Source organism: Notothenia rossii, assembly GCF_949606895.1.
Source record: "Notothenia rossii genome assembly, chromosome: 4".
Taxonomy (NCBI): domain Eukaryota; kingdom Metazoa; phylum Chordata; class Actinopteri; order Perciformes; family Nototheniidae; genus Notothenia; species Notothenia rossii.
The window spans coordinates 26285338-26357426 of record NC_136902.1 but is presented as its reverse complement, the minus strand read 5'-3'; the positions used below and the strand labels follow the sequence as shown (position 1 = coordinate 26357426).

The 72089-nt window shown below is 41.4% G+C and overlaps 1 protein-coding gene across 1 annotated transcript; it reads left to right on the top strand.

The window, feature by feature from the left end:
- Positions 1-16759: 16759 nt before the first annotated feature.
- sema3b (sema domain, immunoglobulin domain (Ig), short basic domain, secreted, (semaphorin) 3B) lies at positions 16760-59158 on the top strand. The gene is made up of 18 exons (XM_079674189.1): positions 16760-17543; positions 27572-28156; positions 29923-30080; positions 31371-31433; positions 39250-39369; positions 42036-42129; positions 42309-42428; positions 42580-42722; positions 42968-43082; positions 44714-44783; positions 44918-45062; positions 52546-52765; positions 53373-53464; positions 53636-53677; positions 53794-53951; positions 54060-54115; positions 55163-55302; positions 55587-59158. Exons 2-18 carry the CDS (start codon positions 27985-27987, stop codon positions 56097-56099), a joined length of 2421 nt encoding a protein of 806 aa, XP_079530315.1. The 5' UTR covers positions 16760-17543; positions 27572-27984; the 3' UTR covers positions 56100-59158.
- Positions 59159-72089: the final 12931 nt, after the last annotated feature.

The window sequence follows — 72089 nt, the reverse complement described above, 5'->3', positions numbered from 1 at the left end:
CTTATTTTTGTCTCCTTCAACCTCCCCTCTGTACTTTTATCCCTTCCTCCTTACATCCAGGTTTAAATGCTTCACAGAGTTTAAACAGCTTTGTTTTTTCCCCTTTGACACGTTGGCTCTAAAAAGAGGGGAGGAGTGGAAGGACGGAAGGAAAGTAGGGGTGGAAGGAGAAGAACAGCTGAGCCAAAACAGAGGGACATGACAGTTTGTTTGGTCAGGACAGCCTATTACTTTGAACACTCTAATCTTCCTTTACTTGGCCGACTACCTGTAACCTCAATTAGGGAGGCTGGATGGAGGGAGCCTGGAGAGGGAGGCTGTGGTTTGGAAATTATTACATTATATCTGCGGACTGACTTGTATATTTGAACCAAATTTAGCACCATAAATAGAATAACTACCAGGTTTTCTTCAAATAGGCACAGCATAACATTTCCATAAATGCCCGCCTTAAAATAAACACATCAACCAAAAAAAGCAGCATTTATAGGTCAAAACCGGTCAAAACACAGCCAATGTTTGACTTCTTTATAAGCAGGAGAAAACAAAGGTTTAGAAGTTCCAGATTGCCTTGATAATCTCTCCCATCTGCCAGATGTTTCTGGACATCTTGAGTGCATGCCGAAAACATTGTTCTATCTTTAGCTGAGGTTGGCATCAGATGAAAAGTTGTTGCATAATTCCTTAAGAATCATAGAATCCAGTTTCAATAGATTAAGAAATGTTTAGTGTGTTTGTTCCTTTTCATTTCAGGGCAATGTTAATAACAGCTATACCTCTATGATAAGGAGGTGATTTCCTATGTTTCCCTGGCAACCCAAAATCACATCCTTTGTCATTTACTGTGTGTTTGCTCTGCTTTGTTTCTGGAATGTGTTCGGGGTTGAATGTTCTTTGATTGCATTGCCATTGAGCTTAGTGCTGCTGTTAAAACGTCTTTGTTCTCCAATTTGTACAAGTTCTTTGAACTTTATAAGCATTTAAATCTTGCAGTAAGTTATCCCATGTTCCTGTAAAAAGTAGTTATTTGTCCCAGACAGTACAGGTCAACATAACATGAGCAGATGTGAAATTGCATCTGTTCCTAGGAAGCACAATTGAACATGCACATGTTAAAGGTACTTAACTTACTTTATCAGGTAGTCATGGGAGCATACTTTCTAACAAAACAACAAGGCGCATTTATTTAATAATACAATGTTGGTCTTGTGGAGTCAATACATCTATTGTTGGTGATCCTGCTCAAAGGATGTATACCGAACTGTATTTTGCCACCTTAGCATGGTCAACTTGCAATTAGTGGATTACCTAATGGAATAAAGTAAATGTAAACCAAAGGAAGTTCTAGATGTAAATTCTGTGTCCACGAAACATAACTGTGAGTTTGCGAATGGGAAGCGAAGTGAGGGATCAAGTTATTGTCAATGCATTGGTGACACCTTTACACCTTGTACTGTAGGTAGCTTTGAGATGTAGTGCTGAAGTGAAATACAGGTGCATGTGTCATGGACATATTGATGCCTCTCTGTAGCATTCACCAGGACAACAGCAAAGTTAGCAGTGCTGAGAGTTGCAGTCCAGAAGGAAGTGGAGATTTTAAATTGGAACAAGAAAGGGACAAAGGTCTGAATCAAAGTCAAAGTTAAGAAAGATGGTGGGAGGAATGTGTGTGGGCTCTGTGGTTTTCTTTGTACCCTGTTCTCTCGTGCCCTCTCCTCATAATTTAATCCTTTAAAGTTTTATGTTTATGAGATTTCCTGTAGCACTTATTTATCATCATTCAGTTCTTTGCCTCAACGTTAGGTAATAAGAAATGTATGGGTGGCTTCAGTGGGAAATTACGCTTTTAAATTGACAGGCTCTTAAACGTATTGTACGTAGATGCTGTACATAAGGAGATGAAACCCCATGTGCAGCAGTCCTGAAACTTCATCATATCCATAAGCATCTTATTTTCCACTCACCCACGCCCGTTTTTATTTCTAACTGTCTTCAATTATTAGGCTGGGGTGGGGATCTCTTGCTCGCCAGACAGAGACGGCACTCAGAGCACCTGAGAGATAGGTGCACATGTTTGAAATCGTGCATGTGTCTGTGTGTCTGTGTGTCTGTGTGTCTGTGTGTATGTGTGTCTGTGTGTATTTGTGTCTGTGTGTCTGTGTGTCTGTGTGTATGTGTGTCTGTGTGTATTTGTGTCTGTGTGTCTGTGTGTCTGTGTGCCTGTGTGTGTCTGTGTGCCTGTGTGTCTGTGTGCCTGTGTGTATGTGTGTGTCTGTGTGTCTGTGTGTGTCTGTGTATGTGTGTCTGTGTGTCTGTGTGTCTGTGTGTCTGTGTGTGTATGTGTCTGTGTGTCTGTGTGTATTTGTGTCTGTGTGTCTGTGTGTCTGTGTGCCTGTGTACCTGTGTGTGTCTGTGTGTCTGTGTGTCTGTGTGACTGTGTGTCTGTTTGTATGTGTGTCTGTGTGTCTGTGTATCTGTGTGTCTGTGTGTCTGTGTGTGCGAGAGTGAAGTGTTTGTGTGGGAGTGGCTGTTTTGACCACCTAAATCTAAAAGTGAAATCACAATTATGGCAAAGCTCAAAGTACTTCAACCACTTCTGTAATCTGCTGTAGAAGTTATGATCACAGGATGTGTGTGTGTGTGTGTGTGTGTGTGTGTGTGTGTGTGTGTGTGTGTGTGTGTGTGTGTGTGTGTGTGTGTGTGTGTGTGTGTGTGTGTGTGTGTGTGTGTGTGTGTGTGTGTGTGTGTGTGTGTGTGTGTGTCTGGCAGAGCAAAGTGGGCAGTTGCATTTTTTGCATTCCTCACTTTGGGAAAGTGATTGTAAGTGAAGGTTGACATGGTCTGTGAATGTTTACTTGCCGATAGCGTGTTGTGTTCAAAGAAGCCAAAATAGGTAGTAATTTCTTCTCACCAGTGTGAAAAATCTCAGAAGCTTTTGTTTTGACACTTTTTAAACTGAAAACACTTCTTATTTAAAGATGGTGTATTGGGAGTTGAAAGAGGTCTGATTTTCAAGTCTTTTTTTCCCCTTTATGTAAAAAAAAAAGATCATGTAAAATATTGCATACTAGCAAAATGCCCTGATTAGATAACAAAATTAAATAATAATTTAATAAATGCAGCTCAACTCGACTACACTAATACTTTATCTTTACCCTTATAAAATAGAAGTATGGACCCAGGAACAATCTCATCCCTTGGTTTTCAGGATGAAACTGAAGTTATGTGACCTTTTTGTGCTACCAACTGGGTTTTACTGTTTGATACTGCAATAATGTGAAAAGCCTTGACAAACGTGTGTGAAGCTGAAGCAGTAGAATGATAGATTTGCCTTTTTTCCTTTGGCAATAGCGCAGAGCTTTATTAAACTAGCTATTTTGCCTCCTCTTCTTCATTCATTCAACACCTCCTGTGAAATTCAACCTGTTATATATTTTTATTCAGAAATCCTAATAGCCAAAAAACCATATCCGTACTTTTGGGGACCGTATCTGTACTTTTGGGGCTTGGAAAAAATATTATTATCCCCCACGAAATCTACACATTCAGCAATGGTCACACTTTTCAAGACAGGTTTAGTTTTTTTACTTTTGAAGATTAATTTAGGGTGGCACTGTTCCATGAGTAAAACAATAAAGGGTTCTGCCCACTGATTTGGATCTGCTATAAAATGTAATTGGTTGACCCATGCTTCACCCAGGTTTATGAACATTTGGTAAGGAGGTTTTAAGTGATCCTGCTGACAAACAGACTCACAAAAACGGTACTCAACAAACTAACTTAAAAACACAAAAAACAGAAGGTACTAATAAATGTTTCAAATCAAAACATAACACACACTGTTCTTACACAGGAGCAGGTAGTGTAAGACAGGCTGTGTGTGTGTGTGTGTGTGTGTGTGTGTGTGTGTGTGTGTGTGTGTGTGTGTGTGTGTGTGTGTGTGTGTGTGTGTGTGTGTGTGTGTGTGTGTGTTGCAATAGAATTACCTGTGTGTCAGAAACACTAATGTTCTCATGAAATCTGCTCATTGCTGAGCTTGTTATATTTTCCCTGAGGGTGCGCTCGCATATTTACATATAATTACTAAATCTAGTGTCTCAACAGCTCCTTGGGAAGTGTGTGTGTGTGTGTGTGTGTGTGTGTGTGTGTGTGTGTGTGTGTGTGTGTGTGTGTGTGTGTGTGTGTGTGTGTGTGTGTGTGTGTGTGTGTGTGTGTGTGTGATTAATCCTTGATGGTGCTGAGAGCAGCCTGTCTGGTTGGATCAGTGCCCATCAGGATCAGGAATCATTTATTCGGGTCTGCTCACTGCTATCATGTCAGAGGCCTTAATGGGGCAGCATAGCAGTGTGTGTGTGTGTGTGTTCCATTACATACGCCTTATCTGCCTACTTTTCAGCAAGAAATGACTTTTAAATCCAAACGTTTTGACGACAGTTTGGATTTTAAGTCTTTAAAATCAAAGAATAAAAATATCTGTCAGTTTATATTACTCGTTTTAGATCCTTAAATCCGCACTTTCCCTGTTGTATATAGTACAGCATTACTCTCAGTAAGCACATTTCAAATTCAAATGATCCTAGTGTCAACATCAAATTGGCTGCTCATACAGTATGAGCTTTGGATGACTTTGTCTGCCATAGCAGCATGCTGCTTTGTAATTGAGGAAGGTTGGAAATGTCAGTGGAAACAATGGACCGGCTTGCAGGCGTTGTTTTTCTAAATAATGAAAAACTAATCAGAAAGACACAAAAAATAGAAATACAAACCATTTCTTAGGTTTAATCTGGCCGGGAAGCGAAAATAAACGTTCAGTAAACAAGTCAGCCTTCCTCCATGTTTCTGGAGAGTGAAAATACCAACCATGTTTGCTGTCTTCAAAACCCTTTTATACCATGTCTGCAAGCTGCTGCCTGTAGCCAATCAGGGAGCAGCTCTGGAGTAATCCCACTTTGACCCAGGTGGCATCAATCTCCCATAATTCAGAGCTAATTGGTAATCAATTGCACTTTGACAAAATCATGTGCCCTCTCAAGGGGTAAAACACACATGCTGATTGTAAACTCAATAACAAGTAAACCTTCTTTTATTTAGAACTGACCGACATTACAGCAGGGAAATTAAAACATACATATCACAAAGGGGAAGGGTACTCCTTCTTAAAAGGGCAGGTAGTTCAGGAAAGTTCCTCTTTACAAATAATCGGTTTCAGCCAAAAGACTACTGTATAGGCACAAGTAAACAAGAATTTCTCAAACATCACAAGTTCACATGCATAATATTAAATGAGGGAGAGGAACATTCCTCCTGGCATACATCAACACAAATACATTTCATTTTCTAAATAGAGAAATAGACTTTACAGAAAGGTTATACATGTAATATATATTTTTTGAAATATATTTGATTGATAAAACTAACATTTAAAGCAGAGCAAGTAGCTCAGTAACTACATATGTTAAATATGTACAAGTAAGAATCAAAGAGTCATGGTTAATTTTGAGAAGCTTGCCATGCTCTATATTTCAAAAGCTTTTAGGTGATTCTACGTCTGTCCCTTAAAGTGTTAAGGGAATACGTTTAAACCTGTTGTATGAAACAAAAAGAAGAACATGGCTAATTTAGTGGCATGCAGGAACTGATGCGTGTGTGGGCCTCTAAAATCTTTAGATTTGAGTGTGCTGTCTGTGTGCGGGCTGAAGTTTGAAGCTTCTGTTTTTTAGTAGGTGATTTCCCAGTTTTTTGTCTTTCATCCATCCTCACTGTGATCTGTCCTAAGTTTTTCTCAGAAATAGCAGCAGTGTTACAGCCCAGGTTTGATTAAAGTGAAGCTCAGAATTACAGGGCCCTCACTCAGCTTCTGGCTCGAAACCAGCATCTGCTTTTATACTCTTAATCTCATATTCCTTATCACATATATTCCATATTTGATTAAAAATAATAATAATAATAATAATAATGAAAAGAGATTGATTTAGGCTTGTCAGTGTACTTTTCTCTAAATAAATATGTGACTGGAGTTTAATTAAGGCCTACTTTGGTAACTTCAAATGTTTTGCTTGCATCATACAGGCCTTCATTATCTGTTGATCAGTCAGCTAGATATAATGGTGGTGGGAACTGGTGGAGCAATGTGCATTCCACTGAGAAACACTGGTTCATTGCGTGTGTGTGTGTGCGTGTGTGTGTGTGTGTGTGTGTGTGTGTGTGTGTGTGTGTGTGTGTGTGTGTGTGTGTGTGTGTGTGTGTGTGTGTGTGTGTGTGTGTGTGTGTGTGTGTGTGTGTGAGAAAGAAACAAAGCCGAGGTAATGCAAGGTGCTGTAATCCACTTGGTGACCTTCAGAACCTGCTCTGAGGTGTGTATGTTTGTGAAATGTGTCACTGAAGCTTATGCTTGAAGGTGGTCTCATACCCGCTGACCCTCAGAGCCAGATGGTGTGGCGTGCCTGTGAGAGTGTGTGAGTGTGTGTCCCAACTTTGAGCCCCACGGCACCGCACTCAGTCCCCCGACCCACCCACACATGCTGCCCTCCTGACCACCTCCCCCGCCCCTTCATCCTCCATCCTTTCAGTTGGGTGTGATCACATCAAAGTGAAACAGGGAGGATTACAGGTTCCTGTGCCTCCAGGGTTCCCAAGCTCTCTCTCTCAAACTGTAACACCCTCTCTCTCCTTCTGGTTCCTGCCACTCTCCACTGGGGCCCCTCTAATCCCTGTGGTGTCAGGGGTCAGGGCACCGTGTCATAGACGACCCGTCAGGACACATATAGTACAGCTGGATATGGATTGCTAGTTATCTAAGCTTGAACATGGAGACTTGACAAGACTAAAGGACTCGTTGATGTTTCAATGTCTCCTTTTTTTCCCTCTTTGTTGATGTCTTTTGTTCAATTTTCCTTTATGTATTTAGTTTGTTTGTGTCTGCTCTTCCTCTTTCTTTTTCCACTTTGCACTTTTGTTTGATTTCTGTCCTGCAACCAAAGCAGCATTTCAATGTTCAACTTGTCCTCATCCAACGGATCCTAAGATATGTAAGTGCGGAACCTATTTTGGCAACAAAAGTTCTTGGTTAGGTCTAGAAGAAGTTTGTTGTTTGGGTTCAAATAAGTACTTTTGGTAAGTAATTTACGTATGATACAGTTAAATATAATTTATGTAACAAAATTACATACAACTAGTAAACACTTACTTTATGGTTCACAGGAGACATAGTAAATAATGGTCTTTAAGTTGAAAGTCCTGTTCTTGTTTGATCTGTCCATCCACCCCAGCCTCCTCATTTCGCAAAGTTGTTTGCTCTTTATGGCATCTAAATGTCATGAATCACCAGTACATTATATAGGATATTTAGTGCATTGCTTTTTAAGGAATAAGTATGAAAAGTGAATGAGAACTACCTGAATTGTTTCTGCTACTTCACCATAGAGCCCCGAAAGAACACAACAGAAGACACAAGAGATCCCCTTCTCTTGGAGCTATGTATAGACGAGTTGACCTCACACGTGCACAAACACACAAGTGCAATTAGATTAGCATGTGGTTACAGCTGGTAGAGTTAGCTCCATTGTTGCAATGATGCTATTGATCCACTTAAAATGGTATTTGTTTTATGTTGGGTCAGTGTGTAACACCCACAGAGCTCTCATATCACATAGGGGCAGAGAAAAGTTCTTGGTTGTCTCAATGGAATTTCATGCCGCTAATTTTATAGACGTGGCATCTAGGCCTGGATATTTCCGCATCTGTTGAGCAAATGTTTATAATGCAACACTTGTAATGTTGGCAGGTGTTACTTCACTGGAACGTCACACTTGTTTAACTGCTATTGTTGGCCCGCTGTAACTACATGCTGTTTGTATCTTTTGTTCCTCCCTTGGTTATGAAGAATCCGCCCGGCATTGCACCTGTTCTCTGGGATTCCTCGTTGAGGTGTAGCAACAATGTAGTTGGCATCTGTGGATTTATGTCAGCTATTCATCTCTACTGGTCTAACTGAGTTTATCACACATTTTAAATTGGAAGCATGCAGTCTTTAACAGAGAAAGTTTGGCCCTGAAGGAGGGACATCACTTCTTAGCATGCAGTGAACACCGAAAAAGTGGTGTATGTTGCCTCCTTAAAGGGTTTCTCAACAACATCCTGATTCATAATACACGTTTAGAGGAAAGGATGTAGTATTACAACTGAAAAGTCTGCTTTGGTCTATGAGTCAAACAAACACAGGAATTCCTTCAAGATGATCCGCGCTTGTGTCCAGTTTGAAATGAACAGTTTAACCTAAATGTAACCTTTTCACATGGTTAACCATATGTTAAAACATTATACTTGAACTTTTCACAAGATTAGCCACCCACAAAGCTTCTATGCCAAAAAACTATGCATTTAGCTTTTTCTGCTCCATTACAGTAAGCCCTGAGGCTTCTGCTGCAAATTATGACCATTAAAAATCAATTGACTTTGTCAAAAGCCATGTTCCAGTGCCTATCCCAAAATGATGGTTACTTGACTGTATGAGCGTAGAACATGGGATGACACAATGGCAAATACTCTGTAGCCCAGCCTACTCATCGTTCATCCAATGACAGCCACACATTTGCTGTCTCCGCTTCAGAAAGAGGTAGCAACTAAAATTGAACACAGTAACAGTTGTGCACTCCTACGCATTACAATAGGGACACAAGCTTGAGGCTGGAAAACTCAACTTCCGCGCCAGAACACATCTTGAGATGTTGAAGTTACTATTCGAAGCCAATATTTACCTCATAGATTCCCTTCCAACAATAACACTCTGTTTCCAGCACTGTTAATAGGTCCAGTTTTCTAAGTCAATATGGTATCATTAACTTCAATGAAGCATGGCCTCCTAACACTGAAACACTTGTATTTTCCTTTTATTCTGGGTGTTTTATTCAAGGTTGCCTTCAGATATGATGAATTGCTACATTAATATTAGTATAATAAGCCCTAGCAGTTGGAACACCTAATTGTAAATACATGATAGACCTACTCTGGATTGGAAAAAAAGATTCCAGTCTGACCGAATATTTCTAATTTGTAACAGAAGTAGAAGGGAATTGAGATTGTTGGCAGCTGCCGTTGTGCAGCTACGCTCAGGTTAGTGTAGCTGCTGAGTAGATAATAACAGTTCTCCTGGAAAAAACGTTGCATATCGTCTTGAACATTCATGCACTATAGAAGGAAGCATGTTTATATAATGAACATTTCAAGTGTTTTTTTGCAGGACTGTTGTAATCCAGCATGATCCTGAAGTTGTGTTTCGGTGGCGCTGGTGTGTGACGTTGTTGTACATTATACCTATTAAGCATCATATAACATGTGGTTAAGTTAATCATCTTATGAGACCATCATTCTTTGGTTTTATTTACATCATGTACCAGTTCAAGACGTGACTTCTACATTTACCCAAAATACACTCAATGACCTTATCACATGTTTCTTGAAGAACTCACATAAATACTACGGTTGAAATACTAAGTCATAAGTACAGAAATTAGTTTTGGCATGTGAGCATTCCTGCATGTTAATCACATGACAAAAGAATGACTTCATGAAAACGTTGAACTCTGATCATTGAAATAAACCCAACCCAATGGTTTGGTTTTAACAATAGGGGTATAGCATATACATCTAAATGTAGTCGACACTGTGATGTTAATATAACAATTAAATTAAAACAATTATATATTTTTTCTCTAGCTTATCCACACACCAAGAGCGTTACAGCCTGACATCCCAGCTAGAAATGTTTGGTTCTAAAAACATTCTGAGAATGTTAGTCATTGTTCTAGGAAGGTTTTCAGCGGGAAGTTTTTGTTTGGTTCCCAGAACGTTCTTCTGAAAGGTAGGATAACGTTCTCTAAAAACATTCTTAAAATGTTTGGTGATAACATTGTTAGAACATTATGCCCTCCTATACTTAAAACGTTTTCAGCGGGAAGTTCTTGTTTGGTTCCCAGAATTTTCTTCTGAAAGGTAGGATAACGCTCTCTAAAAACATTCTTAAAATGTTTGGTGATAACCTTCTTAAAATGTTTTTGAAAACATTGTTAGAACATTACTGTATGCCCTACTATTCTTAAAACGTTTTCAGCAGAAGCTTTTATTTTGGTTCCCAGAATGTTCTTCTGAAAGGTAGGATAACGTTCTCTAAAAACATTCTTAAAATGTTTTTGATAACATTGTTAGAACATTATGCCCTCCTTTTCTTAAAACATTTTCAGCTGCAAGTTCGATTTTTTATGTTGCCAGAATGTTATTATTTTAGAGAAGGATAACATGGTTTATGTTGCGAAATGATGCAAAGGTTCTATGGTAACCATTTACTAAAATATGTTTACATTATTTGAACAAAGACATATTCCTGTAATTGTTCAACTCAAAATTCCTGGGTAAGTGGACTGACCACTGTGGTCATTAGGATGATTATGATAGTTTACTTAACTATTGGAATTTGACTATTAACACATGTAAAAGGATGACACGGAATCAGCTGGTGAAAGTAACATTTGTTTATTAGAAAAGGGGAGCTGGGAGTGGAGGTTGGTTATGGCGGCAGTGGGAAACAGTTGTTCCAGGCTGGGTAGAGAGGCCTGGCTGGTCTTGGGAGTGTGGAAGGCCTTGGATTCCTCCTGGGAGAGACACACAAATCAGTGTGAGGCAAAAGCAGGCAAAGTTGTAAAAAGCTAGAGCGGCACGCAACAAACCGTTCACGGCAACAATCCGGCAGGGAATGAGTGCAGGCTGCAGGCTTTCATAGTGTGGCTGACGAGCAGGTTGCAGGTGTGGTTGATTGGAGATTGCTCCCAGCCGTGTAGAGCATACCAGCAGGCAGAGAGAGAGAGACACACAGTAGAAAGAAACACATACAAACACTAACAGGGGTTTCAGGGACGGGCAGTGATAGTCGGTCCGTTCTTCTATATGTCTGTCTTTGGTTTTCTAAGTGTTATTCGATCCATATGACAATAGAGATACGTATGTGCATAAACAACAAAAACACTTGGGGTATAATGTTCGAACAATGTTATCACCAAACATTTTAAGAATGTTTTTAGAGAACGTTATCCTACCATTCCGAAGTAGATTCTAGGAACCAAAATAAAACTTCTCGATGAAACCATTCCTAGAACAATGAATGGTAACATTCTCAGAATGTTTTTAGAACCAACAATGTCTAGCTGGGAACTCAGACATGCCTATGCAAACATGCAATATCATGAATTACGTGCTTTTTTTTTTCTAAAAAGGAAAATGTGGTGACATCAGATTTCTTTTAAACATCCTTTTCAAACAAATGCAACAAGTTTGTTTTTTAAAGCGCACTACAAATAAATCTGACGTTGACCATGACCCTGTTAATATTTCGCATCACAGGAACATTTTATAAAAAAATGATAACCTCCTGAAAACATTATCCAAATGTTGCTTCCAAAATGTTCTTCTTCGGTTATCATGTAACATTGAGGGAATTTTCTATAAAAGAACATCTTTAATGTGTTACGCCAACAACGTCCAAAACACATCCTTAGAATGTTGGAGGCAAAACATTCCACCTTTGTTGACTTATCACATTAAAGGAACATTTTATAAAACACTTTCTGTCATCTCAGGCCTCATAACATCCTGAAAACATTTTCAGAATGTTGCTTGGAGAATGTTCTTTATTTGTTATCATGTAACATTGAGGGAACGTTTTATACAACCCTTTCTCTCATCTCAGGCCTCAATAACATCCTGAAAACAATTTCAGAATGTTGCTTTGAAAATGTTCTTCTTTTGTTATCATGTAACATTGAGGGAACGTTTTATAAAGAACATCTTTAATGTGATACCCAACAACGTCCAAAACCCATCCTTAGAATGTTGCAGGCAAAACGTTCCACCTTTGTTAACATATCACATTAAAGGAACGTTTTATAAAAAAACTTTCTGTCATCTCAGGCCTTAATAACATCCTCAAAACATCTTCTGAATGTTGCAGTTAAAACGTTATGTCTTAGTTAACCTTAAACCTTATAGGAACATTATTTGAACAAATAAACATCCTAAAAAGGTTCTTTGAACATCAGATTAAAGCGTTTCTTTACAACCTTGTTATAACCGATAGGTAACGTTAGCCAAAGTTGTGAGAACGTTTCCCGCTAGCTGGGATACCCCTCTTCTCTTTTTTTACCAAAACACTGTAGGACACTAAGAAAGATATAATAATTTCTATCACAACCAAATATTCTTGACCTGCCCAACATAATTAATTACTAACTCATTATAATATAGGCCTGCTGTAGGCTACAATGTGAAGTTGCCCTAATATATAATAATATACATATCAGATTTCAACCTTTATCTTTTGTTTTCTGTTGTATATATATTTCTAGAATACCTTAATTGAAAAGGACCACGGGGGGAGACTCCAACGTGGGAGACGCCAGCATGATTGTGGTCTAAAGATCATTTTGGTTCATTGGCTTGCAATAAAAATAAAAATTCACTAAGACACTATTAGGAAACTGAGCCCTCATCTGTTTCAAAAGCACAGAGGCTTTAGCTGAGACAAAAGCCTTTGTCAGGATCACAGTGCTCTCGCTGCAGTCTGTAGAGACATCAGACTGGTTTATGACAGACAGGTCAGCAGGGGGTGGGCAATGGGGTGAAAACATACTACACACACTCTCACACACACACACACACACACACACACACACACACACACACACACACACACACACACACACACACACACACACACAAACACACACACACACACACACACACACACACACACACACACACACACACACACACACGCATGCATACGGCAGTAAACCCCCTAAAGTGAGACTCATGACCTCTCTATGTGGACCCTATAGTGTGTTTGTTTGATTGTGTGTGTGTGGGTTGCCATGAACAGCGGCGCGTAAAAGGTAATTCATTGTATCATAACATGTGTTAGAAACAAAGGTTTCTGTCTTCCATATACTCTTTTACGTTAACTTCGAAATAGGTAACATGATGTAGCATAAGTTACACGTAAGCTAGCTAAAATGTGAGTAATGTATAATGCTCTCTCCCCTATAAGAGCGGGGCTTAAAATGTAAACATTCTCATGTTCTGCAAGTTGTTCTTTGCTCACTGCGAGGTTGGGCACCGGGCCTTTCGGTTAAAAACAGCCAGTTAGCTCGGCTAGCTTGCGGCGCTACATACAGCTCAGGGTTTCCGTTAGCCGGTAATCTCACTCCATTCACACGCTCACACGCCACACCTTGTATTTCTCACGCTTCATACTCCACTAGCACCCCCCCCCCCCCCCCGGTTGACATTCGCGGTACAGAGGGCTTCATGGGAACTTTGAGGGGAGCCAGAAGTTGGAGTACCAAACACCGCTGCCAAAATCTCACTCTGAACTCTGTTCAAAACATGAGAGCCCTGTTATCGGTCGATATTTACTCTTAATAGTTTGATCGGTGCTCTCTATAAAGACCGATCAGGAGAGCTGGATCTGATCAATATGGACATAAACGCGAGTGAAGTATAACGGCCCGTCCACACGGCGGCGTGCGTTGAAGCTTCAACACTTCTTCCCATTCACTTTGAATGGGGTGACGTCACGCTTTGCCGAACTGCATTGTGGGAGCGTTGCTTCGCTTTGCTCTCGTTGCTCGCTTAACAAATTGAACAATGCTCAACTTTTGAAGCTTCGACGGAAGCGTCAGCCAATCAAATCATATGCCAGTACAAGCTCTAGCCAATCAAACCGCGTGCTTGTGTGTCTGGGACGGGAGATTCATGTGATTGGTTGATGGTTGAGTTTCAGACAAGCTCACAGGCAAGCTTCAATGCACGTCGCCGTGTGGACCCTGCGTAACCGGACGCGAGCGAGATCAGCTGCTGCTGAGTCTGATGGAGACAAGCAGCTCTGCATGATCACCTGAAGCCCCGCCCGCTGTTTAGCGAGCTGCATGAGATACTAGGGTTCTCAATACTCTAATTTCCCCTCGACTCCTATCCTCGACTCCTATCCTCGACTCCTATCCTCAAGACTTAGTCCCGCCCACAGGAGATGCGAGCGGAAGAGCCGAGGAGGGGAGCCAAGGAGAGAGGAGGGGAAGCAGCAGGCGGTTAGAGAAATGAGAACTCCTCTCCTCTGAGCGATTATTTTAAAGAGACGTCCATTAATGATGACAGGAGGCACAGCAGCACTCTGTCTGATGGACAGATGAAATCCATTTCCGGGTCACTACCGGAGGACCGAGGAGTCGAGGAGGGGAAATTAGAGTATTGAGAAGCCTCTCCTGACGGGCTGTCAGGAGAGAGAGGGAGGGAGAGAGGAAAAAGAGAGGCTCCGGTTTCTCACGTGTTATTATCCAAAGTTAATGTAAACTTTTGAATAATGTACTTTATCTACTATAAGATGTTTGTTTGATTGTAATAATTATGTTGTTTGTTGTTTGTGGAAGCGCATCATTTATTGAAAAATTAATCTGAACTTTTCGTTCTGTTACGATTATAAACTGAAGCAATATAAAAATGAGCCCATTAACTGAGTTTTCAAAATCAGCATATCCGGTCATAGTCCGGTAATTACCTGCGAACGGAAACTCTGCTACACAATTATTATTATTATTATCGAAACATGACCGGTAATTTTAAAATGTGTCCGGTAAAATAAATTAAATATCCGGACACTTGACCGGCAAGAAAAAATCCTAGCGGAAACCCCGATTACAGCTGTCATCTGGTGGTTGTGTGTTGAAAGGTCGGTGGTAAATGGGATCAAAGTTTAAATAATTTCGAACGTCACACTTCCACTTAGTCGAGCGGCAACACTCTCCATAGAAACATAGGTAACATCAGCGCAGAGCCACTTTACCGCTTGTCATGTGATTGCAGCTTAGGTATAAGGTTTGGCTGCAGTAGGGCAAGGACAAAGATGATTTGATATACCTAAGTAGAATCTGTTAAAGTTCTACTTAATATTCTCAGAAAAGTGCCAAGCACACCAGAAGATACAGCATTATGCCGCAGGAGTTGTTTCACAAGTTAAATGGATGCTTTGATTAATTTTTCCATCATGAACATTTTTCATCAGAGGAATACATTGTAGTTGATTTTTTTTAGGCTAACCTTTCCACGTGTTCTTTTTTAAATCAGAAAGCAAAGACTTTCCCTGAAAATACCCCTTTAGCAACCATTCTAAGAGCGAAAAAGTTAAGCTCAACTTTATCAACACACACAACAAGACAGACTATAACACACCTTGCTGTTAATTACCAACCAAATATGTGCAATATGTGCTATATGTGCAATATATGTATATGCCGTTAATAACTGCAATATATACCTGGCTGCTAAATCCTAAGAACTGTTAAAGGATGTGTGTTTTGTAAATTGTGTAACTTTTAAGTTGTATTATATTTTGTATTATATTATAACTTTTTTGTTTTGACTTTAATACTTTTTAATGCATGTAACATATGTAACATATGTAACATTAAGCTGTCTGTGGCTCTTTTTCTGCTGTAACAACGTATATTTCCCCTCTGGGATTAATAAAGGTATTCTGATCTGATCTGATTCTGATCTTTCGCCTGGCACTTAAATGGATCAACTCTGGAATTCTACTTGAGAAGGGACATTATATCACTTTTACACTTTTTAAACTTTATAAAACTGTAACTTTTTCCTTACTTTCTGTGCTTTTCATACATTGGTGTGTTCAAAGGCTTGTTGTCATGAATAGGTGACCCATTCTTTAACTTGCAGAGGATGATGTCATCCCTCATATGTTATAAATGTGTGCCAATTACCCTCTTACTATATTTTCAGTAGCTTATCAGCCTACATGCTGTCCACACCCGCATGCAGTATTTTTCCTGTGTCTAGAAATCTTTCTCTCTCTCTGCTAGTGTTTGTAGTGATCTTTATCCAAACTGCTGTCTTATCAAAATACATCAATATACTGCAACCCTGTTTTTAAGTCTTCTGAGTAAAGTCATGAGTCAGAGCAAGATCCAAGTCAAGCCTTGATTCAAGTCACGTCTCAGATCAGTTACATCCAATTGTTTGGCTTAATTGTTGTGATTTGAGGCTACCCACTGCAACCACAGTGATCCACAGAAGTTCATCCCATGTCACTATGTGCAAGATATGTCCAATAAAATGTGTTTGCAATCTTTATCAGACTGTGCATCTGGGGGATGTCAGATTGTACTTAATACTTAATATCAAATCTATCATTTGGTGGCAAATATTTTCTAGTCCAGTGCCATTAAACTATTTATGAAAAATAAATTGTTGAAGTTCATTTTAGCATTTTATTGTTTTCTCCTCAGGCAAGCATGAGAGCAATTTCACAAGTTTTTGTTTGTGCAAATTGAAAATGTGAATAGAAGCCTGTCTAAAGTCTGTCTCTCAGTTTCTCAAAGTGAGATCAAAGATGAGTTTTTTGGATCGACAACCAAAGATAACACAACGTTCTCTCACAATTGTCAATTTTGAACAGGGATGGACAAAAATAAACAGTAAATACAGGTCTTTAAGACTAATCCGAGTCCAAGTAAAAGAGTAACGTACATTTTTTTTCATACAGGTACCAATGCAAATGAATACAGTGGCACACACACATTGAGAACACAGCATGTGCCTGCCCCTTTCCCCCCCTCCTCTCACCTCCTCTGTGCAACCCCTCCCTCCCTCTCTTGCTCTCTCCCCTCTTGAATTAAGTCCATTATTCCTGCCTGCTCTCCCTCTGAGCACTTCTACTCCGCTCAGTTCCTGTGAAAACTCTTTGAATGTGTGTGTGTGAACTCCTCGCGTGTGTGTGTTAAGAAGAGTTTTATGTGTGTGCATAGGGGTTGTGTGTTTTTCTAAGTGGAGCCGGAGTGCAGCCGTTCATCAGTGGAGCTGACTGCAGACAGGGGAATACTCAGATCTCACTGCGCCGCTTTTTAACTCACACACCGGCTGCTTTCCGGACTCTTTTTAAGACTCCCTGGACTATTTGCACCAAAGTGGGACTTTGCCGCTGCTCTCTTTCTGCCCTCCAGGCACCATTCCCATCATTCCCATCACTGGAATTACTGAAGGTTTTTTTTCCACTGCTTTCTGAAAATCATTTAAGGCACGTTTTGGATTATCTCTAAATAGAAATTCTATCTGCTTTAAACTTTTTGGATTCAACTTTTGAGATTCAGCTCCTCTTTTCTGTGCATTCTCATTGCATTTAAACATGCTCAAGCCTCAGAATAGGTGCTTTGCAAGCATATAACAAGAACTCAGCAAATGCATTTAGGTGTGAATGAAATGCACTCTGTATTGTGAGTGAATAATTAAGAGGCTCATGGGGACATGTGAGTTTTATTTGCATTGCAACAGAAAGGCTATGAGAGGTAAAACAGGAAAAAGCTGTTCAGTAACTATGGAGATGTTCAGTGCTGTCGGAGGCATGTTGGGCTCAGGTGGACGCTGATCCCAACTTGGAATGTTCTGAACTCCTGTGGAATTTAGTTCCCCTGGAAACGGATGGACAGGTGAGTTCATTTTGACTACGGTCACTGCTTAAATCCCTAACAAGTTATATTTAAGATGATGATGTGGCACAAGAAAGAGTTTGGGGTTTTGGGGATCAACTTTAAATTACACAATTTTGTCAATATGTACTTTAAAACATTACATCTACATTACATTACATTACTCTAAAATAACTTCTGTTCCAAAGAGGACATCTTGATTAAAAAAACATCTTGTTCATGTTTTGCTCAGCCTCCTACAGTATGCTTGTGACTTGATCTTGTGCAGCAGTGCCTGAGCCTTTTTAGAAAGTCAAGTATCTTTTAACAAATCACGATGATCACATGTGGGCTTCTTCATAAATCGGCTCTGTTTCATAGAGAGTAGAGTGAGTTGTCCTCCCTAGGAGAGCTGTTTGGAGCAGCTCCAGTCAGCAGACCAGAGGCAGCTCTGTAAGGTCCTGACTTACTGCTGCTCCTCGGCCAAATGGACGGCTACCAGCTACCAGCAGGCTGCCTTCGCCTTAACTTCTACTTAATAATGTCTTCATTTGTTCAGAACTTGTTATAACAGATGACATGGTTTAATCCTGTGAGGTAGGATGGTAGTTCTCCAAAGACATTTTTTAAATAAATATTCCTTTTATTATATCAATAATCAGGAATAAGCAGGTGAGATGTGGCAGGGTGCACAGGGTTGCATTTCGGACATCAGTCAATCAGGTTTAGTTGACTCCGCTTTTTCCCATTCACACTTTGACGAGTAAGAACAATTTAGCCAAACTGAACAAACACCAGCCACGGGTTCACAGGCTGGGAAACTTTCCATTAATGATGTTGGGCCAGATGGCCCGGTACCAGCGACCAGCAGAGTGCCGTAGCCTCCCCGGCTCCTTCATTCACTCCTTTTCTTTCAGAACAACTAAGCCTCTAGCCCCGGATTGCCTCGCTTTCTCACTTTGTTATTTCAGCTTAAATCCCATAAAGACTCGTAGTCACTTTTGGCTTGTAGCTGCTTCACTTGTGTGTGTGCGTGTGTGTGTGTGTGCGTGTGTGTGTGTGTGTGTGTGTGTGTGTGTGTGTGTGTGTGTGTGTGTGTGTGTGTGTGTGTGTGTGTGTGCGTGTGTGTGAAACTGCGTGAAACTGCCATTTAACCTGGAGTCAGCTTTGTCCCAAGGCCCTCCACTGAAACAATACTGTACGTCTAAGCCACAATACACACCACACTGTTTCTGAAGTGTTTCTGTAATAAGATTTTTACTTTTTGTGTGCCTGCAAATAATTGTTAAGCCTTCTCTTAACCTCCCTTTCACCTTCACTCTTAGCCCTGACTTCCAAAATGAATAACATTTATGGACCACTTAAAAGCACTCACAACAGAATAATCCTGCGCTTTTCAAGGGAAATGAGACAATTGTCAGTTCTGCAAAACCAAAATGCCGTAGCTGCAGTCATTGTGATAGTCCTCCTTTTTGCATGCTCGCTGCACTTCGCATCTGCTCCCTCTAGAGACTGTTTGTGAAAGTCTGCAGCATGTTGACATATGCATCACCTGCTTTCCCTCTCTTGCATCTCTCTGTAGATTTAAGGCTTTGTGCTTTTGTGTATGTTTTTCTGGGAATTAAGCACACCCGCAAGATGAGCACATTTGTATCTGAGCTGAATCAAAACACCACAAAGCTTGAAATGGTACCACTGCGGAGGAATTTTCTTCCTCAGCCAATGTGGGAATATTGTGAGTTATGGATCAAACTTTTTACATGCTTGGTGCTCTTGTGCTACAGTACTTGTGAAGACAATTCAGTCCCTGAATGCTTTTCCCAAACCATCACAATTAGAGGCTGAAGAACCACCCTTTTTTTGTTGTTATTTCCAACCTGAACTCTTAAAACCAATTCCTAACAGTTAGATAAACGGCTAACCCTGGTGGTTCCAATAAAAATGGTCTGCAGATGGGCTAGGGTTAGTCTTGACATTGTGATGAGTATAAAGAATGCACAAACACACTCTGTGTTCTGATATGCTTTATATTATGAGCAATTTTTATGATAGAGGCAGTAAAATGCCAGAATGAAAACAGTTGGTAGCGTGAAACCTGTGCATGCAATTCCAATGTATTTCAGATGTGTTGTGTCAACATTGAAATAAAACAGTTCTTTGACATTTTCATAGTTTAACTTTTTGTTATAAAGCAACAACAATCAAAATTAAAACTGCGGTCGCACTTGTGCGCGCAGTGATGAGCGGGCCCTCGCGTCCGTGCGCCTGTCGGGGAGGGCAGCCGGTCGTCCCGGCGTCAAGCAGACGCGCGCGAGTCCTCGGAAATGAGCCGTTTGTCATTTCTCTAATTTTCGCGTCCCAGGTCCTCCGGCATCGACCCGGAAACGGATGTTGGCGCGCCGTCTCGAAGGAAAACACATTTCTCTAAAGGCTCGTCGAGGATCGATATTCGAGGAGGCTGTCTGGAGGTGCCGTAAACGAGGATACACTGATTTTGAGGAGAGAGGAGTCTCTCTGCAGGAGCTATAACCGAGGGTACAACGATGTAGAGGAGAGAGGAGAGAGGAGTCTCTCTGGAGGAGCTATAACCGAGGGTACAACGATATAGAGGAGAGGGGAGTCTCTCTGGAGGAGCTATAACCGAGGAATGTATCCTCCGAAGTCGATTTCAGCCAACAGTGATGTTTAAAAGAGGCGTGACGCATGGCTGGACTTATGTCAACAAAGTACAGCTCTGCAAACTGTTCCCGTTGTGATTGTAAGTTATTTGAGATGATAAAATGTGCATCAGACTTTCTGCCCTTTACCGTTTGTTTACTCACTAATTACATCTCCCCTGGATGTTAGGCTATTTCTTTTTTTAATACAACTGCTTTCATTGTAACACGATGTTTACAGTGAGAACAGCTGCTGAGGTCAGTGCAGAAACAGAACAGTGTGTATAATATATATCGCTCAATAATATATGTAACAGGCAGCCCACATTTCACACTTTATTTGTAGGCTTTAGGAGATATATACAAATAAACAGTGGGGTTAGGGTTAGGGAGTGTATAGGTGTCTGTTGTAATGAATATGCCCCCAGCAAAGGGCGTTGTTGGACTAACAGTAGGTGCGTGTGTGTGTGTGTGTGTGTGTGTGTGTGTGTGTGTGTGTGTGTGTGTGTGTGTGTGTGTGTGTGTGTGTGTGTGTGTGTGTGTGAGTGTGTCTGTGTGAGTGTGTGTGTGTGTGTGTGTGTGTGTGTGTGTGTGTGTGTGTGTGTGTGTGTGTGTGTGTGTGTGTGTGTGTGTGTGTGTGTGTGTGTGTGTGTGTGTGTGTGTGTGTGTGTGTGTGTGTGTGTGTGTGTGTGTGTGTGAGTTGATGTTGCAGGCAGACAGGCAGGTGTCAGTAGGTTATCTGACATAAATTGTAAAAAATTGTACATTCTCCGTTAGCTTACGAGCTCCCCGTTTGAGCTAGCAACTATTTTCTTCACAATTTAGCATCATATTGGATAGGGGTTGAATTTGTCCTGGATTGGAATTTTTCCGATCATACCCCTGGGAGGAGTTTGCAAAAATGTCCTTAAAATGGCTGAAAAACGCACATTTTTCCAAATGGCCGACTTTCTGGGGGGCGTGGCTAATGAAAAGAAATTTGAAATATGTGTGCAATTATAATAGCAATGTGTATACAGTGTTTCGTGAATATTGGAAAAAATATATGCAAGTAGTTTGTAGTAGTTTGTGACATGTAAATCGTCAAAAATGGAACATTCTCCGTTCGCTTACGAGCTCATCGTTTGAGCGATCAATTATTCCTTCGCAACTTAGCATCATATTGGATAGGGGCTGAACGTGTCCTGGACTGGAACTTTTCCGATCATTCCCCTAGGAGGAGTTTGCAAGAATGTGCTTAAAATGCATGAAAAACGCACATTTTTCAAAATGGCCGACTTCCTGGGGGGCGGGGCTAATGGAATCTATTTACAAATATGTCCGCAATTCCATGAGGAATGTCTGTGCCAAAATTCGTGAAGTTCTGAGAAACTATATGTGACTACCACACAATAGGGGGCGCTAGTGAGCAGTTTTTTTGAAAAATTAGTTTTTTTTTTTACATTCTCGAAAAGGTCGTGGGCTCTGACGTGTCCCCCAAGTTTTGCGTCCGAAGCTCATTTTATGCTATCGCAATAAAAAATAAAATGTATAGGCCACGCCCACATTCTGAATTTGTTGCGACACTTTAAATCTGAGTTCATAGTCACCCCGAGAGTATGTGTAAAAAAAAGAAAAAAAGGTTAGTCCATCCGCTCTTGAGTTATACATTGGTGATGTTTTGGCGCTCCCTATAGTCCAAAAATGAAAATGCTTTGGTGTGCCTATTCCCCAAGACAGACTAAACCTATTTACCAAAATCTATGATGTTTGATTACATGGTTGATGAGTTATGAGCATTTCTTTCAAAGCCCCGCCTTTTTGCGACTACGTTTTGATTGACGGCGACAATATTTATCATCCTAGCATGCTCATTTTCTACGCTAATGTGTCTGACCCTCCACCGATGCTGTATACGAAGTTTGGTGTAGAAAAACTGAAAATTGAAATTTAAGTGAATATTTAACTGTTTTGAACATTATGCGAATATAAACTAAAAACAATGTAGGCGGAGCTTAGGGTTCCAAGAGGATTATTTGTAGAGCAGGTCCACCCGGATATGTGTGCAAAATGTCAGGTCATTCGGAGTTACGGTGCAAATTTGTACATTTATTCCGAAATGGGATTTTGATAGGTGGCGATAGCGAGCACGTTGTAATATTTTAACCCATTGACTCCATAATGTTGCAATTTTTACCGGTCCTGGCGCCCGTGCAAAATTATACAACTTTCTCAGCATCCTAAAGCCCTCAAAAACAGGAAATATGATTCCTTATAATAATAATAATAATAATAATAATAATAATACCACGGAAAACAATAGGTTCCTCGCACTTCGTGCTAGGACGCAGTTGGGTCCTAGCGCTCCGTGCTCGGGCCCTAATAATAATACCACGGAGAACAATAGGTTCCTCGCACTTCATGCTAGGACGCCGTTGGGTCCTAGCGCTCCGTGCTCGGGCCCTAACCAGGCATTAAGACCATTTATAGATATGTTAAACATTCTGCAGATGCAGAGTCGAGACCAGGAGCCCCTCTCTCCTCATGTAGCCTCCAATCCATCCTGGTTAGCTGGAGGGCCAATAGGGAGGGGAACGTCATTAGCTGGTATGCTAATAAACAAAATGATTAACCCTCCAGTGTATGGTGAAGTCAAAGCACATCAAGCTATCTAGCACCCGCCAACGGAATGTTAGCTTAAAATAGTTCCAGTCTATGGAAAGTTAAGCTAGCCAGCTTACTTACATGAAGAGTTGAGGTCTGAAGCAAGAACAGGTCTTCAAATGGTGCTTGTAGCACAAGCTTATGGGTAGGTGGATTCTCTGACGCGGCCGCAATGATCACCAGCCTATCAGGATTGGTCTATTTAGATTGATGCTTCCGAGGTTTACGCACGGAGGTGCATCCCATAGTTCGGCATCGAAACGAATGCTGTGATGAGAACTTAGATTACGTACGTAATAATAAGACGTCTAGTTTAGTTTCCACAGAACACGCACAGCGTTCTTCTGGGTGAAGTCCGGTTTATTGTTTATACTACGTCACCTGTCCTCACCTTTTCACATGGGGTGTACTTTTTAGGTTTTTTCTTTGTCTCATAGTTTCACACATAGCGTAAAAGATAAAGAGGTATCAGATCATCAGGGCCAATTACTTTTCCTGAGGTGAATTGGATTTTGTATTCCTGCATTTCTCAAAACTGTGCTTAATCTCCTTCCCTCTCTCCCCCATATCACACTCGATGGTGCAAAAAGCAACCAGTAACCTGCTGTCTCAGTCATTTTGCTCCGTTAAGCTGCGAACCCTCCCTCCTCCTCACCCGCTCCACCTCATTCTTCCTCTTCTTCCCTCCATCCATCCCTCCTTGCTTTAATTTCTCTGTCGCAGGGAGGCTTAGACTTGTTGGTCACAGGCCAGGGAAACTCTTTTATCCCTGCAGGCAAAAACAATTGGCTCCTTTCTCTCCATCAACTCTCGCCTCGCTTATTTTCTCCTCCCTCCCTCCTCCGTATTCTCTTTTTCCGTGGGACAGGGCTTTCCTTTCTCCTTACTGTCTCAACCTTTTGCTCTCCTCCTTTCCTCTTTCCTTCACTCTCCTTTTACTACTCCGTACATACTGTATAGTTTGTCTCCCAACTTCTTCCCACTTTTCTCTCTCCATCTTTTTCTAACCTTTGCCTTCCCTTCTTCTCTTCTGTACTGTCTCACCTCCCCCCATGAACCCTAATCCTCCTACTTGTCTTTTTCACTCTCCAACTCAATTTACCTTTCCTCCTTTTCCTCCCCAGTGCCCTTCATATGTCCTCCTCCCACTCCAATCATGTATCATTTCTATTCTATCTCTCTCTTTTATAGTCAATCATGGTTTTCTCATCTCCTTTCTGTTTGTCCCTTTCTATCAGAACCTCTGTGTCTCTCCCATATCCTCCTCTCTAACCTGTGGTAGTGGAGGGCTACAGGTTAAACTGCTGATATCCATTCATTCATTATAGTGTGCTCTACTGTAGGATTGCACTCTAACCTCCCTTTCAAAAGCACGTCTCACCCTGGAGGCGTGCTGCTTTGTCTTCTTGTGTCTATTTAGGCTGGTTTTTGACAGGATGGCTTGCCTCCCCCACCTCCACCCCCCTCTTAAGAATCTCTCTCTGTCGTTCTCTTTATTTTTAATCCACTCCCTCTTGGCAAGCCGCTCCTCCATGTCTATTGAAGCTGCACTGAATGCAAGTGTCAGCGGGCCCAATGGCTTTTTTTATTAAGATGCATTATGGAGCATTCAAGGAGTTTGTGTATTCGTGAGTGTGTGTGTTTGCAGGGGTAAGTGCTGAGTTACTAGATGAGTATATGAGCACATTTGCCAATAAATGTGCGTGTGTGCTCGCTCAGGGCTCTGGGATGGGACGAGGATGTGCAATAAGGAACAATAAAACTCTCCTCAACTCATAATGGAAGACATAGAAACACACGCTGAGACGCACACACCGCTCAGGGAGACTCAGAGGAACAATGGGACCGGCCATTCCTTTAATAGCAACCAACAGGGGATTCACTTCTGCCCCCTGTCACTCCCAGGGATTGTGACAGTGTGTGTGTGTGTGTGTGTGTGTGTGTGTGTGTGTGTGTGTGTGTGTGTGTGTGTGTGTGTGTGTGTGTGTGTGTGTGTGTGTGTGTGTGTGTGTGTCATTTCCACTGCAGCTGACAAGTGCAAGTGCGCTGACGTCCTACTGAAATACTGCAGTGTCTTTGCAGCCCAGAACAGAATGTTGGACACACACATGAACAACCTTAAGGCATTTTATTCTGCTTCAGACCCACACAAACACACACACACACACACACACACACACACACACACACACACACATTTGTTAATGGATTTCACACTAATAATCACAAATTAGCCAACTTATTTAGCAGTTTAGAACTATAAAAGTAACCCAGGACAATTCAAACCTCACAACGCCTTTTAGTGCAATTCTGATTTAGGGAGTTCTTGCAGATGATAGGTATTGTGCTGTTCGAAGCTTGTATGTCCGCTTTTGTCCATTCACATGTGTATGTGGGGGGGTGTGTGTTAACATACTGCAGGGTATGTGGGAGTTGTTCCTGTTCAGCTCGGTCCTGTTGTGTTGTGGCCTGGGAGCCGTGAGCTTATGAGAGCTCTCCTGTCTCCACGCCTCAATAGCTCCATTATTCATAAAACACTGTGCCAACAGCCTCTGTCTCTGTGTGCATGTGTGTGTGTATACATGGTCATCTTGCATATTTCAGTATTCACATGTGTGCTTGAAAGCGATAGATGAATGAGTTTAATAATCTAAATCATTACATGTTACATTAAATTTCACTTGTTAGACGCTTTTATCCAAAGCGACTAACATACTCAATACTGTGGACAATCCCCACAGGAGCAATTTGGGGTGAAGTGTCTTGCCCAGGGACACAACGACATGCTGACTGCAGTGGGATTTGAACCTGTGCTCCCCTAATTCGAACACCAACGCTCTATCCACTGCGCCACACGCCTCCTCCATCAAATCAAGACACATACTGATCAACACCAAGATAATCTCCAAAGAAAGCCAGTTAAAAGAATACAAAACTGAACACTAAAAACATTTATTATATTTACTCAACTAATAACTTAGCTCTAATCTTTGCTTCAGACTTGTATAAAAGTTAGAAAATCCTAAATCTGCTTTGAGCTGCCTGGTAGAGTATCCTATAGGCTGTAAACATTACCAGCTGAGTTGAAACAATAGCAGTGGCGTGTTGGCTGGTTCTTTCACCAGAAGTCCAAATGCAATTTATGGGTCTCGCCATATATGACTGCAAGATGTGGATATGTTCTTGGGGTAGCAGACGTGCCAATTTTCTCCATATTGTCTTCCTTAAGAAGTTTCTTATATAGACTATAAGCCAAATAAAATGATATAACTGTAATTGCAGCAGACAGTCCTTGACACACATCCAGTTTGAATAACAGTGATAAAGGTAATTGTTTGTGAAAGCAAAAAGCAGACTGTCTGTCTATTACTGACTGAGTGCCAACTGTGAGGTGTAATATAATAAAGGAGACTGTTTCTCCTGAAAGGCTTTATTGTTACGACCGACCACAGAGTCCAAAGTACTGAAAGAGAGGCGTGTGTGAGTGTGTGTCTTTGCCGTGCATGCTTTTACTACACAACATTCATATATATGTAGGCTTAGAAACCAGTGACCTCATTCCTGCCCCTGCTGTGGTAAAGTTGTGGTTTACAACAACACGCTCACAACCCAGGCACAAAGTTATTGGGGATTTTTCCGAAACAATAACAGATCTGTCACTTTAAATTCGACTCCAGTTCTTTAACTTTATGGAGGTTCCTTTTTATACACCCTGTCCATACACAGAAGCTGTGTGCAAACACTATAAAAAGCAAAACAATTTAAGATTTGGATAACTTGAAATGTCATTTTTATATTATTGTGTAATTCAATATTTACACCAAGTCTCATTAAAAAAGCTAACTTTTTTTGCTTTTGCTGGACTAGCTCACAAGTGACTTTCTGTTGGGCACCAATGCTCTCATACATCCATTCATACATCCATCCACGTCACTGTCGGTTGTTTAGCAATGAAGAGATCTCATCTGGTGACACCGTCTGCCCCTGTGGAGGCAGAGAGAGAGACAGAGAGGGATGCCACTTTGAGTTGGCAGTGCCACAGACATGGGGAGATTATACTTGGCTTGGCAGTCGGCATGGCATATCTCTATTACACACACACACACACACACACACACACACACACACACACACACACACACACACACACACACACACACACACACACACACACACACACACACACACACACACACACACACACACACACACACACACACACACACACACACACACACACACACGTACACACACACACACACACACACACACACACACACACACACACACACACACACACACACACACACACATACACACACACACACACACACACACACACACACACACACACACACACACACACACACACACACACACACACACACACATCATCATCATATCATCATGGTCAGTGTGTGTGTTTTGGAGCTGTCCCCGAGATTATAGTGTTGTTGCCATAATGTAGGTTGGCATTAACACCGCCTGGCAGTGGCATCAATCTGACTAAATATACTTCAGACGCCAGTGTTGTGTGTGTGTGTGTGTGTGTGTGTGTGTGTGTGTGTGTGTGTGTGTGTGTGTGTGTGTGTGTGTGTGTGTGTGTGTGTGTGTGTGTGTTTGTGTGTGTGTGTGTGTGTGTGTGTGTGTGTGTGTGTGCGTGCGTGCAAGGGCCTCCCCTGGTACTTGCAAACATATGCTAGTAGTGTCCAATTCTAAATCCTCTCCCTTTTCTGTCCCTATTTTTAGGTCTCTATTCCCATGTGTGAAGTTTTTATCCAGTCTTGGATGTGAAAGGTGAACTACGTCGTCCTTCACCAGAGGAGTAGTGCTTCTTCAGAGACTCTTCAGAACTAAGGAGGGTTTTATAACGATTACACTGAATATCAAGAACTTGAAAGGAGCTACTGCAAAAGCAAACAACAAGAGGGAGAATCTGCGTTGGGTTTACAGAGCTCAGCAGATCCTGAATCCTCACCAACAACGACTAAGCCAGAACAAGTCCAAGGGATATCGTTCTGCTCTGAACCAGAACCAGACTCTAACAAAAGATAATAAGAGAAATATTGAGCATTAAGTGGAAACTAGGCCATAATCCAGCTGAAAGTCCCTAACCAGACTTTAACTTTTGAAAGGAAACAGTTTGTTATAAGTGTGCCAAGATGATGACCATGATGATGGCGGCCATGATGGTGACCTGCAGCTCTTTGTTCCTGCTGGGTCTGGCCGCCGCCCACGCTTCCTCCCCTACCATGACACGCACTTCCTCTTCATCTTCTACATCCTTCTCTTCTTCGTCCTCCTCCTCACCACGCATGAAGCTCTCATACAAAGGTAAGAACCAACGTTTTTTTTGCAGTGGAAAAGCAAAAGAAGCACATTTGGCTTGTGTGTGGGGGAGTTTTTGTCTCTTCCACTGCACATAATGTGTACTTTATTCTGTCTACACACACCCTCACACAGACACACACTTTCTCTGTTTCATGTGAGATTCCATCATATCCTTTTCAAAGTAAACAGTCCTGAACAGCAGCCAGCTGTAAGTTGTGGTTCTCTCGGATTCACAGCCACACACAAACAGATGCGCACACAAACACACACACAAATGCAGCTTAGTGGCAGGGTTTTGTGTTTCATCCCGAGTGTTGTAAATTAGAAGAAGGCAGCTCAATGCCCAACACAACCACATAAACCAGGGATGTGTTCCATCATTGAAAGATGGCAATTACAGGCTGAACAAACTCACCGAGGCTGTGAGGCTCGTCGAAGGCCGTCTGCCCAGCTGGGATATGTGCTCCCTTTAATTTAGGCTGAAGGCAACAAGAAGCACGCTGGATCGAAAGAGCAGAATATTTTAGTTTTAGCTGACACATGAAGGGCAAGAAGAGATCCCAATGACCTCATGAATGTCTGAAATCAGCAGAAAAACAGCAGCAGTTAATGTATTTATCCAGTACAGTAATTAATGTCTGTCTGATGAATAGGTCATGTCTTGCAATCATCTAAATAGGCTTGATATTGCGTTCATTAGACAATCTTTGATGTGGTTATTCAAGTCCAAGAAGAACTGGCTACCCTAGCATGACGTTGTTAGTTGGTCAGTTGTCTTGGTAAACATAAGGAATTGATCATGCCGATAATTAACATGCCTGTTAATGCAATATTAATTATTTAAAAATGTATAATAAACGAAATGTCCTTTTCAGTACCAGTATCTTTGCTCCCAAGGTTATTATAATCAAATAACACACAATATGTTATCAGGGTGGAACTGAAAAGTAATACATTTGCTGAAAATGGCACTTTAATAATAGCAGCAGACCTACAGCCCCTGATGTCATGCAGGCGGCTTTTGGGTGGCGTCTGAGGCTTAATAAAAGTTATAAATTGCCATTAGAACAATGGCAGACTAATAAAGCCATTTAAAAGTCGGAGTAGAGAGGGCCCTGCTCTTTTTGTGAGTTCCTGGTTTAAGTGCAGGGCAGCAGTCCCTTTATTTCTTCAGACTTCTCTTTTTCCACTGGCTTGGGTTAACTATAGCTTAAGTTAACAAATACAAGCAGAATTTTCCTGGGCAATGTTTCCCTTGAATGACTTCTTGCCAGGTTAGAAAGACAAAAGACACTCAATGTTTCCATTGAGACCAGCGCAGTGTCATTACTGTCAGGGCTTTGTCCTGCCTGTTAACATGTCACTGGCCTTAGGACACAGAAATGTAAATACTAAAATTAAGCAGTTCTTGATCAACCTTATAACTTGTTACACCCTTGGGGCAACTAACTGATTCGTATCTGAATAATCTGATGACCTGAGGTTGTTCTTGTATTGAAGCTTTGATCACAAAGTATTTCTTAGGTCAAGGACAATCATCCTGATGTATAAACTGGACAAAACCTGACTTACTTAATCTTTCTTGACTGCTTTAATCGGAGGCATCTGGTATATTTCTGTTGGTGTGGAGGTTGCAGAGGACCGTTCACCATATGCAATAACTTAAATCAGTTTTGTGTTGTAAAGCTATGGGATGCCATCAGTATGTCCATGTATGTATTTTACACACAATGCACATTTAAAAGTTGCCACCCTCTTTGTGATTTCAGAGTTGCAGCAGTTTCATGGAGTGCGTCGGTTCGAGCTGGAGCGTTCCTGCTGCTTCAGCGCTCTGCTGCTGGACGAAGAGAGAGGCCGACTCTTTGTTGGGGCCAAGAACTTCCTGCTGTCGCTATCACTGGACAACATCGCCAAGCAGGAGCACAAGGTTGGTCAGAAACAGAATTAGTCACCATAAAATATGTGGCTGTATGGAAAAGCTGTTGACTTTCCACACATTATTTTATTGTATTGTGTATTTTATCTTCACAACAAAGCAGTAATTACTCTTCATCGTAGGGAATCATACTTACGTTTTCATGGCGATATTTTGTATTAATGAAGAGTACCAGAACTTTGCACTGATTAGAGACTTTATGGGTCTCTTATCATAAAATTACTTTATTACTTTTACGACAAACTAGATCGAGGAGATTATACTGGCACGGGATGGAAATTAAAATACCTTTTCATTTACAACCACTGCCATATTGTCTAATTCCTAATTGTTGTCGGGCCACAGATACTTTATGATTTTGTTTTCATGTGGACCCAAAGGCATGAAGAAAGACAAACATTTGAAACAGTGGAAACTTTTAACTAACATGCTGCTTTGAAAACGACTGAATCATATCTTGCACATATGAGACCATTTACTGTGCGGGTTCACATGTAAGAAGAGTAGAAACAGGAATGTGGGATTAATAGAGAAAAAGGTAGAACATCAAAGAGATGGAGAGAGATGAAAAGAGAGCATTTATCCAAAATAACGGTGTGATTAATTTCCAAATGACATACTTTGATTGAAACCTTTGGAGTAGAATATTAGTTACAGACATGGCCCACCTGCGGAAACTTGATTACATACACCGGAGCTGATAATAGATTTACACAAAAATGTATTCAATGGCAAAAGCAAGTGCACTTCAATCCATACAGTAAATGTAGATACACACAAAAAACATACTCACAAAATACAGGACATCTGTTCAGAGCTGTTTGGAGAAAATTACATGGTTGGTGCGTTAGATGTGAAGCCGCTTTTGTTTTTGGTTATATGGATGACTTTGATTTATGACCTGTGTGTGCAATTTCACAATACTTGAAGCTGTTTTTCAAGACATCCTTCTTTACAATGAGAAGGGAGGATGAGAGGAGGCAATGATGGAAAAGAAAGGAAATAAATCTGGCCAGGGTTATGAGACTATATCTACTATTACGGTGAAAAGATAACAGAAGGTTGGAGCTCTAATCTTTGAGTGTTATTCCATAGAAAGAAACAATCTTTGCCATATAATACATGGGAAAGTAGCAGATTTAGAGAGGGAAGAAGCGAGTTTAGGTTTTAAATCATTTCTCAAAATGTTAATCAAGCAAATTGAAAATGTGTAAATTAAAACAGATTTAGAATGTTTATTTCAGAGACAGGATCGTCTGACCTTTGTCTGCTGTGTTTCAGATCTACTGGCCCGCTCCGGTCGACTGGAGGGAGGAGTGTAACTGGGCCGGCAAGGATATCACGGTAAGTCTCTAACACCTTTCACCTTTTATCAAACCTAAGCTGTTTATTGGTTCATGGAATTCAGACCACACTTATTATCAACGACCTATCAGCAAAACAATGCGGACTGTACATCCTTTTCTAATAATCTCATCAGCCCCCAGACGTCATACAATGCTAAGAGTTAAATAGAAGGGCTGAGGAGCACCTCGAGGAGGACGGTCCACCCCTACCCAGAACAACACAATGCTACCTTTTAATCCACTGCAGTCATGGGAGTCATCACAAGACAGAAACACCATGTTTAAAGGAATAACATGTAATAATAGGAGCAACACTCCTACTTTTGGACCTGCCCTGGTGAGATCATTTCCTCAATATCTGTTTGTCTCAAACCCTATCTTAGATATGCACGATTCCTGCACTTTCCACTCAGTGATTTAGTGTACATTCTGTGGTTTTATGAAGTAAATATATTCCTTAAATGTAATATTAATGAGACACAGAGGTAAATAAGTTCATCAAGTTTATTGTAATGTTACATTAACAAGATGGGCGGAGAAAAACAGTCAAAGAGGAACCCTGTAGCAGACAACAAGAACAACTATTCACACAAATTCATAAGCAAGTGGCCTGAGTGGAACTACCTCAGTAGATGAGAAATAAAATCCAGTGTGGGGAAGTGTCGGGTTGATAAGAAGGAGAGGTGATCAGCTGGTTGCTCGCAAGTATGATGGTAGACAGGGTCAAGGTGATTAGCAAAACGAAAACAAGACGCACACTAACAGGAACACACACACACACACACACACACACACACACACACACACACACACACACACACACACACACACACACACACACACACACACACACACACACACACACACACACACACACACACACACACACACACACACACACACACACACACACACACACACACACACACACACACACACACACACACACACACACACACACACACACACACACACACACACACACACACACACACACACACACACACACACACACACAAATAGGCAAGGAAGACACAGGAATAGTGTGGAAAGGGGCAAAGATTTGGCTGTGACCAAATGTAGTTAAACAATTAGATAAACCCAGTTAGCACAGCGAGATTCCTTAGGAACCTGATCCGTTGTAAACACATTACAGAGTTTTAACAAGAGAGCATGTGCATTACAAAGACTTAACAGATGGTGAGTATTGCTTTGACAGCAATACAAAGGGATATAGCCATATAGGGAAGGACAGGAAGAGGTGTTTCCTTGAATAATTTAGTTAACATTACGACTTATTCTGAATTGGAACTAAGTACTGTATCGCCCAGAGGTCAGTTTCACAGCTGAACAGAGTATCTTGTCTCACTAATAAACTTAAAGCAAAGTGATTAGGCTGTAGTTCCAAAATAAGGTTGGATGTTTGGGAGAAATCTGTTAATTTGGAGGCTGCATGTGTTAGGTTACATAAGAATGCAATGTATGTTTAACCTTTATTTAACAAGGAAGGCATGATTATTTCCACCAAGGAGGTTATTTTTTAGTCTCTGGTTTTTTGGTTTGTCTGTCTGTTTGCAGGATTACAGAAAATATTATTTCTGGCTCCTATGCCCCTACATACAACTCAGAAACAGCTAAACACTCACATCTCTCACATCTCTCCTTTTCCGTGTTGTTCCCACAATTAGAATCAGAGGCCTTGAACACGTTAAGTTGGAAGTTCAACTGCACAACTTAGGTAACTGGAAAGTCCAAGGAACACAGGAACACACTGATACTCTTGATGTGCGATTCTAGTTGAGGTTAAATATGTCCTTTATAAATTGTATATAAAATAGACATTTTCAAAGGATTAAACTAATGACCAACTGTAGTGATTTTAGGACTATTTCCCTGAACAAAGCCACCCTGCTACTTCCTTCTTTTTATCGGCTGCCAAAACTGTTTGAAAATCTAGATTTTCTATTTTGACACAAGAGAAACATTTCATTTCTAAGAATATGTCAGGTAAACATTGAATGTGCTGATTATGTGTCTAAATATGATGTGTGTGGCTCAGCTTTACCGACATGTAAAGGCCACCAGGAGCCTATAGACCACCCAGGATTACATCACTCACAATTAGCGATCTCATTTATATGTGTGTGTGATTAGGTGTGTGAGTGTGTGTATGTGTGTGCGTACAACAGCAACTTCACATATGCACATGGCGACATTCCCCATATGCCTTTATATACTGTATTCGTAAGTTTAACCATGTGCATATGTTTGTCCGTGTATGTTTAAGTATCCGATTTGTGTGTGTAATTCTTGTGTGTGTGTGTAAAACAAACCCTTCATCAGTGTGATTACACAGCTGTAGCAGACAGACAACGGGCTCCATTCATTGAAAACTCTGGGCTACAGTTTCACCTGACCAGGAGTCTGTTTGAGTGTGTGTGTGTGTGTGTGTGTGTGTGTGTGTGTGTGTGTGTGTGTGTGTGTGTGTGTGTGTGTGTGTGTGTCTGTGTGTGTGTGTGTGTGTGTGTGTGTGTGTGTGTGTGTGTGTGTCTGTGTGTGTGTGTGTGTGTGTGTGTGTGTGTGTGTGTGTGTGTGTGTGTGTGTGTGTGTGTGTGTGTGTGTGTGTGTGTGTGTGTGTGTGTGTGTGTGTTTCAAACAGAGGGTAACAGAGGCAGGGGTAATGGAGAGAGTTAGTACAATTGCTCCAAAGGAAGAAGGGATGGCATCAAGGGAGAAAAAGATAAGAAAATAAAAATGGGGGAATTCTGGGGGAATTTTAAAGACAAATGTTGATTCAAACAAAAGAAAACCCGAATTTTGAAAACAAATATTGCATTGAAAGGAGGTTTCCCCTGATGAGTTGTTATTCCAGCCCTTCTGGCCTTGGAAATGTTATTTTTAACCTTTGTTAAACATTTACGCCCCTCTGACTTTTCTTCCTTGTTACTTTTGGTATCTTTTTGAACACTCACCCACACACTGAGAACTGAGCTGACCTCACACCGTTGACCCTTATTACAGAGAAGTGTTTCTCCGTAGGAAGAAGCCAACATCACTCTCCCCCACTGGATCTCTTCTCTCCGGCTTCCCTACCGCTCTCTTCTACTCCTGCTCTCTTCCCATGCTCTCTCCCTATCTCATATTAGTGGTTCTCTGGGAACCAGAAGTTTCTCATGTTGTTTACGACCCTCTCAGTCCTCCCACCGTCTCTATGTACTTGTTTGTGTAAATCTTTCTTTTTTATGAGTTACATTTTGCTATACAGAACAGTAGGGTTGTTGCATTTTCACCTTTCTCTTAATTAAGTTCACTGTTAGCTAATTCAAAATGTTTTTTTTAGCAAAACTTACACTATCCCTGTGGCTCAAAAAACACTCATCTGATGGCTTAGAGAAAAAGTAGCCCGCATAAAGACAAGTAATAAACACTTCATCACTCAAACAGACACCCATAGACCAAAGCAAAGCCACCTAACATGCACATAGACACACTAACACAAACACAGACACATGTACATAAACACAGTCAGACAGTAGCAGTAAACAGTTGACAGTTCATCCAGACACTCAGTCTGACTCAGCACTTTGAGTGTAGAGCGGGAGCCATATTTAAATCTTCAGAAGTGATGGATTGTGTTTGTGTCATGTTACCACATGTTAAAAGACGATCGGCTGTTAAAATTGATTGACCGACTGGTTAGGAAAAGAGGTTAACGTTGAGGTTAAGCAACGGAAACTGTCCTCACTACAACAAAACACAATTGATCATAAAATGGTTTGATTCCACCGGTCATGGTGAGAAGTAAATATTCCTTTATGGATAAGAAATGTCACTAGCCACTAGTATGCTAAATACTTACGTTTTGGGAGGCACACCAAAAAAAACTATATTTCATTATTTCATAGGACCTGAAATGCTCATGAGCAATGGACTTAATCCTGAAACTCAAAATCCTAAAACAGCTGAGTGGCCACTATGTTTAAATTTGAAAATACATTTGCAGAAATATTTGAGCATTTCTATTAAAGTAAAGAAAAGGAAATCATAGATGGGTTCCTAACTGATATTTGTGTAGCTATACAGTTTTGAGAAGAGAGAGTCCATAAATTATTATTTCACGGTATGGATATGTCAGACAAATGTCAATGCAGCTTCATTGTCCTGTTCAGCTGGAGCTATCAAAGGCATTCCTGGGATATTAGACTGTGCTGTATTGTGTATCTAATAACCATCTACTGCGAGCCATTGTTCTGTGTGTTCAGTCAAAGGCTCTCAGCCATTACCTTTATTAAAAGTTTACTTGAACACTGGGACTCTCAGCTGCCAAACACAATCAAAGCAGGGTGATATAAACAGTGGCTTGTTTTCTATCTAAACTTTAATAAGGATACAAAAGATTGCCTAAAATGTTTGGATAGGTTAAAAAATGTAAGCCCCAAATAAATGGGAAAAATGGGGGGGGGGGGGGTATTCTTAAAAATGTGTGTGATAAATAATAATCACCTGATAATATAACTAATAACAATTGAATATTTAAATAGGATCATGAAAAGTCATTACGAAGTAGAGCAAATGAATCTTTACCTATGGATTTAGCTGTGATTACTTGCTTGAGATGAACAAGTATACAGGGAAGTGGCCCAGGGATAGATAATGCCTGAAATTATAAATAGATCGATTGGGTTAATCATTTCTAGAATAGAAAGGATAAAAAAAGAAAAGGGAAAAAAGACATCCCCTGAGGAACAATACAGCTTTATAAGACATGAAGGCAAGACCTAAAGCTCAGGCCGCAGTGAGGTCATAGCCTGCGTTTTGCTCACTGTTTCGACTAATGAGTCAGCGGTAGGTTAAAGGTTAGCCGGTGAACCCTTTAACACTCACACCAACACCAACCCACACACACACACACACACACACACACACACACACACACACACACACACACACACACACACACACACACACACACACACACACAAAAACAGACACACACACACACAAAAATACACTAAGGGAATGTGAAGGCTGGCATAATTCACCTCGGTTGTTCTCCTCCTTCCTTTCTGATCTTTGTTAGGTCTTTGAAGCATCTTGGCTCTTCTTCACTTTTATTTTCCTCTTGCTCTCCTTCTCTTTTGTCACATCAAAGAATTGACTTCGTCAAACTACTCAGCTGACTCCTTCACCTTCCTCTGCCCTCATACACACACATATATTATTGTCTTTGTTGTAGTGTGGGGGCGCCAGAACAGAACATCGATTTTAGGGACTACCCTTTCTGAAGGTTGTACGGAACTTAAAACAAATCAGGCAGTATTCCTGTAGTGGAGATAAACAGAAATGTTACCTTCAATTATCAATCAGACAAATTAAAGGTTACTAATTGGACTATACATTTCAGATACACACACTAGGAATGACTGGAGAAAGGTTGTTGAAACTTGGCAGGACTTTTTTGGAGGAGCATGGTTGTACAGAAGTTGGTGAGCTGTGTGAGGGTCTACCTGTTCATTGATTGTGTTAAAGTTACAGCCCAAGGGTTGAGAAAGTGTAGTGGGTGTTTACCTTTCTTTCATGGCCAACAGAAGTCTCCTTTGTTTTTCAATAGCTTAATCGGCCTGTAGATAGGTTTAACACCTTTCCATGTGTGCACACACACACACACACACACACGCACACGCACACGCACACGCACACACACACACGCACACACACACACACACACACACACACACACACACACACACACACCAACACACATCTAAGCATATGTGTATTACACACCGACAACTCAAACTCTAACCCCCCTAGTGGTTTTCAAAGGCTGAAAAGCAGGCCTTTGTTCTAAATCACTGAGGGTTGTGTGTGTGTGTGTGTGTGTGTGTGTGTGTGTGTGTGTGTGTGTGTGTGTGTGTGTGTGTGTGTGTGTGTGTGTGTGCGTGCTTGTGTGTGTATGTCAGGGCTAATGAGCCACAATTCCGCTTACCGCTGTTTTCACAACCAGTCCTGTCCGTCTGTCACCCTCGGATGAGGGCGAAAGACCAAACAGAGGGATAAAGCAAGACATTAACTTAAAGAAAGAAAGAAAGTGAAACAGATAAGAGGGGGGTGGAAACAAAGGAAATATATTCCATAGACTTTCAGTTATCCATTAATTCTTCAATCTTCATTTCGAAGGACATTTGGTGTGCACTCGGACCTAAACACTCAAATCGAAGAAATGTAATGACAAAAAAGCAGCATGCATCTTTTAAAACACATCAATATAAAATGCAAATATTGACAGTGCTACCATCTTGGAGGGTTATACCAATACCAAATAACTTATTCTCCTAAGACTAATAAATCCAATCGTGAAAAATCTGCACAGGGCAATTGTTCATTGACAGTCATATTCCTGACTCTAAAAACCTCTTCTCCAGAGGCCCCCAGGGGTTCAACAGCGTCTGTAACTTGATCGACAGACAGATGTTACAGCAGCCTGTCTGGGGAAAAGTAGACAAAGGGGGAAAGGGAGAGATTCAGAGTGAGACAGTGGGATCTTATTTAGTAGAGTATTTTTTTTAGGATATTGAGTACTTCTGGAATGACAACCCAGACATTCAAAAGCATAATATTAGCTCATCGTATATTACAGTGCCCTCCGAGGGCAGAGGAGCACCAATAATCATGGTATTCATGTTCTCCTTAAGGGGCAGTTGAAAAAACTAGCCAATCACATCAAGGCCTGTGGTTAGGACGGTACTCTGAACAGAAAAGGAATGTGTTCTATCCCGGCTAATAGTGTACAGTAAATCATTTCTACAGCTGTCTCATGAGATCAAGCTTTCTGTAACCTGACTCCCAGAAGGACAGATGTGACTGCCGGTCAATAACCTGCTGTCTAGATAATAAGAGGAGGGATCAGACAGAAAAGGGATAAGCGTCCTGAAATTTGATGCGGGAAAGGAGAAAAAAGAGGTAAAGAAATAAACATGGTTATGTTTAGTTAGGGTTCCTTTTCCGCTAAAAGTAAGATAATAAAGCACAAGTTTACTTTTGTAATTTCTTATACTTTTGGTTGATGTTAGATGGCTCCTAAAGACACAATTCAAGCAGGTATGTTGTAATCTAGGTAAGTAATATTACACAGTTGTAAAATATAGTTATTTTAAAACAATTTATCTCTTTTGTCAAGAGTCAAATAACTGCAAACTAAATGTTCAGGCTGAAATGCTACAGCTAACAGCTAGCTTAGTTCAGCATTAAAACTAATGGTTTCATAACTAATGCATTCACATAAAGGTTTATAACAATTTGTACCCTAAGTACGCACAAACAAAATAACATTGAAGGCATGTGTCTGAAGAACCAGGACACCAAAGCTGTCACAACAGGCTGTTGGAAGTGAGCTGGGGACTCAACAGTGTTGTCACAGGCGGACAGGGTGAAAGGAGCTATGTGAGGAATGTACATCACCAAAATAAAATAGAGACAGAGTCCAAGTTTTGTCAATTGGATTTGTGTTTTGAGGGGTTTTTGTTTCTTGTCTTGTCATGCTAAATTGTTTTTACACTTTGAAACTAGGCTGCAGCCAACTGAGGTCACATCCATGGTATTTTTCTGGTAATTTCTGAAGGGTTTAGTGACCTGAAGTGACACCAAACGCAAAAATGTGTATTCATATAACAGCATTTCCTCACCAGAATTGTATCTCTGTTGTTTGAAAGCTTTTAAGAAAAACATTAAAAAACATTATATAGATTTATAACACTTCAAATTGCTTTTCATAGTTACAGTAAACTGAAACTGTCGTTCTGTGTTTCTTTCAGTCTGACTGTGTGAACTATGTGAAGATTGTGCATCACTTTAACCGCACCCACCTGTACGCCTGTGGGACCGGGGCCTTTCACCCTACCTGTGCCTTTGTGGAGGTGGGACAAAGGATGGAGGTAATATATTAAAAATGAAATAACTCACACTGAACTGTATCAGAAGAGCTAGTGTACAACATCATACTTGAATCACTTACTTACTTACCCATACATGCGCACACACAGAGAAACAGTGTTAAAATGCCTGAACGTGCTCATTAACCCTCTGACACTCACATAGGACATTTCCGTTTTTGTATATTTTTGTGTTTTGCCATATAAATTGTAATTTCTTTGCATTATAATCAAGTTTTACACATCCCAGAAATCAGCACAACCTCATCTAATGATATACTGTATGTCACTCATTAAAGACACTATAATAGGGGATAAATAAAAAATAAATAAAAAACAGAGCTTGAATTCTTTATTTATTTCATAAAAAATAATTGCTAACCATAGCATTGAAAGTAACATTCAACACAGAAAATTGCACACATGTATTATCATTGTATCAGAACTGATTAGAAGATTCTAACTTATTCTGTTCATTAGTTTTCTTTTGGGCAGTGTCCATGGGCGTTCTTTTGCGAGGAATTGTCATTTGTTGTCCTGTCAATTTACACTCAGCATGCCATCTGTGATTGTGGACATGATATAAATCATGTCCACAATCACTCATGGCATGCTGAGCAGATTCGTCTGAGTTTTCATCAACATCGTCCCCTTGAAAAATCTGCTCCAAAGCCTCAGCTGTAGTAAACTTCCTTGCCATACCTCAGTTTACTTTCAAAACACTAAAATAACGTATTCTAACTTTTATTTATTTTTCGAGCTTGGAATTATACCAGAGGCCTGTACGACGAAGCCGGATTATCGTTTAGCGGGCTAACTTCAGGGAAAACTCTGGGTTTCTGTTCCTACGATGCTGGTTCTCTTTTTAGCGGGCTGGATCTCCATGGTAACTTATGCTGAGCGGCTAACCTGGTCCGGAGCAGGTTAGGTTGCAGGCTAGGGGATCAAGTCAGCAAAAGCACCGCCTGCTGACCAATCAGAAATTAGTGTGTGGAGTTTAAAGCGATCAAGTCATATTAAAGGAGAAAGGAAATACAGTTTAAACTGCCGTTGCAGGAAAGACGGCCGGCAAAAATCACCGACTGTGTGAACATGAAAATTAATAGAATATCACCTCCCATCTTCAGAGCAATCTGACGATTATAACATTAGCGTTAATAAAGCTTTCTTAAATATCTGCCACAACACAAGTAACCGGATCAAAGTAACATTACGTACAGTCCGCGGCACTGTGAGTGCAGACGTCGATGTGTCCCATTGTCATTCATATCACATCATAATGTATCATATATTTCCTTATCTGAGTCAGCTTCTTGAGCCGTATCTGGCCGTGCAACACTCACAGTGTCACATACTGTATGCAGAAGTATTATTTTAAGCAACACATTAAGTTGACGAAACACTCGAGTCAAATGTAATTAAAGTCAGATCGTGTCTTAGACGGGGGGCAGTGATATCATAAACCTGTTAATGTACACATTCAAAAACGTTTTTCTTTTACCAGCTGTATTCACCTTGCAGGTGCAACTATGTGGCTTTTTTTCCTGGATAAAGTGTTTAAGTCATGGATGTTTAAAGTTTAACGTCTTCATATTTGTCTAATATTATAGTTGAGTTTTCATTCAGGATGTATGACGCGCTGCACTGTCCGTACGCTTGTCCATGTTTATGATTGGTCGAATGCTCCAAATATCACCCCTTTCATGTGAACACGCACCTAACTAGATAGGACACGGCTGGCTTGAGCGATCCACTTGATAACCAGCATCATAGGACCGCTTAGCGAGAGCGCATATTTTTTGGATTAGGCCAACCGGCTAACTCAAACATATCCAGGTTATGTTGAGTCGGCTTTGTCGTACAGGCCTCGGCTCTCGTTTCAGTACACATAACAACGGAACTGACAGGCAACCCTCTGAATCAGACTCCGATTGGCTGTGACTGCATCCACTCAGAGTGTCCGATTCAGAAACGTGAGTCTTACACTCTTTACGTCACAAACAAAGATGGTCAATGAGAATAGATCTATAAAAAAGAAAACGATAAGCAATGCGTCAGAATCAAGGTGAGACTATCCGCATCTTTAAAACTTTACGCACATTAGTTTCACCGAAATACTGTAAATAAACCCCTCTCAATGAAAAACTTAATGGAGTTGTTTATTGCCGTTTCTGTAGTTTAAGAGCAAAAACACAGCGTGTCTCTGGCTGAAACAGCTGAGAAGTTATGACGCTTTGAACACAACGTGATATTTGGGATCGTATACGGCCCCGTGGGTCTCAGAGGGTTGGCCAACCTGTTAATTATAAGTGAGAACATAATCTGAAAAAAGTGCAGGCACATACCTCCACTCACAAGATGTATGTGTTTAACAAAATGTAGCAGTTGCTCATGCTTGGAAAGCTTAGTATATAGCACATTAACAATGAATGGTCATTCTGTTTATCTGTTTTATTGTGTTGCACTGTTGGAGGAGCCTGTGACCTAAGATTTTCATCGTCATAACTACACTGTAGCTATGTTCGTATGACCAATAAAAGCCTTGAACCTTGGATGCAGACAAATCCATTATAGGTCAAGTTCTTAGATGCAAATTAGTTTTGAGTCCATTGCATTGTATGTTTTTTCACTTTTTAAACCCATTTCTGCTTGTCCTCTCCCTCCGTCAGGACCACGTGTTCAGGATTGACCCCTCTAAGGTGGAGGACGGGAAAGGGAAGAGTCCGTATGATCCTCGCCACAACGCTGCATCTGTACTTGTCGGTAAATAACTCATGTTAATGTTAGCTGATGATGCTAATGAACCATTAACTGATTGTTGTTCTCATTTTCAAACATTTTCATGCCATACTTTCAGCTGGTTTTGGCTTATGACAAAGGTCCAGTCATCATTTAAGGTCACATTACCAATCACGGACTAATTCATTCGATCTGTCTCTTAGGTGATGAGCTATATGCAGGCGTAGCTACAGACCTAATGGGACGGGACTTCACCATTTTCAGAAGCCTGGGGAAACGCCCCTCCATCCGCACCGAACAGCATGACTCCCGCTGGCTCAATGGTCAGTGTGTGTTTGTGTGTCAGCTAATAATCTATTCTATTTTGTTAAGTTAACTTTATGTGATAACGTACCTCAGTCTGTTGTTGTTATAATGAAACTCACAACTTGTTCCAGAAACTGACATTGTTCCCTGATTGTTTCTGTCTCCCAGAACCAAAGTTTGTTGGTTCCTTTTGGGTCCCAGAAAGTGAAAACCCTGATGATGACAAGGTGTTTTTCTTTTTCCGTGAGACGGCGGTTGAGGCCCAGGGTCTGGGAAAGTCCACTTACTCCCGCATTGGACAGCTCTGCAGGGTAAGAGAAAGTTTCGATCCCTAAATTCAGTATTATAATTCAAGTCTGCATCAGGCCTACTCAACCTGGTTATTTGAGTCGACAGCTACTATAACAAAAGTGAGGTCATTTTCTGTTTAGGAATTAAAGATAGTTGTGAAAGTGGTGTGTGCCCAATATTTAATACTGCTCATACTCTCTTCCTTCACACATTAACACATAATACCCTTTTTAACAACTCTTGACGGACTTTATCTTGAAATCAGAATGATATGGGCGGTCAGCGGAGTCTGGTGAACAAGTGGACGACATTCCTCAAGACCCGTCTGATCTGCTCGGTGCCAGGTGCAGATGGCAGCGACACGTACTTTGACGAGCTGCGTAAGTTTTGTTTGCATGCAGACCGATTCTGTACTGTATATAAAGTAATTTATGAATATGACGATTACATAAAAGCATTGGGTCACATCAATTGTGTCAAGGTGAAAGCCCTGTAGGAACCTGAGTTTGAAGAAAGTACAATTTTGCCTGAGGTATGCTAGAACCTTTAGACAAAACAAGTGCTGTCATGTCCAGTGAACTTATAAATCGCTTGACTCGTCTGGGCTACCTTATATCGCCATTTCTGAATCTATTCAATCAAATCAATGTGATAAAGAAATACCATTTTGCAGAAATTAGAAAATTGCAAAAAAGAGTATGATTTTCCATCCTTGACTTGATTTGTTCGATTTTTACACAGAAGCACATTCTGTGGGTGCAAAGGAAGATACATTTTAGGAAAGCATAATACATTAACAAGGATTTCTGACGTAAATTGTAGATTATCATTCAGACCCACATTCCTGCAGACTTGGAAAAAGCATGAGTAAAAGATAAATTGGTAATATATCCTGGCTTGATCTGAAGCCAGTGTTATCGCTGTGGGTTCAGAGACAGTTGCAGGCTTGTCTCTGGTGATTCTTCGTATGACAAAAGTTAACATCATGTTTCTATTAGGCATGTTCCCTGAAGCCAGGCTACTATTTTTTTAGTTTATTTTAGCGGCTTTGGCTTGAGCCAGCTGGAAATATTAAAAACTCTGCATGGAGTTAACACTGCAGCAGCTTAACTTGTAAACTAGCTTCCCCTGATAACATCTGCTGCTGTGTGAAATCAAGCTTCAATTTGTTTTGTTCAAACTATGAAAAATGTAGATCTTTCATCCTTGTTTACTGATATGCTGTAAACTTGAAATAGAGTGCATATTTTTGTGAAACCATTTGGCTAATAACTCTTTCTTAACCAAATAGCATGTCTCAAAAGGAAAAACACCAAACCTTCCAATCATGTGGTTTACATAGCGGTTTCAGCTATCAAGATGGTTTTGATTGATCTTTCTGACCATATCTGTGGGCCATAATATGATATGTCTGTGTGCTTATCTTGTGACGCAGTGAAAGGCAATCTCAGAGAAAGAGTTTGTCTAAAACCTAACCCTACCCCAGGCTTAGTCAGTCCGTCACATTCCCCCCTATGAACAATGAGCCCCTTATCTCTTGACCAAGATTTTTCTGACCATACCTGAGGCTAAATCTTTTTAAAGGACCTCCCTGTATAATTATTTGTTTTGATCTAAAAAACATTGGAATTATTCTACTGAGATACCTAGACTACATAACTTTTGAAACATGTGATAGCAGTTGGAAGGGTGGATTCTACAAAAAGAAAATGTTTAAATGAGACTATTTAAAAAAATAACGAAACGTATACAAACCACTGCTTGAAGCTGTTGTGGAGTTAATAGAGAAACATTTCTTTAAAGTTGACATGGCAATAAAGCTTTGCTTATCTTTTTCTCAACCTTTGACCTCTGGACTACCACAACCTGACCTCAGTTTGTGTGTGTGTGTGTGTGTGTGTGTGTGTGTGTGTGTGTGTGTGTGTGTGTGTGTGTGTGTGTGTGTGTGTGTGTGTGTGTGTGTGTGTGTGTGTGTTTGTGTGTGTGTTTACGTGTGTGTGTCCATCCTCAGGCGACGTGTTTCTGCTGCAGACGCGTGACAGGAAGAACCCTCTGGTCTACACTGTCTTCTCTACTTCCAGGTCAGAGTCCACTCATAGTGTGTGTGTTTATGCAAGTAGATATGTGTGTGTCAGCGAGTGCAAGAGAGAGAAAGACAAGAGTGTGTTACATTTGTGTTTTGATGTTTCTAACAGCTTCCCCTGTCCCCCAGCAGCAGTGTATTCAAAGGCTCAGCCGTGTGTGTCTACTCCATGAATGACATCCGCAGGGCCTTCCTGGGGCCCTTCGCTCACAAAGAGGGGCCCAACTACCAGTGGGTCCCCTTCCAGGGAAAAGTCCCCTACCCACGCCCAGGAATGGTATGTCCAAAACTCCAAAAGGCTGTGTACAAAGTAGTGTCTAGAGCAGGGGTGGGGAACCTTTTTCCTCTCAAGGGCCATTTGAATTTTTTCAACATCCTTCGAGGGCCGTACAAATTATTGACCTCTGCTTAGACATACTAAAATCACAGCCCATTCATTTCGCCTTTCTTTGATGCTGTGCAAAGAAAAAGCCACCTCTTAATCCAGATATCTCACCATGACTCGCGCATGCATGCACGTGCACGGTTGTGGCATGACCACCAAAACTATAGGTTACTTACGCAACCCCAGTTCTCAGAGTAACATGTAGTGAGATGTCTCACTATGGGATGCACCTCATCGCGGAGCAAACAGAAGCATCAATCTCATTACGCCAATCCTGATTGGCTGGTGATCTTGACGTCAGCGTCAGGGAATCCACCCACCCTATAAGTACCTTGCGCCACGTCGCAGCGTCATTCAAAATAAGCACCTCTTCTCGCTTCACCTTAGCAAGGAGGGCCGTCTGGTGAGACATCTCACTACATGTTACTCTGAGAACTGGGGTTACCTAAGTAACCTATAGTTCTCATTCATAACACTCCGTTCGATGTCTCACTATGGGATATTGAAGCTCCCGTATTGCAAGACGAGCTTATCTCGAAAATCACCAAACCAACCAGAACTTAACAGGTAGAGCTCTGACTCAACACGGGGCCCAGCACTTCTCGGGCCACACTAGGAGCAGAGATGTCTAGCCTGTAAAAGCGGACAAAAGTGAGCGGTGAGGACCAGCTCGCTGCTGCACAAATGTCTTGGATCGAAACACCCTTGAACAAAGCCCAGCATGTAGCCAGACCACGAATCGAATGAGCATGCAGACCCGTAGGTGCCTGCAAACTCTGACTCGCATAGGCCAAAGCAATCGCTTCCACAATCCAGCGGGAGAGCCGATGCTTGGTAACGGGCTTGCCCTTCTGAGGGTTAGCCCAGGATATGAAGAGTTGGTCACTACAACGAAACTCTTTTGACCTGTCCATAGAAGTGCGTAAAGCACGAACAGGACACAGCAAATTCGGACGCTGTTCCCCGGAGGAACACAGCGGCGGAGGAAATGCCTCAATGTCAATGGGGGTACATGAGCCAACCACCTTAGGTATAAAGGCAGGGTTGGGCTTCAGCAACACTCTCGTTTGCCCCGGGGCAAACTGAGTACACGAAGGATGTACAGAGAGCGCATGAATATCACTGACTCGCTTGGCAGATGCCAGGGCCAGTAACAGCACTGTCTTCAACGACAGGTGCTTCATGTCAGCTCCTTCCAGGAGTTCCAATGGGGTTCGAGTGAGCCCATCTAAAACCACTGTCAAGTCCCATAAGGGCACCAGTGACCTGGAAACAGGGAGGAGCCTGCGAGCTCCCTTCATAAAACGGCAGACCAAAGGATGTTGGCTAGCCGTCTTTCCCTCAAAGCCCACATGGCATGCAGCAATAGCAGCCAGGTACACTTTGATCGTAGAAAAAGCTCTGTGTTTATAAATTAGGTCCTGTAGAAATGATAAAATCACCCCGACAGGACATTGAAAAGAGATGTGCCCTTTTTGAAGGCACCACTCCTCAAACACCCTCCACTTACGGTCATAGAGAGACCTGGTGGAGGAAGCTCTTGCAATCTGAATAGTGTTTTTCACCTTCTGCGGGAGACCCACTGTATTCAGATTGTACCACTCACGGGCCAGGCCCATAGGGCCAGGCGCTCCGGGTGTGGGTGAAAGATCGTCCCCCCCGCCTGAGACAGTATGTCCCTGCGTAGGGAGAGCTGCCACGGCTGACCGCACAACAGCTGATATATCTCCGCCAGCCAGTACATTGCAGGCCAGTGTGGAGCTATTAGGATCAGTGTGTGGCGTTGTTCTCTCACTCTGGCCAGAGTTGGGGGTATCAGAGCCAGGGGTGGGAACGCGTACAGGAGGACCGGAGGCCAAACGTGCGCGAGCGCGTCCACGCCTAACGGTGCGTTTAGATCGCGCATTGAAAAGAACAGCTGACAATGAGCATTTTCTTTTGATGCGAACAGATCTACCACGGCTCGGCCGTAACGCACCCACAGCTGACTCACAACCATTGGATGTACAGTCCAGTCTGCATACAGTGGTACGCCTCTGGACAGCAGGTCTGCCCCGAGGTTCATCACTCCTGGTACGTGCGTCGTTCTCAGAGAGAGGAGACGACCGCAGCTCCATAAGATCAGTTTGCGTGCCAGCATGTGTAACTGGAGAGAACGCAAACCCCCTTGACGGTTTATATACAATATTGTGGTCGTATTGTCTGTCCTCAAGAGGACATGGTGTCCTCTGAGAAAAGGCAGAAAGCGTTTCAGGGTGAGGAACACCGCTAAAAGCTCCAGGTAATTTATGTGCGACCGTTGGAGGTCTCTGCTCCAGAGAAACCTCACCGGTCGACCTTCGTAAATACCTCCCCAGCCCGTCAGACATGCGTCGGTGGTGACTAGTGCTGCGTACCGGTACGCCGAACCGGTACTGGACTTGTAAAAAGTTTCGGTTCAAGTCCGGTTAAAACCGGAACGTCGGGAACCGGTACTTACGTATAATCTCCTTTTTGTTCTAAACCATCTAAAACCTTCCATAGATCGAGAAATTTGCGCTGAGAAAAGACGAAAAACATTGTTTTGGCTTCTGATATGGCGGCCTTTACTGAACTCACGAAGTCTCGCAAAATATCGCAACTGCTCGCGAGATCTGTGTGAAGTCAAGGGAAGCTGGCTTAGACATAGAGGACACTGACAGCGTGGGATGCTGGTTGCCATATTTGGTAGTGTAGCTTACTGACAAGCATGGGATACTGGTTGCCATATATGGTAGTGTTGCTAAGCTAACTCCTTTGTATGTATGGTGATATAGTGTCTGCCGAAAGAGCAACACTTCACCCAGACAATGTCAATATGCTGTTGTTCTTGAACAAGAACACATAGACTTGTACTCTTGCATATTGAGTCTTGTATGTGCATCACTATGTATGTAGTTGTGTTGTGTAGTTAGTAACACGTAGAGTTCTAGAAAAGACATGGTGTAGACACAAGCTGGAAGGGGGCACAATAAACCTGACGAGTTTGAATTTGAGTTGATTATGAGTTTATTTTCAATTGATAATTAGCTCACAATAAGTTCACTTTAGTTACTCACACAACTTGACACAAGTCCGGACTTATAAGTCCGGACCTGAACCTGAACCTCTGGACTTGAGTCCGGACCTGAACCTGAATGTGAGTCCAGGTACACAGCACTAGTGGTGACCACCTTCCGCGATAGGACAGCACCCATAGGCACGCCCCATACTAGAAAAAGTCGGGTGCAGCTAGTGGCGCAGTGCCATTACGCATTTCATAATGACCATCACTCTCCGCGCGTCATGACGCGCGGGGTTTAGTCTGAGGGCGGCTACCCAGCGCTGAAACTCCCTCATGTGTAAGCGTCCCAGTCGTACCACCAGGATGGCTGACGCCATGAGCTCCAGTAACCGTAGACATGATCTGAAGAGAACATATTTGCGCAGCCGGAAATGAGCAAGACAAGCTCTGAAAGCTTTCACTCTTTCCGCTGACAGGCGGGCTGTAAAGGGCACCTAGTTCAGGTGTAGACCCAGGAAGAGTACAGGCTGGGCTGGGAACAACATGCTCTTTTCTGTGTTTATTAGGAAAACCCAGGTCGAGCAGGTGTTTTACGGGGATATTTGTCTGCGAATTCCGTTCCCTCCCCGTTTGAAAAATGGTTTATTTGAAAACAATGGTATTTGTGACATGTGTTTTTGTTACTTAGGCAGATAGCAGAACTCGCTGTCTCTGATATTAAGTCCGTTTCCCTTCTGGCGCATTCTTGAGGATGGCGTTGCGGCATCACTCGAGGCGGCTTGAAGATGGGGGCCTGGTGGCACCCCGAAAACACATCTGGAGCTGGGGAACAGGGAACTTCCAGCTCTGTCACCGAGGAGAGGAGAGGAGGCTGTCAGGCCGCCCGCTTCTTCTTCCTCGACTGGTGACTGAAAATCTGAGTCGGCTGTGCCTGAACGGCTGCTGCCGCAACCGGAGATTTCCTCGGCCAGCTCGTCCTCGTCTCCTGCCTGGGCTGGGGACTCGGGGCGGGCTGTGGCCTCTGCTGCCTCGGTACCTTGAACCGAGCAGGACGTGAAGCAACTTGGGCAAAGGACTACCGCGAGACCGTCGCAGGTAGTGGCTGGACCCTTCGGGGGAGACAGAGGTGGAGGGTCTCGTCTTCCTTCTTTTTCGACTCACACCTCCGCTGCATCGAGACTAAAGCGGAGCCGAAAATATCCTCGGGAACAATAGGCATGTCGAGAACATCCTCCTTTTCCCGGTCTGGGAGGTTGGTCAGGTTGAGCCACCTGGCTCTCTCCTGTACCACCATTATGCCCATGACTTTGCCCGTGGCCTGGACTGCACAGCGCTGCACACGGACGCAAATGTCCGTGATCACTGCGATCCCATAGTGAGACATCGAACAGAGTGTTATGAATGAGAACAGAAAGATATGGACACAAGATGTGTGCAAATGTATTTAATTTCCTATCCATGTGAACATGATTTAAGTGGGGGGTGGCGGGGTGGCGACCTAACCTCCTCTAGGGGGTGGAACTAACATCCTCTAGGGTGGTCCGGGGGCCATGCTCCCCTGGGAAGATTTTTTTTTAAATGTTGAAGTTAAAAGCATCAATCTGGCGCACTTTGAGAGCAACATTAGGAGATCTATGGATACATCTCTCAACAACATCCATGTGAAACAGAATTGTAAGGGAGTCAGAGGTGGTGCATCGAAGGTGCAAAGTTGGCTTTATTAAGCAGGAAAAAAGCGCATGTGGTTGGCTTGAAGACCGGAAAGCCAAGAGAAAGAAGAAAGGGGGGCACACAATAAGTAGTCAACATCATATCTGTCCGTGTGGAAACAATACCCCCAACCCGTAGTTCCATGAGTGAATAATGTAACCTAGTTAATTAGTGATCACTACACAAGCCCCCCCAGAATTCAACCATGGACACAATCCTCGCATCTGGGAGGAAGCACCACAGGGGCCGAGGAGGGTGGGGCCGCAGGCGAGAGCCGGGCCACGGAATGGGCCGTTGGAAGGAGGCCGTAGAAGAGGGTAGGGGCCCCAACGAGGGCGAGGGCATCCCCACCGGGGGTTGGAGGGCGGGCCACGGAACGGGCTGTCGAAAGGGGGCCGCAGAGAGCCGTGGTAGGGGTTGTGGCGGATGAAGACAACATAGAAGCCAGCCGTAGAAAGCTGGGTCGCCGTAGAAAGCTGGGTCGCCGTAGAAAGCTGGGTCGCCGTGCTGTGACGTGGGGACGGGCGTGAACATCCCGGCGGTCCCCAGCAGGAAGGAGCGCAGCCTGGCCGCAGCCTGGCCGCAGGCGAGCGCGCAGCGGCGGCGTGCACGAAGTCCTCGGGAGGAAGGGGCGGTATCCCCGGGAGGCAGGAGCAGTCTCCCCGTGAGGAAGGAGCCGTGGACAGGGGAGACGCGAGACGGGGTCCAGAAGTGCGCCACCCAGGCGCAGATGACAGCGTGGGCGACGTCCGAAGCCGCCGTCGTGGCGAACCGTGAGCCGCGGTTAGAGGAGAGGCCAGGCAGGGTCCAGTAGTGCGCCACCCAGGCCCCGATGAAAGCGTGGGCGACGTCCGAAGCCGCTGCCGAGGCGAGGGAAGAGGCCAGACAGGGTCCAGAAGCGCGCCACCCATGGGCCAATGAAAGCATGGGCGACGTCCGAAACTATCGAGGCGAGACGGGGTCCAGAAGTGGGCCACCCAGCCGCCGATGAAAAAGTGGGAGACGTCCGAAACTGCCGCCGAGGTGGTGAAAAAGCGAGAGTGTCCACACGAGGTCGACCGTCTGATCGAACCTCCCCTCAGGCACCGGAAAAAGCTCAAAAGGGTTGTCCTGTCCACGATCAAAAACAGGTGGGCGAAATTTTGAGAGGATCCACACGAGGTCAACCAGGCCTGGTCAAACCTCCTCTCCGGCACCACCAAAAAGGTTTAACAGTCAGATGTTAACACATGGAAGCAGTCAGCCGTTAGCTGCTAGCCGTTAGCCGTCAGTCATCTTTGTTAGCCGTTGTTAGCCGTTAGCTGATAGTCACTGTCGACAGCCGTTATTCAATGTCGTCGGCCCCGGAGTCTCTGCCAGGCGGCGTGCCTCTAATTTCTGCGAGACTTATGTCAGGGTCACCAGTGTAGTGCCGAGAGAAGGGAGTCAGAGGCGGTGCATCGAAGGTGCAAAGTTGGCATTACCTCGAGGGCCGTACCAAATTTTCTCATGGTCCGTATACGGCCCGGAGGCCGGAGGTTCCCCACCCCTGGTCTAGAGTTTCATTTTTTGTCACTTTTATTGCTGAAATACTTGTATGTAATTCTTAAGTAGCACCTTTGAATACTAATGCTCCCAGGTTTTTAATATTGAGTTGTGTGCACTTCATACACTTGCAGCATTAGACCTAATTTCATCCAAAGCTCTCCACAGCCCTCCTAATCAATATGTGCTTATCAGGGCTCTTACGTTCTGCTTAGCACACAAGCGTGGCGTCAGCAAGATTTGTTATAGCTTCAGCTGTTACTGCCAAAGCAGAACAATCCCCATTGTATGACTGCAGAATAGTAATTGTATTTGACCCACAGTAAACTCTCTCTCACACCATCATCACCTCACTGGGTTGTAAAATTAGCGGGACGAATCAAATTAGAATAATCCGATCATGCTTACTAGTGAACTATGCAAAGCTGCCTAAAAAAAGCTGATTCAGAGTTTAAAATGCAGAAACCAGATCAAAAGTGATTCACTTTATGACGAAAGTGTATCTTCTGTACACAACATAACAAGCATTAATACTGCATGATGTTACAGCATATTTAAGTAACATTTGAGTATCTGTTAAGAAACACTGGACTGGAATTTTAATTCGAGAGGAAGGCTGGACTCTGACCTGGAGAAAATCTCTCCTGTGAGCCATTACATCAAATCACCTCACTGGACTGACACAGTTTATATATGTTTACATACACAAAATAAACCTGCTCATCAAAAAAGCTGGAGCTGTTTTGCACTCGCAGGCCTGTCGTGCAGAGCTTAAACAAATCCCTTACAGTAGAAGTAGATTGGCTGAATTATTAAAGTACTTTGAATTGCTGGGTAGTACCCAAATCCTTTTATGTACACTACATTTCCACCGATAAAATTGTTTAACTCTTGATGGTTTAATCAGTATTAAAGTTGAATATTTGAAAGTTACTTTTAACATTTTGCATCCCACAAGGGAACCAAAATGCGACCTCGAAAAAACAACAAATCTAAAAAGTTACTCAACAACCAAAATTGTTATTGCAAATTAATAATTTTGTGATTTATCTGATTTGCAAATTTGTATAAATATGACCTTTTGCTGGAATATGAATTTATTTTATTGCCCTCCATTAGTGTCCCAGCAAGACATTTGGCAGTTTTGAGTCCACGAAGGGTTTCCCAGATGATGTGATCCAGTTTGCGCGTCACCACCCTCTGATGTATAACCCAGTCTACCCTATGAGCCGACGGCCCGTATTCGTCAGAACGAACGTGGACTACAGCTTCACACAGATTGCTGTGGACAAAGTCAACGCTGCGGACGGACAGTATGATGTGATGTTTATTGGCACAGGTAAAATACAATTCTGGCTCTTATCTTAACCCTCCTGTTGTCTTCGGATCAAATCCGACCGCTTTACTACTTTCATTAGTCATAACTTTTTTTTACATTCGATTGCTTTAAGGCTTTATGATATCCTTCACAGTAGACATTTGAACATATGAAATGGCTGATAAACAACACTTTCATTGAATTTTGGATGATTTAGTCAACTTTGTAACACCCATGGTGTTCCCGGCCATAAAGAAAAGGAATTAGTAACCATCCGGATCAGATAAAACACACACACACACACACACACACACACACACACACACACACACACACACACACACACACACACACACACACACACACACACACACACACACACACACGCACATACACACACACACACACACACACACACACACACACACACACATGTTCAATGTCTATTCTTTGTTTATTTACTGCAGCTTTTCGTGTGGTCTGACAAAATATTTACAGTTTGAAAGGGTGTTAAATTAAATTTGACCGTGAACACCAAAGTAAGGGGGGGGAAACAAAGACAATAGGAGGGTTAATAGTTAAACTATAATATGTTTTGTGACTTGATGCATCGCATCTCTTATTTCAGACAAAGGGACAGTACTAAAGGTGATCAATATCCCCAAGGAGAGCTGGAACGACATGGAGGAGCTTCTACTGGAGGAGCTGGAGGTCTTTAAAGTAAGAAAACTATGATGAAGCCCATTTATTGTAGTTGACAAAGCATTAATAAGTGAATTGTATTGAGGGGCAATACAGTGCTATTCTTTCATCTTAAATGTATCTCTAATAATGCAAATTCATTTGTTATGTAGCATGGTAATATATTTTCGCTGTCTCTCTGCTCTTCAGGATGCCTCGTCTATCATCGACATGCAAATATCTTCAAAACGGGTATGTTGTTTTATACAAAAAATAAATGTTTTGTTTTTAACATTATGTCTTCAGTTTTTTGTATTCTTTTTAAAACTCCCTTTTAATCTTTGTCCCTCAACTTTGTGTCCTTTTAGCAACAGCTGTATCTGGGCTCAGACACAGGCATTGCCCAGGTCCCCCTGCACCGCTGCAGTGTGTATGGGAAGGCCTGTGCTGAGTGCTGCCTGGCAAGAGACCCATACTGCGCCTGGGATGGAACATCCTGTACTCGCTACCTGCCAAATACCAAGAGGTATGTGACACGAGCACTAATGGCACTCACCAGATGATGGTTCATTTTACTGAGCATGGATAACACGAAGAAGACTGCTAGTATAATCAACACATACTCATTTTGCAGACGTTTCCGTCGCCAGGATGTAAGGAATGGAGACCCCAACACCTTGTGCTCTGGAGGTATGATTAAAAAACAATTGCTTTGATTTGTTGTTCAAAACATGAATGTTTTTAAGGCCTACTGCTGGTGAGGTTTATTCGAAAACAACAATCTAAGCCTTACTCTGATCCTGCTCTGACTCACAGAGACTCTTGGCATCTGACATCTCACTGTCCATGTGCCAAAAAAAGCCCAAACCCTTCACCCCTTCACCCCTGGTGACCTCTGTCTTCCCAGACCACAATACCAGCATTCTGCTGCTATCTGTCTTTCTGCCACAAAACTGAATAAAGCTAATCGCTCAAACTTTAGCAGCTCCTGAGTAATACGATTACATCCTGCAAGCCGGGTTGTGAAAAACTAATGACATTTGGAGTGATTGTCTCTGCTGAGAGGGGCATTGCACAAAAGCGCTGATTAGAGGTCAGTTTAGCAATTTCGAAACTATGGTTTCCCCAATTATGTATGCGGTGCTGGTGGCTTGAATAGTTAGTAACTGATATTTTTCACAGTCTTGAAGTTGGAACCTTTTCCATTGCTAAAACTCACCACTCATATTGACAACATGCAAGACTATGAGTCGTTGTTAAGACCAGAAGAGTTCTCAAACATAAAACATGTGAACATTTGTTTGAATCAACACCCTTTAGATAATCTCACATTATGCAAGATTGTATTACAATTTCCTATTAACAGCCAACATTGACTTTTGTTCAGTGTTATATGTGAGTATTATTTTAACACGTTAATTGTGCTAAGTAGTAATGCAGGTTATGTTTAAAACTGTTTAAATCTAGTAGCTGGTTTCTTATTAGCAATATCAGCTCAAATATTTTCTGTACCATATTATCCAATCATTTATTGGTCTGCCCTGCCCTTGTTTTGTCAAGGATTTTTTGACCTTTTGTACTCCTGACATTTATTTTTCCTGTCCCGTGTCATCCTGCCCTCTTCTTTCCTAATGTGTTGCCTTTTCAAGCCTTGCCTTATCTGTATTGTCATTGGTGAGTGAATGTCCATAGTAACAGTACATCCCATAATGTCCTTGTGTTTGCTGCCCCCTTCAGACCACCATAAGCATCGCGTTGCAGAGAGGAAGCTGTATGGAGTTGAGGGAAGCAGCACTTTCTTGGAGTGTATCCCCAAATCCCTTCAGGCCAAGGTCACATGGACTTTCCAGAAACATCCACAGAACCCACGGGAAGAGGTGAGATTGATGGCGGGGAGAGGAAATAGGTTACAAACAATAACACTGACAAGGAAATTGCCAAAGTTAATGTAGTATATATATATAGTTTATATCAAACCAGAAATCACTTATTTTGCTATGTGCTATTGGTGTGATTTGTTTTATTTACCGTTAGGGCTAGTAGCCCACATACAACTTTGCTAGGTTGCATTGATGCCAAAAACAAACTTGAACAATAAGACTGAAGCGCATTAGTGCACATAATGCAGACATTACATTTTCAATTAATTTATGTTTTCTAGGTGCGTCTCGATGACCGCGTCCTCCACACAGACAGAGGGCTTCTGGTTCGTCGTGTCCTTAAGAGAGACGTCGGCCTCTACCAGTGCCATGCCATGGAACACGGCTTCACTCAAACATTACTAGGCATCACCTTGGAAGTGGTACCTTCAACATCGTCATCAGTTTCCAACCTACCCTCCGATGCCCCTGTCCGATTAGAACCCCGCAGCGGAGGTGGCACCCCAATTACCAACCAAAAGCTTTGGTACCGGGACTTCATGCAGCTAGTGGACCACCCTAACCTGAGCACCGTCGACCAGATTTGTGAGCAAGTGTGGGCACGAAAGAATGCCGGAGCTGACCAAGCGGATAAAACCTTTCCTACTCCGGGGAAGGAAGTCCCACCTCTGGGCCCAGCTGTCCGCCCAGCTAACAAGAAGTGGAAGCATCTTCAAGAGATTAGGAAGGGGAGAAACCGCCGGACCCATGACGGGAAACCTAATCCCCGGGCTCCTCGCAGCGCAGGGCTGTAACAACACATAGATGGAGGGAGAAAAGAATGACTGATACAAGAAAAAATTGAGAAGAATGATAGAACGAGACTGAGAAAACAAAGAACTCTTAGAGGTGTTCATGCATACAAATACACCAATGCACATAAAAACACATGCAGACACACACACAGCACCTCCTCCATTGTGTATATTTATCTATCAATTCCCCCACTATACGGTACCACTGGCCAGCCGATGCATGTGCTGTGCAAATTGATTCTGCACGATCCCTTTACACTGTTCAATTAGTGTAGTTGAGTGTATAAACAGGTATGTGGGAGTGAACCTACCTTTATCTGTGGACAACAAACACACTTACTCTTCTTACCCTTTGCCACTGACTGTATATGGAAACACCGGATTACCACATTTTTGTTGGGTAATTAAAATTGGCCTACTACACATACTCTATGTGGCTCACAGTATGAACACCCACTCTCTGGACTATACCACTCTGAACAAAATCAAGGTCCCAAAGTTTGGATGACCTCTCCGCTTTTCATACCTGGATATTTCATAGTAGTGAAAAAAAATTGCGGACTTGAGTGCTGCGTAAAATGGGGGAATGGAATAACTGGAATACTCTGCTTAGTAAGTGTCTCAAACTGGAAACACGTTTAACTATTTATGTTCAATTCCACAATGATGCAGATTAATAGAAACATTTTAGAAAGTGATAAACACACATTTATCAATCTCTTGAGGTGGGGTTGGTGCACATATTCACAGTAACCTCAATTTTTTCATGGTTTTGTGTACATATAACACATTGCAGTAACAGAAGAGATACAGATACCAGCTCTGTGGGACCGCCTGTGGAACAGATCAGCATGTTGCAAAACTGCTTATATTATATAGTTGGTTTTTTTGTGGTTTCCTTAGGCACATTGAGGCATGTTGCAGAAAAATAAATCACACAATTCAACGCAGTTATGGTTAGAGAGCCGTCAAATCTGGCAAGATATGATTACACTGCTTGTGTTGTAAAAACCACTAGAGAATTGGGGGTGGAAAGACTACTGGCATTCCATGATGTGAGAGAAAGAGGAGTTTACAGTACGCAGATGGAGCCCAAATAATACGTGGATTACGTCTAAGCAAGTTTCAAAATTATTGTAATCAGCATCAGATGTGCATAAATAAAACAGTTTTGAAAAAATCCAAATACCTTCCTTTAAAATCCACTATTTATTGGTTTTTATTTTTGGCTGTGTTTAATGTTTTGTGCATTAACATTAAGGAGAAATGGTGGTTGTTGGGTGAAAAGCATTAATATGATGAGGAGATAGAGGGAAGTGGACTCCAGTATGACAACCCATGTTTCTGGGCTACAGTACAGTATATATATTAGCATGATATTTATGAGTGAAACTATGATTTTGTTTTTTGTATTCTAAGCGGTACTTCTACTCCTTGCTCTTTTACACTGTTCTTGCATATGTTGTGTGTGATAAATACATATATGCAAATAATATGAGATGAGTGTTATGCCGACACCTCCTCCAGCACGAAAAGTGCTCAGAAAGCTGTTGTTCTGCGCTACCCACAATGCATTTCACTGTTTGCAAAAACAGAACAAATCCATCGGACTCTATACACCGTTGGAATCACTTTCAACGTAGTGTTAGTCATTAATATCATTGACTTTTGCTGCTTAATGATGTCATATCTTCCTGATGTACAATTAGTACGATAAGGTCTTCCTACTTCCTGTCTTTAGTCCTCCCTTTCTCTGTGTAATATCTGTAAAGAAACATGTTTGTTGCTGTCTGTGCTGACATGGTGTGTGTAGCCTTCCCCTTAGTGTCCATTGTGTGTACAGGCTCAGATGAGGAGCCTATCTGTGGTACCATACTTTATTGTATCATAGTCTATCCACATGAACGAAAGCCACTGGTCATGTAACTGGTCATGCACATCATGCATTTAGGTTTTGCATTCATGAAATCGTATGATTTTAATGATGAATTTATAGTCTAATTTGTGTTGCTGCCACACATTTCAGAGAAATATCAAGGTTTCAAAGATTTTCAGCTTACTGAAGTTTTACTATTTGTGTGGTCATTAATTCACACAGGCCCTGATAGCAGGAGGCAGCACAAATTAAGTCTGTGAGTGGATTTTAGATGTATGGAATCATTATCGTTGTTATTTATATACCTTCTTTATAGAGATGTAATTAACTCTTTTAACCGAACTGAACTGACTGACTCTAAAGTACTGACTGTAAAAGGGACACTCTGCATTTTGACACCACATCCTTTTTTGGCAAACAACTGTTTAAATGCTGACATCATTTGAACCCCAGAACAAATTGAATTTAGACTACTAATTAACTAAATGGATATTATTAGTGATGTATTATTTCTTTAATAAGTGATGATTGGTAGTGATGTCAAATTTTCCTGAGTCTCTCTTTTTAAGCCAGCTGTTGTTTTGTGCTCTTTTGAATTGCATGACCAATGTGACCAACGCGCTTGACAATGGTGCGGCGAGAAAGAGCAAGAGAAAGAAAGCACAATGTTGAATATTAATATTATTCCTAAGTATTTATGTGCAAAGATAAGCTGATATGTTGTGGTGGATTCTTTTATTTTTTGTTATAAATGTAGATTTTCATCTGTATTGTTCATGTTCTGCTGAAAAGGACTCAACAATTGTTTTGGACATTTCAGCCAATTGTTAAAAAACCTCATCCAGTGTCCAGTTAGTCTTTGTTGTTCACACAGCCCTCGAATCAACACTCCTGTTGTATCCCATGCCATGTGACGCACCCCTGTACGATAGCTCACAAGGAGAGGCTTGTGTTTGTATGTGTGTGTGTATGTGTGTGAAAGAGTTTTTGGGGAAAGCAGAGCTCTGTATATAATGGCAAAGGAACAGTGTGTGTGTGTAGAGCGGTCTGTAGGTGAGAGTTCAAAGGTCGAAGTTCGAAGACCAAAGTTAACGTGGTGCACTGTAATACTCCCAGAGGTCTTTGTGAAATGTCATGTCAGATTGTTTTTGATTAACACAATAAAAATATGCAGTTACTTAAACATTTCTGATCTGTTCCGTACTATGCTGGGAGGGGGATCATTAAAACAGTATAACATTATTTTGTTAATGATTAACAAATATAATGAGTCATATTTTAAGTCATGACAGTCATGACAATGTTAGGATGTGATGCATTTCTGTGTTTAATTTATTCCAGGATTAGATGTCATAAATAAAGTAAGATAGACCAACTACTGTAGACCAACTCCAGATTCTGATGTTTTCTGCATTTTGACCACATGGTGGCACTGGCAGTCACGCTATGATGAGACTTCCTTAATGGTAGGGTAGGTAATTTACTTCATTACATTTCACTTGTTAGACGCTTTTATACAAAGCGACTTACATACTCAATACTGTGGACAATCCCCACAGGAGCAATTTGGGGTGAAGTGTCTTGCACAGGGACACAACGACATGCTGACTGCAGTGGGGTTTGAACCTGTGACCCCCCTGATCCGAACACCAACGTACTAACCCACTGCGCCACACGCCTACTTCAGAAACACTTTTTGTTATATTCCATGGAATGCTCTTAACATCCCGATAGCAATGAATCCATTACATGCTTTGACAATAATATAATAATAATATATAATGATATATATAAGCCATGGCGCTGTAAAAAGCAAGTCCAATTATCTGCCTCGGCCCGCGGCAGATAATTGGATGACTTACCTGCCTGTGAGCCTTCCATCTCGTGCACAAACTTATCTCGTGCCCTCATTGGTCATGTGTGCGTTCGTGTCTGTTGGAGGAGGGGCTCTGTAAGGAAGTCTGAAGGAAGGGGCAGATTTTTTTCGGTTGTGTAATTTCAAATTCTAGCTTACTCAAGCTGGTTTCTCCATTCTTACCTACCCTACCTTTAATACATGAGATATCTCAATAAAGAATTTCACTTTTCACATTCAACAATTTGGAGGCTTAAGTAATAATGTGAGTTTATTAAGGCCATTTTGTCATCTCTGGAACCTACCTGCGTGGTTTAAAAAAGATATCTAGACAGGTTCAACATATTCATATTAACAAGCAAAGTGGGTCTTTCTAGAAATGGTATAAATTCTTCAAAGTGTAAATCCAAGTACAGCCTAAGTTTGAATCTTTGTATACATGACACCGTGTTTGTGTCACATGCTACGGTGTTACAGTGCAGTTTGTTTGATTTCCTTTATGTATTTGTTGTTCTTTTGTTGGGATTCTTCTGATGAAGTTCTTCATAGAATTGTGTCAAATGTAAATGGTCATACATTTGAAACAGTCATCACTGGATCAAATGACGAAAACCTGCACAACAGACATGCATCAAATGATTGTTCATCCTCCTAAAGTCAGACAGAAATGGATGGTTACAGAGGTGGACGGATAAAGAATGAAAAATACAACTTAATTGTCACTCACAAAGGTTTTCAAGAAAGAAGTGAACAAAAGAAATGATGTGTAGTGTCTCTATCTTTGACATTAAGACCCACATTCTTCATACCTATATTATAATGAGCTGCCTTTCAGCACTGGGAACACAGATCAACCAAGGAACATACTTAACACAAACACACGCACGCACACACACACACACACACACACACACACACACACACACACACACACACACACACACACACACACACACACACACACACACACACACACACACACACACACACACACACACACACACACACACACACACACACACACACACAAGTGAGGCCGCATGCATTCCTTTACATATGGAAAACATTCACATATGTTTAAGTATTTAGTAAGAGACACACACACACACACACACACACACACACACACACACACGCACACACACACACACACACACACACACACACACACACACACACACACACACACACACACACACACACACACACACACACACACACACACACACACACACACACACACACACACACACACACACACACACACACACACACACACACACACACACACACACACAGATGCAGTATTCAGTCACCATGGTCATTTTACTCAAACTGGCTACTCATTAGTGTTATCAATGGCTTTCAGTTTTCTGTATTTTGTGTAAGTGTGCGTGTGTGTTAAATTGGTCTGCAATGGTCCGTGGGGTCTCAATTGAGGACTGATTTTACAGGGGACCACTTGCCTTTCTCTCTGTGTGCATGTGTTTGTTTGTGTGTACTTGTGAGGAATAAGCTTTTTTTAAAGTGAGGACCTTAAGTCACTCTTGCTCTAAAGGGCTGTATGACGGTAAACATTTGGAACTAATCTTATAGTTAAAACTTACAAACAGGAGGCAGCGGACACACACTGATATACTGAAAGTGAAGCCATTGCATCATTGACGGTCCTCACAAGTACTCAAGTACAAACATGTGTGTAAGTAAATTTATCTTTTTTAAGCATCCTAATTGAGATATTAATTCAAATACATTGATGAAGGTGTCTCTCAAAGCAAAGCACATTTCCATTTATAGTTGAGTGTTTCATAACAGAGGAAATTTAATTTTGGCACAAAGTGGCCTCTGTATAAACATGATATCACAGAGACCTCAACACACACACACAAGCCCTCTTTTTATACAGCAGCCAGTTTACATTAAATGCTTTTCACCAGTAAAGTAGAATAGTCAAATCTTATTCAAGTCATTCCAATGCTATTCAATACAATATTAAACATAGACATATATGGAGCCGGTTAAATGTTACAGCTCTCATTGAACTCCTGATTCAATTTAGATTCTAAACATGCCATTTTGACCCAATATGAGACACAGCTTTGTTGCTGTTGGAATATTTGACAGTTTTTTCTTAAGTGGAAGGTATTGAAGTGCACTCAGAACCTGGCTCATGTTTGACACATCATTCACTTTACGCAACCTTATCAAATTAATGAAATGTTACTATGGTATTGTAAAAGATCTGAAACAAACCCCTCAGCATTTGTCGATGTCAGCTGCTTTCAACCACGTTTTTTTCCTACTTTTATTTATTTAGATTCTTGGGTTTTCTTTTCCCACTATATTAAGTTAGTTTGTCTTTCATGTTAAATAAAGTGTACTTTCTAATAAAACAGTGAATGAAGGTGCTTTATTCCATAGTGCTTCTTCTGCTCAAAAGCTTAAAAGGGTGCCTTCAAACCACTGTTAAATAAGTTTTCTTCACAAAAAAAGTATTGTGTACAAAAAAGGCTCTGTACTACAAGATCTAAGGGAATATATTAACTTGTTTACCCCTTTCAAATGATCTCAAATACAAGGTTTTTGTCAAATTCAGTATTGAACTGACTGGGGTAAACAAAAGGGATACTATCTAACACAGATTCTGAATTTCCATCGTGACCATCACTGATTCAATGATATGAGAGCATGTTCAGAGTTAAAGCTGCACAGAGGCTTCAACTGCATTTAAAGTATGAATAAACAATTGTCTTCCACTTTATGCAGGACTGTTTATGTTGGGTTTTAAATGAGAAACAGGAGAATGTGTATCCCTGTGATTACATCACTGCCTTGTACAATAAACACATGGTATGGTAAATGGAAAGCACTTTAAATTAACCAACAGAATGCATAACCGCAACACTGCCACTAATTATTTTTGATTTGGAAGTGATTTGGCTCATTTAGTTGTAGGGCATTTAGATGATTTCTCCATTATAGTCCCCCTGTAGGATACATGTTGGGGATATAGAGTCACATTAAAGCTTCTATCTTTCAACTTAAACATTCAAGCGACACACATACAGTGCAATTGACCTCTTTTAACATTCTTCCTTGGAGATTTTGTTTTGAAAGCCCCTTGAAAGGATACTAATATATCAATAAAAGCTGTGAACAATTATATAAAGCATTGCAATGGAAAACTCTGGATTTAGCTACTTTTACTTTACTTTAATAACTCTTTTTTTTTTTTAAAGGTTTAATAAGGATTAACTCCAATTATCCAGTTTTTTATCCACCTATACAAGCTACATAGTACTGAGACACGCACACCAGCTAGAAGGCAGTCTGACAGGTCAAATGATTAATGAGCCAATTTAACAGTAATTACTTCGGTGATTAGCCTCAGCGAGTCAGAAAGCCTGTTGACACAAAGGAGACAGGGCTCCCATTTGCTAACTATAGTCACTCATTCACACACACTCACACACACACACACACACACACACACACACACACACACACACACACACACACACACACACACACACACACACACACACACACACACACACACACACACACACACACACACACACACACACACACACACACACACACACACACACACACACACACACACACACACACACACACACACACACACACACACACACACACACACACACACACACACACACACACCCATTGACAAAGGCTTGATTTGTGGTGATGGAAGCCCACCAGCTCTTGATAACTCAAACACTCCCACAGCAAATTGTTTCTAAAGCTACGTCCACACTACTAGTACGCTCTCATATTGTAATGGCAGAAACAAATAGCTTGGAAAGAAAGAAAACACTCAACAAATATAAGACCGGATGAACAGGATATTGAGAGGAAAGGGTTTAAAAGGCTTGTTTGACCTGGTTTGCTAGGACATTTAGGTGACAGAATGGAATAGTTTATCCTACACAGACATAAATATACCTTAAATTATCTGCAATTACTACATAGCTTAAATTATCTGCAATTACTACATACCGCCGGCCAAGTCATTTTATTAGAGTTTCAATAGCGTTGTACTACAAAAACTAAGAAGGTGTTTATTTAATTGGCTCATCTAATACCAACGCCCCCCTGTCTCTGTTATGTCAGGTGTAGGCTAATACCGTGTGCAAGTAATGTGCAGGCAATTAGATTATTAGAGTGGTATAGAGCTCTGTTTAAAAAAGGTTTTTGGTCTAATAATATACATGTTCTGCCAAGGTCACATATCCCCTGAGCAAAATCAGGTTATCTAATGATCTGGGCAAGCGAAAGGGCGGCTGTTTCCCTGAATCCCACTTCATTTAATCACCTCTTTACACAGAAAAAGTTGGGGTCGAATGAGGAGTTCATGCCTCAAAGCTAAATGACAAAATATGTTTTCTGTGCTTCCTTCATCATGGTCCCAAAAATGACTCATATGAGAGTTTTTTGCCACTTTTATGGTTAAGCAAAGTTGGCAACCACAATTATCTTGTTGAAGAGGTGAAATATATTCTTTCACCTCTTCAACAAGATAATTGGTTGCAGCAATAGGCCTTAAAACAAAAATGTTCCCAAACATGTGCGTACATTAGATAGATATATGTATTCCTATCAGATTAACAATTGTTCTCCAAACCCCAAAACTTGTTGATTTTTATCTGATACTTCGAAATAGTATAAAAAAAACCATCTATTTCTACATCAAGTAAAAACAGGTGACTAATTTGTACAAATGCTTTAACTGGCATCTTGTAAGGCCAATAAAGCGGATATAAGTCTCATTCTTGCATCAGTCAATTTTAAAATAAATTGGAAATACAGCTCTTTTCGGAATTAAAAATCAAGCTTATATTCAGGAATTTAGTAACAGACTTGTACACACAAAAATACACAGATATAGTAGAAAAGGGGTAGAAAAGGGGTCCCACTGTTGACAATGGATCAGTCAGACCTCATGTGAACATGACTTCCTGCTGCTTGACGTATGACCGCACCTTTTGGAAGGAAGTAGGCACAACTGCCTTTCACACAGGACTCTGCAGCACCCACACTTCTCTCTACTCTTATCTGGGAAATCAATTAACGTGCTTAAACAAAGTAAGTTGAGGTCAATATTTAATGAACACATTTTTCCGCAGGACTGTCATTCACCTTACTCGAATACAAAGTTGTTTCTTTGCTGCAGCAGTTGGATTTGTGTATGTGTGAGTGGAGGAAGATAGAGATAGAGGGAAAGAATACAAGTTAGAAAATTGATTAAATCAATATGTGTTTGACAGAACCTGTACACAAGTCAAAGGGATGGAATGAGATGAGAGAACTGAGAGAGAAGTTTGGAAAATAAAATGTCAGAAAATACATTGCCAATTACTGTAACATGAACTTTTATCGTTCTTCTTCAATTTTGTTTTTCTGTGTTCATATACACAGACTCATTAGACACATATGTAATATATATAAATGTTTGACTACACGGTTTTGAAAAGTGTATGCGTTAATTGAAATGTGTGAAAGAAAGGAACAACATTAACTTTAATGGCAAGAGTGTAAGAAAAGGATTGGTCTCATGTGGGCAGTTCTAGAGGTGCCTGCTTCTTACCCAGTACAGCTTTGCAGCTATAGCACGCACGCATGCACGCACGCACGCACGCACGCACGCACGCACGCACGCACGCACGCACGCACGCACACACACACACACACACACACACACACACACAAACACAAACACAGCCAGTCATTCGCAGGTCATTTACCTCTGACATAATCAAGGCAATCTGGAAATGGACCAAATCCAGCTTCAGCACACTTCCTTAACAGGAAAAAAGACAGGAACTGAACTATAAGTGTGTGAGAAAGTAAACAACCAGTGGTATGCATGTTATTTACCCAGGTCCCGACAACATTCAGTTCACATTTGGCATGTAATTGTGGCGAAGTGTTTACTTCCACCTCAAATTACCAGGTGTGCTTCTTCCTCTCAGTTGTTTATTCCGCTCTGGGTGAAAACAGCACCTCATTGTCTCTCTCTCCATCAGTTTCTAATACCTAAAGGATGACTCCGTCAGCAAGACCAGTTGAAAACACATGTTCTCCGATGCAACAAACATCTACTTACAGCTTGAAGGAGGTTCTTGTATTTGTTGGACAGGATCTTGCTAATGTCAGGAAATAACAGGTCCTAACATTATCAGCTGCGGTTCCTGATGACAGGCTGTCTACTGTTTACGATGACAACACAGAGGATCAACTAAATGGTAGACGCGAGTGCAAATAAACTGACGCCAGTGGTGAATCATTGCTGTAAGAATTATGCTCAGGATCAGGCACACAAGGGAAAGGTCAGTACACTCAGTCTGGTTCCCGGGCTAACAACAATCTTCTGTATGGCTTTAAAGAATATACTTCCAAACCTTGAGAGCTTGTAACTCGTATCCACAGCAGTCCGGCCAGGTCTTTATCCAATAACTGCTGCAACTGTGTGTTCACACGCTCTGTATATGTTTTCAATGCTTTTGATTTGCCAAAACATTTCCCAAATGCTTGATAAAGTGTCCCTCAGGGATTATTGTCTGGCCTACTTCCATTTACGTTATAAAAAAGGAACTTACAGTGCTAAATTTGATGATTAACACTGATAATGCAAACTTGTATGCCATTTACTCCAACTAAAAACCAGATCACTGTCTGCTTTTGATAAGAAAACCAGACCTAATCATTTCTTTTTAAGAGGTATAGTAATGTTGGCTTTTATGTGCGTGTGGGTGTTTGTGTGTGGCTCCAGCTTGCCAAGTAAAGGGTTTCTTTTATCTGAAGGGTGCTGAAAGGGTTCATCCACTGCCCCGCAACACCTGCAATCATTACAAACTCTGAAAGGAAGCATGGATTTCAAAGGAAAAAGTTTGATGGTATCCTGAAAGAATGGAACCATTTTTAATGTGAGCCAGTTCACTAAAAGTTTGGGAAAAGATTAAAGCCCTTCAGTGACATGATTTACAGTCAAGAGAGGTTTGTTGTGGGTTTTGTATAACCAGATGAAAGGAAGAAAACAATATATGAAATATGGAAAATAAATCAACTTTTTTCCCTTTGCCATTTGTGAGTGAGTTCAACAGGAATATAGGGCAACAAACAAGCTATTTTTAACCTGTTGAGCCCAACGGCCACGCAGGCGGGGGCAAAAATACAACATCTGCAAGAAACAGCGTCTGAGGGCTTCTTAACATTTAACAACCTATTAATGTGTCTTACCCACTTAACGGGAAAAAACTCTGCTAAATGATGATATAAACCATTTTTACCGAAACAAAACAACAACCAAAACTCAGGGCAGCGAAGGCAAACCCAGACAACACACCACGTAGCTTTACGTAGCCAAAACGGCAACTATGTCTTACCTTTGCTGTTTTTCTGGTCAAAAGTTGTGTTCAATGGTATTAAAACAGTAAAAATGATTTGAAATGATTACTGATAATCCATCATCATATTTATGGCTATAACCTAGTTTTCAGTTTTCAGAGCGTAACATAGCTTTCGGTTTGGGCAAGCTGCGTGCGCATCACTCTCATTCCTCAATGGTAACGTGTAGGTGGATTGAGGAACCCCCTCTCGATTCTATTGGCTCTAACGGTTCAAAAGAGGTGTCAATCATCAAAATCGACCAAGGGGGGCCAGAGATATGGCAAATCCACCCAAATGACCCCAGAAGTGGTTTTTATTTTGCTAAACCTCTTTAAAAAGGTCACTTGTTTTGCATCAATCTTGATACAGGGTACTTATATATATATATATATATATACATACTATCCCATCATTCAATGGTGGTTTTCACTATAAGTAATGGTTTTTTTTGGACGGACACTATCATTTAATTTGTTTTACTATGTTCAATCTGAATTTACTTTAAAATAAAAAAAATCTATATCGATTCTGACTTTTCTACATCCAACTCACAGGTTTATCATTGCTTTGAGAACAAAGATGATTAATTTACCCCTTTTAGAAGTTAAGTTATGGTCATTTGTTCTGGGAAGGTCATGTTTGAGCCTGAGGCCTGAAAAACAGCCTTGCGGCTTAACAGGTTTTAAGTCTGATCAGATTTGAGTTATTATTATTGGTCAAAGTTTAAGTGATAGGTTTCTTTTTAATAATATAAACTTTTTTACAATGAGGGTACGCATTTGAAAGATGTTGTTGTTAAGATAGATTTATAGCCAACACATACAATATTTCAGTTTAAATAGAAGTTAAACATTGGAGAAAAACTGCTGTGGAAAGTTGTTTGTATATCTTTTCCCATTTAGACTGTTTTCTCACTTTCTGCACTACTGTGACCTTGGAGGAAGTTGAACATTTGATTGAAAAACAAAGCAGATAATCTCCTTTCAGAGTGGATTAACCAAAACATACACATCTTGTTTTTAATAAAGCATTGTTCCAAGCTGCAGTGAAAAATAATGTTGTATTTTTCTGGAATAAGCCTAGAGGGAGAATGACCTTAAAAATGTTCAACATGAGGGAGGGTGAGGTTTGTGTGGTTGTTCTGGAACATCAAGGTCAGCAAGTGAAAAATGATGCTGGTTTGAAAACTGAATTATGTATGATGTACAGTCCTGAAGTGGGTCAGTAATGAACCTGAGCATGGACTGTGGGTCCCTTGAGATTGCTGTGTAATGACACTATCTTTCTAATGAGTAATGAGTTGCATTATCAAGACAGGAAAATATGCCTTAAAAGCCCCTGCTCAGAGTCTAAACAGGTTGTGACGCACCAAGAAATTGTTCATTTGGTTCCCCAGAGCATGAGTGGGACTGAACACGAGAGATTAATGACCAAACTCTCCTTCTCTCCCCCCTGAGGCATCTCTGCATCTCCATTCAGTCCTACAATCACATTTAACTTCCCATCATCATTTTCCCTCTCCTTCTCTCTTCAACATTTTACTCACACATTACTGCTCCTTTCTTTATCCCTATCTCATTCTTGTTTCCTCTCCTTTGTTCATCAGTCCACCTTGTGTACCAAAGCCCCTCCCCTTTATCTTCATTCACCACTTCAGTGTTTTTATCCTCTTTTGTTGCTCCCTTGTCCTCATTTGTTTTTCACAATAATGATCAAATCTGATGTGATACACCCTTATTATCATCTATCTTTATTATTTGTTTTTTTTATTATGTAAAGCTACATAATTAGTTACAACAGTATAGGTCATTTGCATACAGTGTCACAATGTGTTTGTCTGCGTAGACACAAACAACATTAACCCTAAAACCTAACACCAAAGGTCTGTTGTTTTTTTAACTTCTCCACCAACAACTTGCTGGCAATAAAGAAGCTTGCTTCAAGATGCAGGTTTCCGTGAAAAACAGTTTTCATGGTTTTTAATAAGGTCTTATCCAAGGTCAAAAAAAGAACAGAAGAAGCCAAAAAACGACTTGACACAGATGGATGCCTAGGAAATCTTCCGTCCCTACCAACACACAAACATTTCATACAACAAAAATATGATTCAGAATGCAAACAGAATGATTAATGGCCTCCAGTTCATAATTTTTCTACATGTGTGAGTCAGACTTGACGTGCGCTGTGATTAGATCAATGTAAACCTTTTGTGTCTAAATTATTGTTTGACTAACTGCAAGTCTTTTTCCCGGAGTCTCCGTCTGGACCATTTGATCAATTCAAAATGTTTTACTGATATTTTGAGAAAGTGCCAATCCACAACAAAGAAAGGCAGAAAGGATGAGTTGAACCATGTGCACCATTGTGAGTGGTGAAGTTCAAGAACATATGGAGGAACACTTGTACTGCCTTATGAGATTTATTTGCATTGGGACGACAATAGCTCTAACAGCAAAAGATTTCCTGCAGCTTCAATCACTTTTCTTTAATCACTGCATTGGGAGCAACACAAAGAAAGCACATTAATTCATATGGAAGTGTAGGACATTATGTCTAACAATAATTACAGTAAACAAGATGGAAAAATGTCCAAGCAGGTTTTGAATTGAATCATATGTGTAATACTTTACCCTGGTCATTTTCTGACTTTAAAAAAAAGCGTAATTGTGGGTATATTGCCAAACTTTAGAGACAAAGCTAAAAGGTGTAACAAAATAGACAATTGTCATTTCATATGTCAAAATTGGGAAGCTCAAATAAAAGCAAAACAAATACAAAAATGTTTAACACTTTAGGGCAATGTGAGGTCTGCAGTCAGCAAGTGTGAGACTGATTCTATCCAGAAACGTCATGCATCCAATCAGGATCAATGAGGCAGAGGGAATGTGTTCGAAGTGGACCAGAAATAAAGTAGACCAACAGAGAGCGCCTGGGAAGAACTGCGTAACACTGCTGTGAGGTGCTGCAATAAACCTAAATCAGAGGTTATAAAGTTGCTTTGTCCCACAGCTGAATCTGAATACATTTAATTGACACGGAGACACAGGATTGTGGCCTCATTCGTCCTGGGAACTCGTGCAAGACAGGAACACAACATATTTGAAGTCTAAGCAAAAGAGGTACAATCAAAAGAAAATGCTGCTGGAATTGTATGTTTTCTCACTTATATAACTTTTAAAAGGGGTTTATTATCCTGGGAACATCTCGGTTTCAGCAACAGCCTTCTTAGCGGATATCATAGCATTATACATATTTAACCACTTTTGCTGTCAAGTGTTGTTATACAAACAATTTAATCCTCTTTTATCGGGTTTATTTATGTGCCAAAAGTCACTCAGGGCCATTATGTATATGTAATGTATACAAATGGACCTATTTAATACCATTAAACCTTTGAATGAGACTTGATGACTTACTGTGCTTTAAATAGTTCAAGTGTGTTGCTTTATGGTTCCTTTGTGTTTAGACAGCAACAAAAGGACTGTGTATTACCAGAAAAGGGTTTGAAATAAAACCCTAATGTATGAACCAATAGAGTTTGTCTTTCCTTCAAAGTCCAAACAAGTTTTGTAATGTATATATGTCATTACAAACAAACTCAACTGCTTAATAGAAAGAACTAACAATTAGTCTTCCTTCAATACTAAGAATAAATAATGCAAACAAAGTAAATGAAGCCATCAAAGTGTGTTAGTAATCTTAGACTGGAAACAAATCAAAGCTTTACTTTGTCTTATAAACCTTTGTCTTTTAAGAATGATTAAATCCAAACAGTTAACATGTGAACATCTACACAAAAAAAGTGATACTTCATATTAAAAGATAAATAAAACTGCAATAAAAGAGGGACTCGCACACTGGAATCACAGATCCATACTACTTTTCTTAAAAATTGTATTATAATGTTTCAGCTTTAGTAGTAGCAGTAGTAGTAGCAGTATAACTACTACTATTAGTAGTAGTATAGAATTATAGGGGATATAAGGGAGACATGTAGTTGGTCTAAATATTTTCAGTAGTGCGGTTCTCATTCGTAACACTCCGTTCGATGTCTCACTATGGGATGCGCCTCATCGCGGAGCAAACAGAAGCATCAATCTCATTACGCCAATCCTGATTGGCTGGTGATCTTGACGTCAGCGTCAGGGAATCTACCCCCTATAAGTAGCTTGCGCTACGCCGCATGCATCATTCAAACACCTCTTCTCGCTTCAGAGCACATCTCTATTGGTAGCCGGGCAAGCTCACACAGTCCACAGACGGAACCAAGCTATCCAAGCTAACTTCGGTCGACGGGCGCTCGCCGGCTACTTCTATATATACTTCTGCAAGAAGACTGTTAATACTAACACACCAGTTAGTGTTGCAATCTACCTCGCCGTTTCTTTCTTCGGAATTAAAGGTAAGGTTTTGATTTTTCAAGCTGGTAACACACATGTTACTAGCTTGCCTTTCCTCACTACCGACACCAAGGTAGCGGGGACGGTTTTTTATTTTTCTCTCTCACACCAGAGGAGGGGAAGATAAAAAGGGTATTAACACACCAGTTACTATTCTTTGAGAATAAAATTCTACATCGTCGTTTTTTCTCCGGATTAACGACAGGTGGGGAAGGATTTTTTCTCAGCAACGTACCTGTTACGAGCGGGTCCTCTCCACGCCGTCATCACGGCGAACGAGATGGACGCTTCTCTCCCTCACACCAGAGGAGTCAGGGACTCGGAGGCTCGGCTCTGCGGCTGCGTGTTGAAGATATCAGGCACAGACTCACACCAGGTCTGCTCGTCCTGCCTCGGGCTGGAACACGCCCAGGAGGCTATCGACAACCCCGGCTCGTGCGGGC

What these genes read in the sequence shown, in the direction of transcription:
- sema3b (XM_079674189.1), top strand. Translation starts at nt 27,985, where the DNA reads ATGATGACCATGATGATGGCGGCCATGATGGTGACCTGCAGCTCTTTG. An exon ending in GGGCCGGCAAGGATATCACG is followed by an intron (nt 31,434 to 39,249) that starts GTAAGTCTCTAA and finishes TGTTTCTTTCAG; the next exon opens with TCTGACTGTGTGAACTATGT. An exon ending in CCTACCCACGCCCAGGAATG is followed by an intron (nt 45,063 to 52,545) that starts GTATGTCCAAAA and finishes GCCCTCCATTAG; the next exon opens with TGTCCCAGCAAGACATTTGG.